We start from the raw sequence: 72,089 nt of genomic DNA, 5'->3' as shown, positions 1-72,089 counted from the left end.
AGAGTCCTAACAGAATGTCCCTCTCAATTAGGACTCTCCTAGCTAGAGTCCTAACAGAATGTCCCTCTCAATTAGGACTCTCCTAGCTAGAGTCCTAACACGATTACGAAGAAACCTTCGCTCCCGTGGCTCGATTAGAAGCCATAAGGATGCTCCTTGCCTATGCTAGTAGTAATAATTTTAAACTATTTCAAATGGATGTCAAAAGTGCTTTCTTGAATGGTTTTATTTCCGAAGAAGTATATGTCGAACAACCTCCCGGATTTGAAAATTCTCTTCTTCCTAATCATATATTCCAATTGACTAAACCTCTCTATGGCTTAAAACAAGCTCCTAGAGCTTGGTATGAAAGGCTTAGTTCCTTTCTTATTTTAAATAATTTTACCAAAGGCAAGGTTTATACTACATTGTTTATTAAACATTTTGAAAACAATTTTCTTATTGTGCAAATTTATGTTGACGATATTATTTTTGGCTCTTCGGATGAATCACTATGTGAATCATTTGCCAAATGTATGAGTCATAAATTTGAAATGAGTTTAATGGGTGAATTAACTTTCTTTTTAGGATTACAAATCAAACAACTTAGTGATGGTATATTTCTTAACCAATCCAAATATACATTAGAATTGTTAAAACGATTTAACATGGATAATTCAAAAGCAATAAACACCCCTATGAGTACTACGACTAAGTTAGATATGGATGAAAATAGTGAAAATTTTGATCAAAAAACATATAGGGGAATGATAGGTAGTCTACTCTACCTCACCGCGACTAGACCAGATATTATGTTTAGTGTAGGACTTTGCGCTAGGTTTCAATCTAATCCTAAATTATCTCATCTAAAGAGTGTTAAAAGAATATTTAGGTATCTTAAAGGAACTTCAAATTTAGGATTGTGGTATCCAAAATCTGAAAAATTCGATCTAATAGCTTATGCAGATGCCGATTTTGGCGGATGCAGGATAGATAGAAAAAGTACATCCAGAACATGCCAATTTTTAGGACATGCACTTGTTTCTTGGACTTCCAAGAAACAAAATTCAGTTGCACTATCTACGGCGGAAGCCGAATACATTGCTGCAAGTGCATGTTGTGCACAAGTCATTTGGATGAAAAATACATTAGAAGACTATGGAATTCACTTTAAAAACATTCTCATAAAATGTGATAATACTAGTGCCATATGTCTTACTAAAAATCCAATTCAGCACTCTAGAACTATGCACATCGACGTTAGGCATCATTTCATACGCGATCATGTCCTTAACAATGATGTTGTTCTAGAATTCATTGACACAAAGCATCAATTAGCAGATATATTTACAAAAGCTTTGAATGAAGACCAATTTGAATTCATTAGAAGGGAATTAGGTATGTTAAATTGTCCCTAAGAATAAACTTGTTTGAATGGATTTTCCGTAAAGTTTTTCATTCTCTCTCCGTTCCTCGGTGACTTGTTAAATTATCTTATTCTATCTTGAGTCAAACACCACTTCCATCTGATCAAGATTAATGATTTTATGATATTTTGAATCTCGAAATTGATTTTGATGGCTTGATTATGAGTTTCAAGTTGACGAATTGAATTTGAATGGATTTGTATTCGAATTATATCTTGACTTATTGGAGTTACTACTTAAAATTTTTTTTCTTATCCCAATCTCTTCTTTGTATATCTATAATTTTTGTTATTTATAAAAAGAAGAGATTTGATAATATGGATGAATGCTGAATTTTCCTTTAAGATGAACTCTGCGTAAATATTTTAGCATACTTAATTTTGAATGATAAAATCTTTGTATGATCAATGATAATATAGATGAGTGATGTATGATCAATGATAAAATCTTTGTATGATAAATTATGTGCTTCAAGTCTCATTCCCTTTTTGTTGATGACAAAGGGGGAGAAAAGTGATGACTTGTATCATTTTAATAGCATGACTTATATGAATTGCAAAAGCTTGTGTGATATGAATGTCTTATATGCCTTGCAAAATCCTTGAGAATATCACAAGATTGATTGATCATATTGAAAGCATGCCTTACATTTATATCATGAAATTCATGTTGAAAATCTTTATCTCCTGCCATAGTAAAAATTGTCTCTTATCATTCGACTTGAAAATAATTTTCATCGAAGTTTTGTATTTACTATTGCTTAATGAGAATAACGATAAGTTCTACGGTTAGAACTCATCGGTTTATGCTTGAATTCAATGGATGAAATTCAAGTGTTTTCATCTTCTCATAATATGGCATATAGATAGGGGGAGTTATGTTTAACTCCGTCATCAATTGATTGTCATCATCAAAAAGGGGGAGATTGTTGAATCTCGGATTTTGATGATGAAATCAATTGATTGGTTAATTGATCTAATCCATATTATTGAGTTAAGTGTGCAGGATTAACTACGATAACCAGAAAACACAAAGCAAGAATACCGAAGTCAAGATCGATGGACGTTTAAGAGTCCGAAGAATCGTCGGAGATGCTACCGGAACCAACCGAGAAGAAATCGGGAACCTGTCGAAACTTTCGAAAGTTCGCCGAAGAGATTGTCGGAGGTTCACGGAGATCACCGAGAAGGCTCGGCTACTCGTTAAAGTCATCACAAGATCGGGAGTTTGATGGGAGTCCGTCGGAAGAAGTTCGTCGGAAAGCTCGCCGAAACAAGACTCGACGTTCGTGATTGAAAGCTTGCTTAGGATGTGTTTTTGTTATGTAGTTCACTTGTAATTAGGATTAGGATTAAGAGATAATCCTATATCCTGGTTAGGGGCCAACTGGGCCCAAAGTCAGATATGGTTTGGGCTAAAATTAAGCCAAACCAGTGAAATCGGAGAGCCAGGCGGTGGCACCGCCTGGCTGGGCGGTAGCACCGCCCAGCACCCGAGAGCTGGGCAGTGACACCTCCCGGGCTGGGCGGTTGCACCTCCCAGCACCCGAGCGCTGCGCGGTGGCACCGCTTGGCTGGGCGGTGGCACCTCCAGCATTCGGGAACCCAAAGAGAATTCAAATTTTGGAGCCCAAAATTTGAATCCTCTTGAGGCTTATAAATACCCCTCAAATCTCAGCTGAGGTTACAACTTTTGAGAAGCATTTTGATTGAGAGAAAAGTCTTAGAAAGTCTTAGCAAGTCTTGTTTTCAATTTGCTAGAGAGTTCTCCTCCTTCTTTCTTATCGAAAATTTGTAAGAGGTTGAGCTGTTTGTAAAAGGTTGTAAGAGGGGTATTGACCCTTCCATTTCAAGAGATTTGCTAGTGGAAGGTGGGAGCCTCATCGAAGAGGGGCCTCGTAAGTGGATGTAGGTCATTTGACCGAACCACTCTAAAATCGGCGTAATCTCTAGTTTGCATTTCATTATTGCTGTTTACATTACTGCAAACCTTCTTACATGCTTTAGTTCCTTATTACCTTTGCTGCGCAACTTCAAGAATACGCTTTCAAGTTAAGTCTTTCAAGTTTCGTTCTTATCATACGAAAGATTTTTCTAAAACCAAAGTTTTAATCCGCTGCACTAATTCACCCCCCCCCCCTCTTAGTGCCGCTCCGATCCTAACAATAAGGTATCAAAATACAAAGCAGAGATACAAGATGAAGCTGTAGCATGTTTTGTTTGAATGCAGAATTACAATGTCATTTCGTTCGAAGCACGTTTTGTTCATACAATCGAGGAAAGATAATTGGAGCATATTATTGGCATAAGGAGCATATCGATGACATACGGCAATTTCAAGGCATAACAAAGACGTAAGGAGCATTTTGGATATCAATGACATATGAAACAGTACGGAACATATCAATAGTGAATGAAATGCTTCAGAACATATCATTGGCATATGGAAATATTTCGGAAGCATAAGAAGCATTTCAGAACATATCAAAGAACAAATACAAAATAGAAGCTCAAATGTCGTACTCTAGCATAGTGCATGTGAGGTTTAACTCAATGGTGGTTCCATGCCATGATGAGTTCTCGACTCCATCCACGGGTAGCCCTTTCCTACTCGAGCCCTCTCACCCTGCCCAAGTGCTAGGTCAGCTCTAAATTTCATATCAAACAAATAGAAGGTGAAGTGGGATTCCAAACATAATATGGTCCATCCGTTTCTTAATGACCACCAAACATAATCTAGAGCATCGCGGGCTCTAAGCACTTACCATTTACCATTTCTGGCAAAGGTCCAAATAATCCCACAAACACCAGAGTATAAAAGGGTATTGTGAATAATGAATTGGGACATACCGGATCCACATGCGGAATAACGAAATGTACATATGTCTTTCGAGTCAATATGATACAAACATAATCTTTCATAAATGTATTTAGATTTGAAAGAAAACAAAAGCAAGAGCATATAAGGATTTCAAGAAATCACATATAGCTCAATTGAAATAAGAAAGTTACGTGAATTCAATGTCCAATGAAATGAAACTGGAAGAGGCACATATCGAAAGCAAATGCGGAACAATGGGATGCATGTGCCGAATCATTACGATGCAAACATGATCTTTAGATGATAGCTTCAGATGTACAAATAAATAAAGGACAAAAGTATAAAGGAATTTAAGGTAATAATGTAAAGCTTAACTGAAGTAAGAGTTTTTGCCGAAATCGATTTCCAAAGAGAAGAAACAAGGAAAGCCGAAATCGACCAAAGCTCGATTCTGGCATAATTTGAAAGGAACATTATATGAACTATTTGGATAACCAATTATGCTCTAATTTATACAAAATAGGTGTCATTAGAAAGCTTTGTCAATCTAGTTTTAGGCAAATCAAGTTTTACAAGAATTGAAATTTACAACAGGGAGTTACAGATAATTTCGTAGCGATAGGTCTGAAAATATTAGCTCTGTTTTACTGAGTCCATAGGGTCGATGAATGCAGATGTTTTAGTTAGAAATTGTACTCCAAAAATTTCAAATCAGGTATATACAGAAAGCATTTTGAGTCTAGCTTCGAATAAATCATACTTTGTATGAATCTGAGTTCACAGCAGAAAGTTATAAGTAGTTAAGCAACAAGAGGTCAGAAATTTCAGTCACTATTTTGCAGAATCTATAGGGTTAATTTAAACAGAAGTCTTAGTAGGCATTTAAACTCCAAATCATTCGATCTTAGTATCAAAATAAAGATTTTTTTATCTACTTTCAAATGGAATAGGTCCTGTCTAAATCAGAGTTTATTACAAAATGTTATGACCGAAACATTGCATAGAAATCAGATTACCGAAAAATTACAAATTCATAGCTTTATATCAAAACGAAAGAAGGTCTGGTTCTCCATTAAAATCTTTCAAATTTTGCAGAATAAAAATGGAAACAGATATTAAGGTTACTGTAGGATGGGGTTAGAATACTTGCCTTAAAATTATTTGAATCCCAAATGTGAGAAAATTGATGAAAAACCTCAAGCTCTTCTTCTTCTTCTTCTTCTTCTTCTTCTTCTTCTTCTTCTTATCTCAAACTCACGTTGGCTGCATCTCTTCAGGTTTATTTTCTTTAACCTTTCATCTAATTATTTGGGTTTTGGCTAATACAAAAGTTACAAGGTGTCATGCATGCATGAAAGGGGCTAGTTGTCATCTTTAGAGCAAAGATAAGTGGCACCAACCTTAGGTTAGCTAGTGACACATGTCCACTATTTTTTTTTTAACTTAAATATGAATCTTTCATAAATTATATCAAACTTCTAACATTTACTCTTAGGTCCCTAGCCATAAAATTTTAATATAATATCAATTATCATAAAATAATTATTAAATAATCCTTATTTTTACAAACAAACCTTTTACTAAATTTTTTAAAATGGGGGATGTTACAACCCCTCCTCAACATATGCGGTCTGTTGCACATGATTCTCCCTCTAGAGAAACCAGGATCTATCCCTTCTAGATAACTGTCCCATTGGAGCAACATCTCTCATTGTTTCGGAGACCACTATCCCCTTGGACTACTTTGATTTGCTGAACAAACTATGCATTATTCTGCCTCCTGCAAATGCACTTTGCTAGATTATGACTCCACGTCAATACAGCCCCCGCTGCACCACTCAAGGCCTAGCAACATGTTGAACTCACTGCACACTTCAACCTCCTACGGACGTATCCTTCACATGCCGAAGAGAAAGTTTCAATACTCCATGGCACCGAGTTTCAATCACCTTGGGATGGCCACGAACATTCCATCGTCCGCATACAAGCCCATGCATGAGTACCGAATTCTTCGAGTTAGCAATTCCCCTCACCTCTGTGAGCTTTGCACAACTCTTTCTGTCACTAAGCAACTCATTCCACCTTGCATGGTCTTATCTTTTACCAAGTGCCTCGCTTACCTTGAGCACCATCAAGTATAGTTGTCAACGTTGAGCCCTAGCTCAAACTCAGCCATCTTAACCTTTATGTGCTCCGCATTCTTCCCAGCTTGCTTGTTCTTGTGGTGCCTCTTGCATGAAGGGTTGGCCATTCCTCTGAATGCCAATCTCATATGCCCGCTCCTCCAAGCGACTCCTTTTCCCTACGTCTACATGCCCGTTTTCCCCCAAACGGTCACGCATGTGCTTACTACCCTCAACGCAGCCCCACTAGGTCCCTCACATTTGCATGCCAAGTGTTTCTATGAGTGCTTGTCCCGCTTTGAGACCATCTGTCATGGACCTAGCTGGCTTTGCCAAGTCGTGCGGCACCCTTGCATGTTTGTCCGTAAAGGTCAGCCTCCTCGAAGCCTCCTATGGTCCCTTAGGACCTACAAAAGAGAAAATGGGTTAGAGAAAATGCCTCACTTGGGATCCACAAGCAAACATTCCAAGAAACACTTCATAGATACTACAAATTACAAATAGACTTTACAAGCTCTAAACAGTTGCACAACAAAGGGTCAAAATGGTCTACTACATACCAAAAATCTCTCACAAGTGTCCACATGACACAACCTTTATTTACAAGCCTTAAGTGACCAAACTCAACTAAAATGAGACTATTAAGCCTTCGGTCATCCCTCTACATGTTGTGCAAAGCATGAACATATCAAAAGACACAGACATACATAAGCATTACATCAAACATCCTGTTTAGAAGTTTGTTCGTGACATACGGGCGCTGCCTGTGGGAATTGTGCCTGTAGGGGCGACATCGCCCGCAAGTGAGTAGCCTTTAGGGGCGACGTCACCCGTGTGCGAGTAGCCTCTAGGGGCGTGTTAGGATCCTTTTATTTTTCCTTTTATTTTCTGTGCTTTCCTTTTATTTTCTGCATATTTATTAAGTCTGTTTAGTTTAGCTAAAGTCGGAACTCTATAAATAGAGATGTAACTGCTTCTTTTCGCTTATCTATGAAAAATACTATTTTATCTTTTGACAAACCCTTGGAGGCCGATCCCCTCGAAGCGATCAAGGAGGGCCGATCCCCTCGAAGCGATCAAGGAGGCCGATCCCCTCGAAGTGATCATCCCCTTCTCTTCTTCTTTTTATGATAAGACTTTAGGGTCTTATCAATTGGTATCAGAGCAGCGATCCTTGGCACGTTCCCGCTGCAACGTAACTAAAAAAAAAAAAAAAATTAGTAGGAAAGGAAGAGAGAAAGCAGCCGCAGCCACGCATCCCTGCTTCCTCTGCTTGCGACCAGCCCACCACCGCCCCTGCTCTCCGGGAGGCCGCGCCCTTCCTTGCTACCTCCTTTCCACTGCCGACGCTGCGTCCCAGCCGATCGACCAACGCCGCCGCTGCCCCCTAGCCGGCGACCTCTCATCCCCGCTTTCCCGTCTCGCTCGAGCGAGAAGGATCGCTGGCACCGTCTCCCTGCCAACGGACCACCCCTTCGTCGTTGAGACTCTCGGCAACGCTGCCCTAACTTCTCTGCCACCGTGACCCCGGGTCGCAGCCGCAGCCGCCGGTTGCCCCCCTCCTCTTCACGGCGACTGAAACAGGGCAACTCACCACTACTGCCCTTGTTTCCAGCCGCGCCTCCACCAACCGCGCCTCCTCCAGCACTCCTCTTTCCCTCGAGTGCCGTTGCCGCCCAGCCGACCCATCACCGCTGTGGGCCACCTTGCGACGACCGCCGCTCGTCTCCCAGCTGTCGTTGCTTCACCTTGCTGTGCATCTTACCGAAACAGAGCACACATTGCTCTGCCTTTGTTTCAGCCGCGCCACACCTTGCTCTGCATTTAACCGAAACAGAGCACACTTGCTCTGGCCTTGTTTCAGCCGCGCCACAATCGCGTGGGTTCCCTTGCTGTTGTCGGCTGTCGCCACTGTCGCTGCTACTGCCCGGATACTGTGCAGATGCCCTTGACTAGACATCAGAAATAAGAACTGGGGATTACCGACTTACAATCGTACGCAATGGCTACCGATAACTAAATTAAGGCACAAATGGAAGCGTTGGAAACCAGAATTGAAAATCGGCTACAAGAAACTCTTCATGATTTAAAAAAGAGCTTGTTAGAGCACTTTAGCGGGTTTCAACAAGATGGAAGCTCAAGTTCTACACTAAACAGATCGAGAGATACAGGAAAAGGTCCCTAGGATGGTGACACACACTACCCACATATCAGGGTAGAATTTCCACGATGGGAAGATGGGGATCCGACCAGTTGGATCTCTAGGGCGGAAAAAATTTTTCATTTTCACAGAACTCCAGAAGAATCTAAGGTAGAAGTGGCCTCAATCCAGCTCGATGGAGATGCAATCCAGTGGTATGATTGGTACGAAACTTGCCATGGAATTCCTTCGTGGGAGCAGTTTAAAAGAGGACTTCTTGTTCGCTTTGGCCCGTCCGAATATGAGAATGTTGATGGCCAACTCGCCAAAATTCGTCAGACTTCTACAGTGTTGGAATATCAGAGTAGATTTGAAAGATTGTCCAACCAAGCTAGAGATTGGTCAGAACGACAACTTCTGGGTACATTTATTGAAGGGTTTATTCCCGAGATCCGGTGTGAGGTTAAGGCTCGTCAACCTCGCACTATGATGGCTGCGATTTCATTTGCACGCCTACATGAAGAAAAAATCAGTGTGGAATATCGTCGAAATAGAGGTGCCAATAAACAGGTGATTAGTAGGCAACCTACCTCATCTACTCCAAGTCGAAACTATAACACTAGCAGACTAACCCGAGAAGAACTCAAAGAAAGGTTAGCGAAGGGTTTGTGCTGGCATTGCGATGAAAAGTGGAGTAAAGAGCATCGATGCAAACAAGGAAGACTTTTGATGATTGAACCGATCGAGGAGCAACCAGAAGTAGAAGTATCAGATTCCGATCATGAAGAAGTGGAAATTAATGATGATGTTGAAGCCGTCACACATACAGTGCATGCATTGGCTGGCTACTCTAATCCACAAACTATGAAAATTGGGGGAACTCTTAAACACCAGTCTGTCACTGTTTTGATTGATACGGGTAGCACTAATAATTTTATGGATAGAAAAATTGCAGCCCGATTAGCTTACCACATTGAATGTTGTGACAAATTTGAAGTCAAGGTCGCCGATGGACGGATTTTAACCTGTGACAGCAAGTGCTCAAAGATAAAACTAATTTTGCAAGGTCAAGAATTATTTGTGGATTTCTTTTTATTACCCTTGGAAGACTATGAAGTGGTGCTCGGAATTGAATGGCTATCAACCCTAGGTGATGTCTCCTGGAATTTTTCTAAACTAATTATGAAGTTCTTTATTAATGGAAGACAGGTGACTCTCAAAGGAAGACGTGGGGGTAAGGTTACAACTATCACGAGCCATCGGATGGAGCGGGTCCTTCGGAAGACACACACCGGATTTTTTGTGCAATTGCATAACATTGAAAAGGAAATGACAGTGAACATTCCGGCTAGAAATATTGAATCATTGCTAACAGAGTTTGTGGATATATTTGCAGAGCCACACGGACTTCCACCTCTTAGATGTCATGATCATCGGATTCCACTATTACCCGAGAAGGCACCAACTAATGTCCGACCGTATAGATATCCACATTTCCAAAAGGCAGAGATAGAAAGGATTGTTACGGAGATGCTCAAAATAGGAGTTATACGAGCTAGTGTTAGCCCATATTCTTCCCCAGTCTTACTAGTCAGAAAGAAGGATGGCTCATGGCGGATGTGTGTCGACTATCGAGCACTTAACAACATTACAGTGAAAGATAAATATCCTATTCCAGTAGTGGATGAACTATTGGACGAATTAGGAGGAGCTCAGGTCTTCACTAAATTGGACCTACGATCAGGCTATCATCAAATCAGAGTACATGAAGAGGATGTTCAGAAAACTGCCTTCAGGACACATAATGGCCATTATGAGTTTCTAGTAATGCCTTTTGGGTTAACCAATGTGCCCTCTACCTTCCAGAGTTTAATGAATGATATATTTCGGGCTCATCTCCGTAAGTTTGTTTTGGTTTTCTTTGATGATATTTTAATATACAGTCATTCCTTAGAAAGTCATTTATTACATTTACGAACTGTCTTTAATATTCTTCGTGAGCATGGTCTTTTTGTTAAGAAATCCAAGTGCAGTTTTGGGCAACATGAGGTTGAGTACCTCGGCCATATCATATCTCAAAAAGGAGTTGCAGTTGATCCTTCAAAAATTCAAGTGATGACAGATTAGCCAATTCCAAAGTCAATCAAAGCTTTAAGGGGGTTCTTGGGATTAACCGGCTATTATCGAAAGTTTGTGAAGAATTATGCCAAAATTAGTGCCCCCTTGACGTCACTTCTAAAGAAAAATGCATTCAGATGGTCAGAAGAGGCAACTCAGGCATTTCAATTCTTGAAAACTGCAATGTCTACTACACCCGTGCTGGCTTTGCCCGATTTTAATAAGATGTTTGTAATTGAATCTGATGCTTTTGGAGCTGGAATAGGGGTTGTATTAATGCAGGAAGGTCGGCCTATCGCTTATGCTAGTAAGGCTCTTTCCCCTTCCCATTTGAGTTTATCTATTTATGACAAGGAGATGCTAGCTATAATACATGCAGTCACAAAGTGGAGACCCTACCTAATTGGTCGACGGTTTCAAATACGCACTGATCACAAAAGCCTCAAATATTTTCTAGAGCAAAAGATTTCTTCTCCAGAGCAACAGAAATGGGTCACAAAGCTACTGGGATTCGATTATGAGATCATTTATAAAAAGGGGAGTGAGAATTTAGTAGCCGATGCCCTCTCACGCCTTCCAGAACAAGCTGAACTAGTAGCTATTTCTATTCCTATTTGCGAGACTTTGGAAGTTATCAGAAAGGAATGGTCAAATAATCCTGAGATCCAAAACATCATTAAAAACTTAGAAGAAGCCCCAGGTTCTGTCTCAAATTATAGTTGGGATTCGGTGGACTTGCGCTATAAAGGCCGAATAGTAGTTGCCCCACATTCTTCTTGCCAAGCAATAATTCTGAAGGAGTTCCATTCATCACCAATTGCTGGTCACTCGGGATTTCTCCGCACTTATAAGCGAGTTCGACAACTTTTTTACTGGAAAGGTATGAAAAATTTTATCAAGAAATTTGTTGCTGAATGTGATGTTTGCCAACGTCACAAAAGTGAGACAGTAGCTACCCCAGGCTTACTACAGCCCCTCCCTATTCCTGATGCTACTTGGACCGACATATCTATGGATTTCATTGACAGTCTCCCATCATCTCAAGGAAAGAGTACTATACTTGTAGTCGTGGATAGACTTACAAAGTATGCTCATTTCTGTGCTTTACGACATCCTTATACTGCTGCAAGTGTTGCTCGTACTTTTGTGGAAAACATAGCTAAATTGCATGGGAGTCCCCGTTCAATTGTTAGTGACAGAGACAAGATTTTTACTAGCTCCTTCTGGACAGAACTTTTTCGTTTACAAGGTACTCAGCTGAATATGAGCACTGCTTATCATCCACAAACAGATGGGCAAACTGAAGTGGTAAACAGGTGCCTAGAAAATTACCTCCGATGTTTTACTAGCGATAAACCGAAGGAATGGGTCAAATGGCTTCCCTGGGCATAGTGGTGGTATAATACCTCTTACCATTCTTCTATTAAAATGACTCCATTTGAAGCAGTTTATGGCCAACCCCCACCTACAATTACAAAGTATGTACCTGGTTCTTCTAAAGTTGATCAAGTGGACAAGGAATTGATGGATAGAAATAAGATTATTCAGCTTTTAAAGGATAACCTCACAGCCACACAAGCAAGAATGAAACAACAAGCTGATAAACACCGAAGTGAACGAGAATTTACTGTAGGTGATTGGGTTTTCCTTCGTCTTCAACCCTACAAGCAAACTTCCATAAAGGTCCGATCTTCCATGAAGCTATCTCCTCGGTTTTTTGGGCCTTATAAGGTATTAGAACGCATTGGACCAGTGGCCTACCGCTTGGATTTGCCTGCTAGCTCTAAACTACATCCAGTCTTTCATGTTGCATGCCTTAAAAGGAAATTGGGTGACGATGCAATAGTGTAGTGCCACTTGCCAGACACTTCTACTACTGGGGAAGTTCAAGCTCAACCACAGGTCATACTTGATCGACGAGTTGTCATGTACCGTAGACATCCTGTAACTGAAGTGCTGGTGCAATGGGCCAACTTACCAAAGGAAGATGCCACTTGGGAGTCCTACACCATGCTAAAGGAGAAGTTTCCAGAATTTGATGATGCTCAGCCTTGAGGACAAGGCTGAATTGAAGGAGGCGGGATTGTTAGGATCCTTTTATTTTTCCTTTTATTTTCTGTGCTTTCCTTTTATTTTCTGCATATTTATTAAGTCTGTTTAGTTTAGCTAAAGTCGGAACTCTATAAATAGAGATGTAACTGCTTCTTTTCGCTTATCTATGAAAAATACTATTTTGTCTTTTGACAAACCCTTGGAGGCCGATCCCCTCGAAGCGATCAAGGAGAGCCGATCCCCTCGAAGCGATCAAGGAGGCCAATCCCCTCGAAGTGATCATCCCCTTCTCTTCTTCTTTTTATGATAAGACTTTAGGGTCTTATCACGGCGACGTCACCCGCATATGAGTAGCCCGCAAGGTCAACCGCCACCTGTAATGGCACTTGCAAGGGCGGGCGAGCGGCGCCCACAGCGATTCTCACTAGCAAAGGGGCGGTTGACCCACTACGGGCACTACCTCGTAGGGGCGGCACCTACGGGTGCTACGGGGGGGGGGGAGGTATCACGCTCCCTCAAATAATATATATCGATAATATTAAATTTTTCATCACAAACTAATCCAGGATCCAAACTAACATTTGAGGACACTGAAAAATATTCTAACAAATTCACATCTATAAAACCTGTGCAGTTTATAATCATATATCACATCACTCGATAATTCACATTTATGGCAACCCAAGCCAACTTGACAAATATGAACAACATTTATAAATCCACAAGCTAAATAAATTATACAATCAGAACTCCAACTATTCACCACAAGTTCATATCATCATAAATTAGACTTAACATTCCGAAATTCCAAATAAGAGAGATCGTCTAACACTTTTACAAGGTATATCCATTTCGATTCATCGACAACATTTCATTAGATACAAAATATGCTTATACAACAATAACATAATAACCAACAAGACTTGCCCATAATTCTGAATAGCTCTCCACTGCCTTAGCCCAATTCAAACATCTCAAAGAGTGACAAGCTAACCTGAAAGATTTATATAACAACGGAGTGAGCTAAAAACAGCTTAGCAAGTGACAAAGCATATCTAGCACGAGAAAGGACAGTTTCAAACAAACAAGATATCTAAATGCAAGACAGAATCCAAGAGATTCAAGTATATCATCTCATTAGATACAGAATTGCAATGTCATTTCATTCATAACATATTTGGTTCATAACAAATGGAGCATAGAGTAATTGGAGTATATCAACAGCGTACGAGATGTTCCGAAGTATATCAATTGCAAATAGGATATTTCAGAACATATCAATTCATAGCAAATGGAGCATAGAGTAATTGGAGCATATCAATAGCGTACGAGATGTGCCGGAGCATATCAATGGCAAATAGGATATTTCAGAACATATAAGTTCATTGCAAATGGAGCATAGAGTAATTGGAGCATACCAATAGTGTATAAAATGTTCCGGATCATATCAATGACAAATGGAACATTTCGAAACATATCAATGGTATGTGAAGCATTTTGAAGTATATCAATGGCATAGGAAACATTTTGGCGCATAGCAATACAAAATACGAAACAGAAGCTCAGACGTCGTACCCTAGCATAGTGCATGTGAGGTTTAACTCAGTGGTGACTCCACGCCGTGATGAGTTCTCGACTCCATCCACGGGTAGCCCTTTCCTACTCGAGCCCTCTCACCCTACCCAAGTGCTAGGTTGGCTCTGAATTTCATATCAAACAGATAGATGGTGAAGTGGGATTCTAAACATAATATGGTCCATCCATTTCTAAATGACCACCAAACATAATCTAAAGCATCGCGGGCTCTAAGCATATACCCTTTACCATTTTTGGCAAAGGTCCAAATAATCCCACAAATACCAGAGTACAAAAGGGTATTGTGAACAATAAATTGGGACATATCGGAAGCACATGCGAAACAACGAAATGTACATGTGCCTTTATGAGTCAATACGATGCAAACATAATCCTTCACAAATGTATTCAGATTTGAAAGGAAATGAAAGCAAGAGCGTACAAGGATTCCAAGCAATCACATATAGCTCAATTCAAATAAAAAGGTTAGATGAAATCAATTTCCAAAGGAATGAAACCAGAATATGCGAAATTGACCAAAGCTCGATTTCTGGCAGAATTCAAGAGGCACATTGAACAAATGATTCAAACTATCAATCGTGCTCCAATTTACTCATAAATATATCATTGGAAAGATATTTCAATCTACTTCCAGATAAAACAAGCTTCATATGAATTGAACCGTCCAACAGAGAGAGTTACAAATAATTTGGTAAACAAGGGTCGTAGAACAAAATCTTTGTTTGGCAAAATTTATAAGGTCAGATTCAACAGATAACTGGGCAGGTGTTTGGACTCCAAATCTTTCAATCCATATATCAAAAGAAAGATCTACGAGTCTAGTTTCCAATTAAATCAGTTTTGAACAAATCGGAGTTTCCAACAAAGACTTATAGGCCGCTCGGTATCAAAAGGTCAGAATCTCAGAAGTTGCACAGATTCGAATCGTTACGTCTAAATAGGAGATATATCAAATGCAAGGCTAGACCAATTTAAAGTTCCTCATATTCAAAGCAAATTTAGAGATAAAATTACAGTAAGGAAAGATCAGGACACTTGAAATAGGAAAGATTAGAAAGCTTGCAATAGGAAGGATCGGAACACTTGCAAGAGAAAAAATTAGAAAGCTTGCAATAGAAAAGATAAGAGCAATAGGAAACATTTGCAATAGAAAGGATCGAAACACTTGCAATAGGAAAGATAAGAACACTTGCACGAGGAAGATCATAATACTTGCAATAAGAAAAATTAGAACAATTACAGGAGAAACGATGGGGAAACTTGCAATAGGAAAGATTAGAAAGCTTGCAATAGGAAGGATCGGAACACTTGCAATAGAAAAGATTAGAAAGCTTGCAATAGAAAGGATCGAAATACTTGCAATAAGAAAAATTAGAACAATTACAGGAGAAACGATGGGGAAACTTGCAATAGGAAAGATTAGAAAGCTTGCAATAGGAAGGATCGGAACACTTGCAATAGAAAAGATTAGAAAGCTTGCAATAGAAAGGATCGAAATACTTGCAATAAGAAAAATTAGAACAATTACAGGAGAACGATCGAGAAACTTGCCTTTTGAAGGTTTTGATCCAAAGATCCGAAGAAGGTGTCAGCCTAAATCCTTCTACTTTTCCTCCGTGTCCTCTCCCTGTTTCGTGTTCTACATATGTCTTCTCTTTTTCCTCCACAACTGCAGCTCATGCAGAACATAGAGGCATAGTCACCTGCTCTCTCTTACTCTCATTCCTTCATTTTCTTTTTTTCAAACGTAGCTATTGCAGCCATCGCCGCTGCCACTACCACAGTCGTAGCCACGACCGCCCCTTCCGTCACAACCGCAGCCCCTTCCACTGTACTGCTTCCTTCCTCCCTTCTCTCGTTCCTACTTTTTTTTCTTTCCCAAACACAGCGGCCGCAGACGCAGCCGCCACCATTGCAACCGCAACCTCTTCTTCTTTCCCTTTCCTTTCTTTCTCTTTCCCAAAAGTAGCTGCTGCAGCCACCACCGCTGCCGCAGCTACCGCAGCCAACGTCGCAGCCGCAGCTGTAGTCGCAGCCGCAGCTGCAGTCGCAGCCACAGCTGCAGTCGCAGCCACGGCCGCAGCCACCATAGCCGCAGCCTCTTTTTCCTCCCCTGCTCTGTTTCCTCTCCTTCTCTTCCAGCTGCAGTTGCCATTACCGCAGCTGCCTCCCCTTCTCCTCTTCCTCTCTTCTTCCCTTTTCCTTTCTCTTCTTCTTCCTTTCCTTCTCTTCTTTCCCAGCTGCACTGCTGCAGTCGCAGCCTCAGCTGCGACCGCAGCCTCTTCTTCTTCCCCTGCTCATCTTCCTCTCCTTCTTCTCTTCTAGCTGCAGCTGCCATCGCCGCAGCCGTAGCCCCTTCTTCCCCTTCTCTTCTTCCTCTCCTTCCCTTCTTCCTTCCTCTTCCTCTTTCCCTGCCACAACTGCAGCTGCCATAGCCGTAGCCGCAGTTGCTTCTTTCCCTTCTCCTCTTCCTTATCCTTCCTTTCTTCTTCTTCTTTTCTTCCTCACCATCTCTTCCTCTCCTTCTCTTCCAGCTACAGCTGCCACCACCGCAGCCGCAGCTCCTCCTTTCCCTTCTCTTCTTCTTCTCCTCTTCTTCTTCCCTCCTCCTCCCCGGCGTCACACACACCCTCTCCTCTGTTTCCTACAGAGGAAACAGAGGTATCACAACCTCTTCTCCCGCTTCCTCTTCTTCTTCTCTTCCTCTTCTTCTTCTTCTCCTCTTCGAACGCCCCACACCTCTCCTCTGTTTCCACCTGCAGGAAACAGAGGTGCTGCAGCCCTAGCTGCTGCCACCTCTCGCTCCTCTCTCTCTTCCCTCTCTTTTCCATCTTCTTCTCCTTCTCTTCTTCTCCTCTTCCCTTTTCCTCCCCAACGCCACACACCTCCTCGCTGCAGTCCTTGCCGCAGCTATCCTCCTCTCTTCTTCTTCTTCTTCTTCTTCTTCTTCTCTTCTCCCTCTTCTTCCTCTCTTCTTCTCCCCACGCCCCATAGAACAGAGAGCGTGGGAGGCGGTGGGATAAAACCGATATTTTTTGTTTTCTTTATTTTTTTCTTTTTGCAACTTAACAGTTTAGTCTTTGAAATTTTCATATTTACATATAGGTCCTCCAATTTACATATAAATCCTTATTAATAAATTTTCAAAAGTGAGGAATATTATGGGGGGGGGGGGGTCGCCTACTAGGGTTAGGCCTCCCATGAGTAGGAGCGCGCCTACCCGTAGAGGGCCGCCTCCGGTAGAGTGGCAATGGCTATAATGTAAAAAAGGGGAGGGTTATGGTTTTTTGCGCAAAAGGATAGTTATACCACTCAGAATTTGAGAAATTCTAGATTTTATCCTTTTGTCCAAATTATGAAAATACCCCTCATAATTTTAAAAATTCCCTACATATCCCTAATTTCAAAAAAATATTAGTTAATTAAAATATTTAATTAACTATTATTATTATTTAGTAGTCCTACATAATGATATTTACATGCGATGTTTGCCGTGGACGAATGACCATGGATTGTGTGATGTGTGTACATGTGATTATTATTATTATTGGGACCTGCGAGCCTCTAATTTTATTCTAGTTAATTGTTGGGCATGTGTCCCTATGATTAAGTTGTAATCACACGAGGAGGTGCAGCGGGAGCGTGGAAGCGATAGCAAGACCCAAGGGCTTGGAACACTAGAAGGCAATAAAGTGTTTTCTTAAGTCCTTGAGAAGGATTAATGATCTTTTACTAATATATGGAGAGAGTAGCCTTAGGGTTAAGGGCTACACTAATTTGAGTTTCCAGTCCGATGTCAATAATAGTAAGTTTAATTCAGATTATGTGTTCACCCTAATAGACGAGCAGTATATTGGAAGAGAACCAAGCAAGATACTACTGTTGACTCGACCATAGAGGTCGAGTACATTACTACGGTAGAGGCAACAAAGGAGGGAGTCTGGATGAAGAAATTCATCATAGATCTAGGAGTCATGCCAAGTAAAGATGAACCAATTCCCTTATATTGTGACAATAACGGGGCGATTACTCAAGCGAAGGAACTTAGATCTCATCAGAAGTCTAAGCACGTTTTGAGTGTTGAATCTTCGATTTTGATGATGAAATCAATTGATGTGTTTATGATCTGATCTGCGTTTTGAGTGTCGCAGGAAGGTTCGATCAGGGAGAAACAATTAAAGCAGGAAGAATCATGTTGGGCCGAAGTGAAACATTTCAGAAGATTGGACGTCGAGCTAGAGGATCAGTCGACATATCGGTAGAAGGCTTCGGGCCATGGGTTCGAGCATCGGGTCAAGAAAAGCTAAAATTACGCCAAGGAAATCAGAGTTGCAGAGGCTAATTGGCCGATTGGACAACAAGCAGCAAGAGAGGATAATGCGTCGAAGAATCGGACGAGGCGTCGATGAACCAATGACATGTCGGACAACATTTGATTTAGCTTTGTAATAATGCGTCGAAGTAGGTTTTAGGCATAATTGGGTTGGAATTGGGCCAACTCAATTAGGGTCCAATTGAGCCTAATTTTAGGCTGTGTTGGGCCAAGTGAAAGACCCAAACAATGACCCAACAAGTGGAACCGTCAGTGGCAAAGTCTTTGAGACTATGTCAGGCGGTGGCACTGCCAGCCTGGGCGATGGTACCACCCAGACACAATCTCCGAGACTATGTCAGGCGGTGGCACCGCTAGCTTGGGTGGTGGTACCACCTAGTGGCAAGGTGTCAGGTGATGGTACCGCCTAGTGTCAGTGCTGTAAGCGATGGTACCGCCAGTACTCAGAAGACATAGGATGAGACTAGTTTTAGCTCAAAGTTTGAATCTATTTGGAGCCTATAAATACCCCTCTCATCCCTGGTTAACACACACAAGCATAGAGAACTTAAAAGTAAGAAAATGCTGTAGCAATCACTTGAGAAATCCCCTCATCTAGTTCTAAAATTTAGAATTTTATTTAGAGAGGAGTGAGTTCTTGTGAAAGGTCATCTCCTAAACCTATGAAAATGAGAAGAGGGGTGTAAAAGGGTAGTTGATCTTCACCCGTTGAAAGAAGATCGTTAGTGGATGCCAATAGCCTCGACGAAAGAGGAATTGAGAGTAGATGTCGATAGCCAACATTAAGAAGGCTCCACCTGATCAGGGAGATCGTGGCCCGAGGAGATATAATAGTGGAAAGAGTTTCAATAACATTGTAGATCCACTAACGAAGTCGTTGTCTCATATTGTATTTGAGCATCACAAGGGCCTGATGGGGATCATACACGTAGGTGATTAGCTTTAGATCAAGTGAGAGATTGCTAGTCATAGATGTCCTACAAGCCAATCATGTGAGTGATAGCATGTGTGATACGATACGCACTCTTTTTACTTATTATTATTTATTATATTTTATCACTTTATCTTACATGTTGTATATATTATAATGTCCATGGGTTTATGCAATAAGAATCGGATCGCAATGAGATCATGATAATGACATCGCACCTTTAAACACAAACCCTAAATAATCTCGATCATAAGTTACTCGGGAGGGATATAGAGTTAATCTGATAGATTGATATGTTGTATACTCATCCATATGATAAATGCGGTTGGTCTCATAGTTGCTTGCGTGAGGACACTAGGGATACAATGTAGGTGCTCATTGGAGAATGAGTTTACTAATTGATTCACTCATGAAATGCTAAATGGTTGATAATACCTCATTGTCAGACAACGATTCTCTTATCTTAGTGGTGTATCTGGTCATTAGACTTGAGACACCAAGGATGTTCTATATAAGTACTCTACTCTTTGATATCAGACTTGTAGACTTTGAAGTTCTAGATCTAGCATAATCGGTCATCGGGAGTGGTAGTTAACCTTACGAGGGCTATTGAGTATCGATAGAGAATTATCTATTCTTAGTGTCATAAGAGAAATATCTTATGTGTTCTTACTTAGATAAATATATCTAGTCAAGGTCATTCGGACTGAGAGAGAAAAAGTTCTCCGGGAGAATCCGATCAAAGCGAGGCTTGAGTAGAAACTGTATGAGTCTGATAACACCATGCCTGAAATACAATCTCTAGGATATTAGATGGATGGGGGACTATAGATACATGATAACTAAAGACATACAACTCTAATGGATTGGATTCTCTTATATCGTTTGGAGACTTTGGCATAGTGTGATACGGGAGTGCCTAATTTGCTACAATCTACTCATATGGACATTGCTGATGCTATGGTATATTTTTCAGCCCATAATGTTGCCTCATAATTTTCAACTCAGCCCACTCAATTATGATAGCTCATGAGCATATTCCCTACATAAAGTTAAAGCTATTTCAAGATGCTTTTCTTAACGCATTAAAAGAGTTAGTTACTAATTGTAAAACAATTAATCTCATAATTCCCTATACATGAAGGGTTGTTTAATGCACTAGTACTTATTTTGGTATTTTAAGGTTACAAAGGAGTTTAGAAATTGATGATATTAATAGAAGCTTTGTTGGAATTCTCTCTTAAACTCTATATCTCTTGAATGCTTCCTTGAGTAGTAAGTCTTTTGTTTTTAGTTATGTATTCTTATTTATTTTTCTTGGGGTGGTGAACTTCTTGTATCCCTTTAAGATTTTAAACTTAGTGATGAGCTTTTTTTATTATTATTAAAGTATTATCGTGAGTTCATTCCTTTTCTACAATCGACTTTTTTTCGAAATCCATTCTGCATTACCTCCCCCGTATCAATTTGGTATTAGAGCTAAAGGTTAAAGATTATGACAAGGCGAAATAGAAAAGATATAGTTGGTGAAGGTAGTGGCCATGAAGATAATGTTGAGTCGTTGAGGCTACAGCTACGAATATTGCAACATAGTCTAAAAGAAAAAAATGAAATAATTGAAGAACTTTGAAGTAAAAATAACCAGCATAAAAATGATATCCAAGAGTTTACTTCTAATGATAATACCCCTCATCCAAGAGAGTTGAGAAGGTTTCGAGCAAGAAATAAAGTCCAAGATGAGTGGTAGAACAAATACAACATAAGATTGGAGATCCTAGAGTTTGAAGTAAAATCAATGTTGATGACTTTATTGACTGACTTAATATAGTAGAAAGAATTTTTGATTTTCATGAACCACAAGAACAAAAAAAGGTAAAACTTATGGCACTCAAACTCAAACGAAATGCATCTTTTTGGTGGGAAAATCTGAAGAAATTGTGACATGGGAGAAAATGAAAAATGAGCATAAAGAAAAAAAGTTTACTTGACAATTATAGGCAAGAGATCTTTCTCAAAATCCATGATTTCAAACAAAAAGATCTTAGTATGGAGGAGTACACAATAGAATTCGATAATCTCATGTTAAAATGAGAGTTTGTGGAACTAGAAAAGCAAATCATTGTAAGATACTTAAGAGGTCTGAAATATGAGATTGCTAAAGTGGTTCAACTACAACTATATTTGTCTTTAAATTATGTGAACAAGTTAGCTTTAAAAGTTAAAAAGAAAAATAAATTTAAAAATAGTTATCGGTATGGATCAAAAGAAAGCTATACGAAAGGAGGAAATTCCAAGCCTATTGTCCAAAGAAAGTTGATATCAAAGGTGCAAGACAAGGGTGAAGGATCTGCTGGCAACAAACAAACATATAATTCTGCTACACCATATGGCCAAAAATGCTTCAAATGTCATGGTTTTGGGCATATTACTTCATATTGTCCAAATATGAGGATTATTATTTTGGTTGAAGATCATAGTGATGGAGGAGAAGATAAAGCAAATGATGAACCAAAATACGATGATGATGAGTAAGAGGTTACTTATGTTGATCATGGTATGTCTATTGTATTACAACGTAGCTTACAAGTGTCCTATATAGCCGAGGATGAAAGTTGGGTGACAAAGAACGTGTTTCACACTAAATGTACTTCTCATAGCAAGGTGTGCTTGGTGATCATCGATAGTGGCAGCTTTGAGAGTGTAGTATCTTTGGAGATGGTGCAGAAGCTAAAGTTAGACATAATCCGTCATCCATATCCTTACTAATTATGTTGGCGGCAAAAAGAAAATGACATCAAGGTAACTAAAAGATATTTAGTTTTGTTTTCTATAGGCAAGTATTATAAAGATGAGGTATGGTGTGATGTTGCTCCTATGGATGCTTATCATTTGTTGTTAGGAAGTCATTGGCATTATTATACAAGGGTGTTATATGATGGCTACAAACATACTTATTCTTTTAAGGTGAATGAAAAGAAAATTATTTTAGCTCTATTACAATCTTCTAAAATCAATGCACCAAAGAAGGAGATTAGCGTTTTTATGTTTTATGGTGAATGCAAGGGTGAATTAGACAGGGGTGGTCATATTATGGTTCTAGTAATAGTAGATGGGACTGAACAATACAAGGAGACACCCGCAATCATAAAACTAATCCCAAAGGAGTTTCAAAATATTATATCAGAAAAGATTTCATATGGCCTTCCACCTTTAAGAGACATCCAACATCGCATTGATCTTATTTCGGAGGCTATTCTACCTAATAAGGCAGCATACAGAATGAGTCTCAAGGAGCATGAAGAACTTCAAAGGCAAGTGGATAAGTTAATGAAAAAGAGGGTTAATTCGGGAGAGCATAAGTTCTTATACGATTCTAGCCTTTGTGCCTAAGAAAAATGGTTCTTGGAGAATGTTTATGGACAGCCGCACCATCAACAAATTCATAGTGGATTATTGTTTTACCATTCCAATGTTAGATGAATTACTTGATCAATTATGTGGTGCTTCTATTTTCTCTAAAATTGATTTGAGGAGTGGCTATCACCAAATAAGAATGGAAAACAACATTTAAAACTAGAGAAGGCTTATATGAATGGTTGGTTATGTCATTTGGGCTATCTAATGCTCCTAGCATTTTCATGATATTTATAAATCACATACTTAAGTCATGCATTGGAACATTTGTTGTGGTTTACTTTGATGATATATTAGTATACAACAAGAGTGAAGAGGAGTATATAAATCATCTTAAAGAAATCTTTCTTATTTTGAGGCAACAAAAACTGTATGTTAATCTAAAGAAGTATGATTTCTTTACTCATAGTGTTATATTTTTGGGGTATGTTGTTTCAAAAAATGGAATCATGATGGATCAAAGCTAAGTAGAAGCTATTTTCAATTGGTCAACACTTGCTTCATTGCATGATATGAGGAGTTTCCATGGCTTAACTTACTTTTACAGGAGATTTATCAAGGGTTTCAACTTTATTGTTGCTTCAATCACTTAATGCCTATAAGGTAATAAATTCAAATGGACTAGTGAGGCCGATGATGCCTTTAAACTGTTAAAAAGAAAGGTGACCGAAGTTCCTATCTTAGTACTACCTAGTTTTGACAAGGTGTTTGAAGTTGAATGTAATGCATCTAATGTGGGAATTGGTGTTGTTTTTAGTCAAGACAAAAAGTCTATTTCCTTTTTTAGTGATAAGTTGAATGATATAAGAAGGAAATATTCTACCTATGATAAAGAGTTATATGCTATTTATCGAGCTTTATCTTATTGGAGTCAGTATCTTCTTGTCAAGTCATTTGTCCTATATTCTAATCATGAGGCATTAAAATTCATTAATCACCAACACAAGCTAAACAAGAGGCATGCAGCTTGGGTGGAGTTCGTGCAATGTTATAGTTTTACAATCAAGCACATATATGGTGTTCAAAACATAGTTACTGATGCATTAAATAGAAAGCATTCCTTATTATCAGCAATGGAAGTCAAAGTGGTTATATTTGAGACATTTAAAGATCTCTACAAGAATGATGTGGATTTTGACTCAATATGGCAAAATTGTAAATCAGGTTCCTTTCAATAATTTTCTATCTTTGATGGTTTTCTTTTTCGAGCTAATGTATTGTGTGTTCCAACTTGTTCTTTGAGATAAGTAATTCTAGCTGGAGCTTATGATGGTGTTTTGAGATGACATTTCGGTAGGGATAAGACTCTAGCTCTTGTTCAATCAAATTTCTATTAGCCTACGATGTTCAAAGATATGGAGAGACATGTAAAGCAATGTCGAGTGTGTTATTTAGCAAAAACAAGAAGTCAAAATTATGGTTTGTACACTTCATTGCCAATGTCAAATGCTCCATGGGAAGAAGTCTTGATTTCGTTTTAAGACTATCAAGAACTCAAAGGAACAAAGATTCTATCATAGTTGTTGTTGATAGATTTTCAAAAATGTCACTTTTTTTCCTTCAATAAATCAAATGATACATCTCATATTGCTGATTTGTATTTGAAGGAGATTGTTAAATTGCATGGTATTCCAAGAACTATGGTGTCTGATCAAGATTCAAAATTTCTTAGTCATTTTTTAAGAACTCTTTGGAGGAAGTTGGATACTTCTTTGAATTTCAACAGCTTGCATCATCCATAAACCGATGGGCAAACCAAAGTAACGAACAGAAGCTTGGAAAACTTAGAAGTTATGTTGGCAAGAATATTAAGTAATGGGATCTCATTCTTCCACAAATTGAGTTTGCCTACAATCGTTCTATGTATCATAACATTGGTAAGAGTCTTTTTGAGATTGTTTATGGTGCTATCCTACTAGTCCTTCGGACTTAATCCCTCATTCGACAACTAAGCAATTTAGTGGAGATGTTGATAAGAGAGTTAAGTAGATAAAAAAATTGCATAAGGGTGTTAAAGCAACCATAGAAAAGCAAAATGAGAGGTACATGTTATAGGGAAATCTAGGGACGACATTACATACGCAACGGAAGAACATAAAACAAAAACCCCAAATTTCCCAATGCGTGTTCGTCAGCGTGCGTAGATTGATGTGCAAAAACCCACGACATAGAAAACCGCATGTGAGACAATTGTGTTACTTAGAGAGATCGTATATCCCTGAATCCCTGCAGATCTGTAGGAGTGGATGAAGGAGGTCAAGTGTCCTCCTCTCTAGTGATGATCCACACAACAAGACTACAACAACGCTCCTCAAATTTTCAAGCCTGTTATCTAAGGAGGAGAATGAGAGAGGAGAATAGGGAGAGGTGGCTACCAAGAAGCCCCAACCTATGGGTATTTAGTTCCCTCCTATTTATAGAGGCCCGTAGTTAACCCTAATGGATCTTGCCCTATTGGGTATTGGATCTTCATCCAATTACCCAAGCCTTTTAGATTAGTGGGTCTCTACCTAATAATCTCTTATTAGCTCTTATTGGATCTCATATATGGGATCCAATAATTTAAGGGCTTATTGGATATTTAACAAGATAGGGGCTCTTGCGAATATCTCATATCCAAACCTCTACTCATCGCAACACCTACCATATATGTATGACCCTCTAAGCTCAATATCAAGCAAGCTAGCTGTGAGTCATACCTATCGAAACTCCTTCTGGCTTAGTAAATTATTATTTTCATAATAATTCACTCGACTCATCGACTATGGACGTACTAGGTTACTACGCCGCAATCCCCAAATGAAATAGAGGAATCCAATCCTTTGGACCTATTTGTCCTCAGTTACCGTGTCCCTATAGTCTCTCATCCATCTAATATCCTAGAGACCATATACCGGACATGGTACTATCAAACCCATACGGTTTCTTCTCGAGTCTCACTCTAATCGGATTCTCCCGGATAACTCTTTCTCTCTCAATCCGAATAAGCAAAAACATAAGATATACCTCTCATAATACCGAGAGTAAATGATCCTTTATCGACACTCAATAGCCCTCGTAAGGTTGGTTGTCACTCTAAATAACCGACTATACTAAATTTAAAGCTTTCAAACCTATAAGTCGGGTATCAAAGAATGGAGTACTCATACAGGACATCCTTGGTGTCTCAAGTCTAAGGACTAGATACACTACTATGACTACAGAATCATTGTCTGACAATAAGACATCATTAACCATCCAATATTCCGTTAGTAGATCAATCAGTAAACTCATTCTCCAATGAGCACCTACATGCACTATATCCTTAGTGTCCCCACATGAGCAGCTATGAGACTAGTTGTCTCCATCATATGGACGGGTATATAGCACACCAGTCTATCTGATTATCTTAATGTCTCTTTCAAATAACATATAACCAAGATTATTTAGGGTCTGTGTTTAAAGGCGAATCAGTCACATTATCATGATCTCATCACGATCCGATTATTATTGCACAGATCCATGGACATCATAATATATATATATATATATATATATATATATATATATATATATATATATATATATATATATATATATATATATATAACAAGTAATATAAAGTAATAAAATACTAAAATATAATAAGCAAAAAGAATACGTGTCATGTCACACGTGTCATCAATCACGTTATTGGCTTACAAGGCACATATGATTAGCACATGCAAGCTGTCAACAAATACAAAAAGCATGTAGGGTTTAATATAGGTGATTTGGTCTGGATTCATCTAAGGAGGGAGAGGTTTCCACCGAACAAATTTAAAAAATTAAAGTCAAAGGCTGATGGTTTATTCAAGGTACTTAAGAGAATTAGCAAAAATACTTATAAGATCGAGCTATCTAAAGATTACGGAGTATCCCCAATATACTTAATGTGATCGATTTTAAGTCCTTTTCATAATCGTGTTGACGAAACAAACAAGGACTTGAAGACACGTCTTTTTCAATAAAGGAGAGATTGACACGGGAGTGTCTAATTTACTACAATCTACTCATATGAACCTTGTTACTACTATGGTATATTTTTTAGCCTACAAAGTTGCCTTATGGTTTTCAACTCAACCCACTCAATTATAGTAGCTCATGAGCATATTTCCTACATAAAGTTAAAGTTGTTTCAATATGCTTTTCTTCATTACTAAGGAACGCATTAAAGGAGTTAGTTACCCGTTGTAAAACACTTAATCTTATAATTTCTTATGCATGAAGGGTTGTTTCATGCACTAGTACTTATTTTGGTGTTTTAGGGTTAGAAAAGAGTTCAAAAACTAATGATATTGACAGAAATACTCTTGAAATTCTCTCTTAAACTCTGTATCTCTTAGATGTTTCCTTGAGTGGTGAGTCTTTTGTTTTCAGTTTTTGTATCCTTATTTATTTTCCTTGAAGTGATAAGCTTTCTATATCCCTTTGTGATTTTAAACTTTATGGTGAACTATTTTTAAATTTTTATTAAAATATTATCGTGAGTTCATTCCGAGTTCGTTCTTTTCCTACAATCGACTTTCTTTCGAAATTCATTCTACATTACCTCCCCCGTATCATAGTAGCCTAATACATCTGCAATCGATAGGTCAAGTGAATTATTATGGAGATAATAATTTTTTGAGCCTGAAAGAGTTCTAACAAGTATGACTCACAACCAGCTCGATATTGGGCCTAGATGGTCACACACATATGGTAGGTATTGCAATAAGTAGAGGTTCAGATATGATATATCTGTTACAGCCCTATCTTATTAGATATCTAATAAACACTTGAATTATTGGATCTTGTGGATAAGATCCAATAAGAGCCAATTAGATTATTTGATAGAGATCTACTAATCCAAGAAGCTTAGGTAATTGAATGAAGATTCAATATTCAATTTGACAAAATCCATTAAGATTAAGTTGACATAGAACCTCTATAAATATGAGAGAACTAAAAGGCCATAGGCAAGATCCTTTTTTACTATCACCTCCTATATTTATCTCTCTTTCCTCTTCAGCCAACGACCCTAGGTTAAGAAATGTGGATAGCAAGAAAGGTTGATCTCTTCTTGATCGTGTGGTGCGGGAGAGAAGGATTATACAACCATTTGAGAAGTGTCTTCGCAGCCCTTATCGTGTGCATCACCGCTAAAGAGGAGGACAATTAACCTCCTTTATCATTTCCCATAAATTTATAGAATTTTAAAAATATATGATATTCCTAAGTAGGATAATAATACCGGTTCAAATTATCAAAGTAGTTCTTTTATATTATTGTTTCTAAAGAGACTCTTATATTAATTGCAAATTTTTTAACATTCCAAGGCTATACAACAACAGCAGAAACAACAAACTATATTTTTACATCAACCCAGAAAAATCAATCCAGCAAGTAACATTGTATATCAAGAATTAATTTGACAGTATATAATTCTTGCAGCTAGTGCATTTTCCACACATTTTCATTAGGAAACCATCTTAAAGCAGGATAATTAAGTGCACAACGTTTTTCACAATAAAGCATGTGTTTTCATGCATGCAAAACTATCCAAACAGTTCCTGTATTGCACATGCCGAGCAGCCTCCGAAGAATATGCAAAAAAAGCATGCATTATTCTAGCTCAGGCAAATTATACAACTTATGGCAAAGCTGTTTGTCTAATATACTGCTGATTTAAACTACTCATAGAACATTAATATATTATTTATCTAATTTTTGCTAAGATATCTTTTTTACATTAAGCACAAGTACATCCAATGGTTACCTAATTGACCATGTGTTGTTCTTATGTTTCAATTCATTTTCAATCACAAATAATCCAAATAATGAACTTTTCATTCATTATAAAGTCATATCCAGACTTGGTAATTTACTGAGCTTAGAGTTCACATCCAAGAGTAACAGATCTTTCCACATCGGAAGAACAAGTACAACTATCATCAGGATTTCTAAAAATCAAGACTTGCATCAATTTAATGTTCCAAAGCTCAATCAGATCCACGTACCGAGAAGAAAAAGAGAAAAAGGAATACCATGAACATTCCCATTGACAAAAAACATCAAAAACTCAACAACAACAAGAGAGAATTCGCTTTGATTATGATCAGCTTGCCTAAATCACGAAAAAATCCAGACTTTAAACAGTGGCTGCTCTCAGAGGTCCAACAAGGAGCAGATGAGGGAACATCGCAGAATCTACTAAACGATTACCAGAGAAATAAAAATAAAGAAAGAGAAATCGATCGCAAACCAGAAATATCAAATCCAAACAAACGAGGGTTTCCAGTAAAGTGGAATCCTACTTCTCCTGCTCGACGAGGGGTCTATCAGCCGAGGGCATACCGGAGATGTGAGGGGAGCGTGGCGGTGGAGGGGGACGGCGAATAGGCCATGTATCTGCCGGACGCCATGGTTCCGGCGAGATCGGCGGCGTATTCCAGCAGAGAGCAGCAATCGCGGCGATATCGTGGTACCCAAAAGGTGCCGTGTTTGATTATGTTGGTGCAGAAAGGAAAAGCAGCATTAATAGTAAAGCTTGTCCCCTTCCTTATCTTTAAAAGAAATAAAAAACAACAATAATATTTTTTCATATTTCAAAACTAAAAACTATTTTCCGTACAATCAAAACAAATTAATCAGATATTTTATCATTATAGAATTTAAGATTTATATTTATGAGATCTTACATATTCTTATATTATTATTTGTGAGTGACCTAATGTAATCCCTTTTTTTCTTTTTCTTATATGAAACGGAGACTGATATTAATGGTGTCAAAAACAATTCTGAAAATATTAAATAATTTATGCTCTTTTAAAATATTTTTTCTTCTTCATGTTTCCTGCAATTATTCATTTCTCTAAGTATACTAATTTTGAGTTCTTAAATATTTTTTTCTTGACCAAAAACATGGTTTCTTAATTTTGTCAACAGTATTTTTGGCATTATATTTGTCAACATTTCTAGCTCAATCACTTTCCAAAAGTATAATTTTAGTCTCCAGAGATCAACTTAGCAGAAAGACAGTATTCAACATAATACCAACACAGGAAGATAAATCTTAGAGGAATAGTTCAACTATTTATAAATTTAAAAGAATTGAAAAGAAAAAAATTACTTCTTAATATGTATTTCCTTCAATCTTCATCATGTCATGGAAACCACTGGCGTAATAATGAATCAGTTGACTTGCTGTTATTGTTTAACTAGTCAAATCATAGTTCATGCATAAAGTCATCATCTACCGGTCTCTCGTATATTCTATTCTCAGAGTCAAACGGAAGCTTGGCGTTGCTCGTAAGAAACCTTTCAATAATCTTTAACTATCTAAGTGAAGCGTCGTTTTTTCCCTCGATTAAGAAAAAAGAAAGGAACGGTTTTTTCTTAAACATACATTCATACATTCAAATTGAGATAGTAGATAAGATATTCCTAAGATATACTTCTTCAGTAATCTTTTTCTTCGTACTTCATTTCTATCATGATATCAGAGCTATCGTCGTGAAGGCCACTTCTAAATATCTTGAAGTAAACTAGCCTCCCCGTTGGACTCTATCGAATCTTAGCTCCTTCTCTTACTGCCTTGTGGACCGTGACTCCATCTCAATCGCTCCCCTCTCTGTCGCTACTCTTGTTGTGATCGTACCCGGTGTCACCATCAGGTGCGTCTTCTCCTCCTTGTGCCGGCGGCATTCTTTACTATCGCCTTTCCTCTACCTCTTCCTACAGAAGCAGAGCCGACGCAACCTCGCAACTGCTCCCTGTCCAGCGTCGATCAATTGACCTACGTCCATGGATGGAGGAACAAAACTCTACTATAAAAGGAACAATTATAAATGCCTTAGGAAAATGTTCCTAAGCCATAAAACACCTGAAACTACTAAATAAGAAAAGCTCAAACTATAAACCCAAACTATTTAAACTAAATATAGACTTAATAGAAATTAAATCCAAAGCAAATAATTAGGTTTTTCTTATGGTGTATATGGTTTCAAGGCCCAGACCCTTATTTATAGTTGCAATAGGAAATAACAAGCTTGATTTTCCCGATGTGGGACTATGTGAGACTTGCCAAACTAACACCGTCCTTGCCGCATAGCCATCACTGCCTTCCTGCGGCAACACCGCATCTGCTCTTCTCCCAAGCCTCCTCCCTCCCTCCTCCATCTTCTGTGAAGAACCCTATTCAGTAAAAAGAAAATGTCTGGAATGTCTTCATTATCTTCTTATGACATTCCAATTACTATTTCTGTAGAAACTCATAATACTTCTCCTATAGGGCTTATCTCCATCAATGCTGCCATGCTAATCCCTTTGAAGTTATCAAAGGGTGGTAACTATGCATCCTAGCGGGCTTAATTTTCTAATCTCTTATTTGGATACAACTTACTAGGATACGTTATTGGCTTCTTCAATTGTCCGCCAACCATGATCAACATCCCCGGAGAACCCAGTCCAGTACCAAATCCAACTCACAAACTATGGCTATGTCAAGATCGTCTTATTCTCCAAGTTATTCAAGCCTCAGTTGTTGGAACTGTCGCTTTATTGATATCTTCATGTGGGACTATTGCCGAAGTGTGGTCTAAACTACAAACAACCTTGGCAAATCATTCGCGTACTCACAAGCTCAGTCTTCTGTCCAAGCTAATGGTGACAAAGCAAGAGGGCAGTACTATCACTGATTATCTACAAAATATCAAAGTTATCATCGATGATTTGGCTTTGATAGGTCATTCCCTATGTGACGAAGAAATCATCATCCATGCCCTTAATGGTCTTAGAGATGATTACAAGGAGTTGACAGCTACAATTCGGGCACGTGATACGCTAGTATCCTTTGAAGACCTCTATGACAAGTTAATTGATTATGAGACGTATTTGAAGCATGAGGATAAGTTGCTCGGACCGACTATCATAGCTCAAGTCAATCACAAGTCTAAGAGGAAGGGCACTTGGTACCCTACGAATATCTCCAAAGGTTTGACCAATACACATCTTGATCCTATGGATCCTATGTGAAACCCCCCTTATCCTCCTAATCATAACTTCTCGCAAAGTGACAACTCCAATAATCGTCTATCTTGGCATCCTGCCCTACCAAGCCAACAAAGACAAGTCGTTTGCTAGCTGTGTGATAAAATCATACACTCTGCTAAAGTTTATTGGTCTCGACCCTGCCTCCCTACTCCGTCACACTGGCCTTAGGCAAATCTCCTAACAACTCCGATGACTAGCCAGCCCAATTGGATTATCGACTCTGGCACCTCCCATCACATCACCGTTGATCTTCAGAATTTGTCTCTTCATAACACCTATGGCAACAATGAAGACATCATCATCGGTGATGGTAAAGGACTTCCTATAACTCATACTGGTTCCACAACACTTACTTCTGATACTACCACATTTATACTCGATGATGTTTTATATGCCACTCATATTAAACATAACCTCATTTCTATTTCTCAATTTTGCAAACATAATAATACTTCAATTAAATTATTTCCGGATTCCTTTCTTATTAAGGACTTGAGCACGGGGCATTCTTGGTCCAAGGCTTGAATAGAGGCAACATTTACGAATGATCGTCAGCTTCATAAATAACCCAACCCACTATTCATTCTTCGGTTGCGGCTCCAATTGATGTGTGGCATCATCGTCTTAGTCATCCCTCGTCCCTTATTCAGCAGAAATTACTTTCTCATTACTATCTTTCTATTTTTAAATCACATAGTTCTATAACACATTGTGATGCATGTTTTAGTAATAAAAGTCATCGACAACCCTTTGGCTCCTCTTCCATTTCCTCCTCTAAACTATTTAAAATTATTTATACCGATGTTTGGGGCCCTACTCCAATCATGTCTTTTGATAAATTCAGATTTTATGTCATTTTTGTAGATCACTTCACTAAATACATACCAAAGGTAAATTGAGTCTATCTTTCCTTTCCAAACTCATACCAATCCTACCATATTGTCACGGACTTAGCTGGTTTTGCCTAAGTCGTGCGGCACCCTTGCGTGTCCATCCGCAAAGGTCAGCCTCCCCGAAACCTCCCATTGTCCCTTAGGACCAACAAAAGATAGAACGGGTTAGAGAGAACGCCTCAATCGGGATCCACAAGCAAACATCTCCGAAAAACACTTCATAGACAATGTAAATTATAAACAGGCTTTACAAGCTCTGAACAGTGGCACAACAAAGGGTAAAATGATCCATTACAGACCGAGAATCTCTCGCACGTGTCCACATGACACAACCTTTATTTATAAGCCTAAAGAGGCCACCAACCCAACTAAAATGGGACTATTAAGCCTTCGGCCGCCCCTCTACATGCTGTACAAGGCATGAACATGCCAAAAGACACGGACATACATAAGCATTATATCAAACACCTTGTTTAAAAGTTTGTCCGTGACAATGTGGACCACTTCGTTAACCATTCCTCACTAATGTATACCTCTGATCCAACCGGATAAGCCTCCCATGACATTGTCCAGTTCCTCCCTTCATGATCCACACTATATTACTCCTCTAGTTCAGTAATTGCCCATTCTTTCCATTCCAACTCCACTTCCTTCTTCTCTAAATGTTGGGATAATTAGTTCAGAAACACAACCGTTATCTTTACCTCCTTCTTAGTCAAGTGACACTAACGTACCTCTACCTAACCCGGCCTGTGTCAATGACTCTCAATCACTTATTCTAACAACACAACCTCACGATCCCATAGTCTCCAACCATCTTATGACCACACGCTCTAAGAGTGGTATTTTCAAACCACGTCAAGTCCTTGACATCCATGCTATCATGGATTCCTCATCCACCATCGTTGAACACATCACCTTCACTCAAGCCCAAAAATCTCCATATTGGCGTACCGCCATGTGTGAGGAATATAATGCCCTCCACCATAACTCAACATGGAATCTAGTACCCTCTCATCATACACAAAACATCATCGGGTGTAAGTGGGTCTTTCGAATTAAGCAGGACCCAGATTACTCTATTGCCCGATATAAGGCACGCCTCATTGCCAAAGGGTTTTATCAAAGACCTAGAGTTGATTTCACTAAGATATTTAGTCCCAATGTTAAGTCGACTACAATCCGACTTATCTTGAGTTTGGCCGCCATTAAGGGCTGGCAATTACGACAATTGGATATTAATAATACTTTTTTACAAGGCACTCTAACTGAAGCTGTTTTTATGCAACCACCTCTTGGTTTCACTCATCCTCAGTACCCAAGGCATGTTTGCAAACTGTGGTAAGCTATTTATGGACTTCGTCAAGCTCCAAGAGCTTGGTACATAGAACTTGACTCTTTTCTAACTTTAGTTGGCTTTCTCAACTCCAAATCTGATACCCCATTATTTCTACGACAACATCATGGTGACACAATATACATTCTGGTATATGTGGATGACATCATTGTCACAGGCAACAATCCCGTAGCAATTCAAGCATTCATTAAACAGTTGGCAGATCGATTCTCGCTTAAAGATCTCAAACCCTTGAACTACTTTCTAGGCATAAAAGCTACATTCACTTCTGCCGATCTCTTTCTCTCACAAAAAAAGTACATTCAAGATTTATTATAAAAAATAAATATGCAAGACGCAAATGCGGTTACAACTCCTCTCTCTACTAGTGGCTCTCTCAAATTATCCGATGAAAGTCCTACTGCGGAGCCCACTCAATATCGACAAGTCGCTGGCTCCTTATAGTATTTAGTTCTCACCTGTCTAGACATCTCCTTTGTAGTCAACAAATTATCACATTTTATGCAGAGGTCGTCTATTATGCACTGGTCTGCGGTCAAATGAGTCTTGGGATATCTTAAGGGGACCCTTAATCATGGTCTCTTTCTTCGTAAACACTCTCCACTTCATCTTCATGCCTTTGCTGATGCCGATTGGACAGGCAACTTTGATGATCAAACATCCACATCGAGATATATTGTCTTCCTTGACGCTAATCTAATTAGTTAGAATTCTAAGAAACAAAAGACAATCACACGGTCTATAACTTAAGCTGAATACCGTGTCATCGCTACCGCCACTGCAGAACTCAATTGGGTTACAAATCTACTCAAGAAATTCAACATGAGTTCCTCTCCTTCAATATATTATGATAATGTCGGAGCTACCTATTTGTGTGCTAATCTGGTGTTCTACTCCTGCACGAAGCATATTACTATCGACTTCTACTTTGTGAGAGATCAAATTGTTCGTCGTTAACTTCGTGTTTCTCATGTACATACGACTGATCAATTAGCCGACTCACTCACGAAGCCTCTCACTTGTAAACTTTTTGCTTTACATCATTCCAAGATTGGTATCCTTAATAGGAGCACTATCTTGTAGGGACATAATAGTTGATAATATTTTTCTAACTGTATGAAGAAATCTTTCTACCCTATTAAAAAAAATTCTCCCTCCTAATCTGAATAAATAGAGGAGAATATATCTATGAGAAGATATGCATCTTCTTTCTCGCACTTCATTTCTAACTTGCATCAATTCCTAAAAGTTATCTTGTCACCAGAATAGCATCAGTCCCTCCAATCGGATCCCTTGTATCGTGAGGAATGGCACTTACAAAACTAACAATGAGATTATGCCCATAAGTAATTATTTTCATCGGATAGAGGTTTATATTGATAGCATAGGAAAGAAATATTCATGAAATACGGATATTATTCTCTCCAAGTTCATGCTTGTGGGTGTCGAGTTTTAATTATTTAAAATATTAACCCAGATTTGATTTGAGTATTATAATTCTACTAAAGAAGATGAAATATTGCCAGTTTTGCTAGTAATAAGTTGGTCAAGATAAATCAGGGTAAGGGTCGGGACAAGGTATGCATTTATTTCTGATATTTAGTATGATAGGATCAGGTTTGACTGAGATCTTCCCTTCAAGAGAAAATATATGCTCGAGATTCCATGTGTCCGATGGATCGAGTTTGAGATGAGTTAGTATCGATCTCAAGATTTCATGCAATAGGTGATCAATTCGATTGATTTGATGAGTTTGATCGAGCATCACAAGGGTTCGATCTGATTTATTACTGAAATCAGGTATCAAACCAGCTCGAAATGGATAAAATATGGAAAACACGGTTCCTTTTTTTTGTTTTTGAATAATAAAGGACATTCTACTGAAAAAATCTTCTAACATCTTTTACCTCATATTTGTTTTTGTCCTGGATAAAAATGACTTCATACTTCTACTTAAATGATTAGATGTTATTCAAAAAATTATTAATTTTGATAATTAATTATCATAATTTTTTTAAAAAAATAAAAATCATATAAAATCATATCCTACTGATTTTAAGATGATTAATATACTTCTTTATTTTTTTAAAAAAATTATGATAAAATTAATTATTAATTTTTTTAAAATATCATATATGACCAAACCATCTTGGTAAAAGATTAAATATATTTTTATCCAAGTTGAAACAAACATGGGGGCACCCATTAGAGTTTTTCTCGATAAAATATTTAATAATAAAATAATTTATGATGGCCAGTTCGTTTCCAGAAACATTGCCATCGACTGAACCTGGTGGGGTCCAAGTCGTCTACCCGTCAAATATTTCTGAACCCATCGCCGGTGGGACCTGGTGGGTTCCCCCTGTTATCTTTTTAACATTCTGTTATTATCTTAAAAAAGATTGATAACGTCTTACATAATTGAACTGATGACCCGGTCCGGTTTTAGAGACATTTCGTCGATTGAACCGCGGCCTGGTGATTTCTGCCCGTAAAATATTTCTGAACCCATTCGGCGGAGAGCCCTGGTGGGTCCCAGAATCCTCTTCGCTCTTTCAAATTCTCTCTCTTCCGAACTAGCCGTTACTCGCACCACGACGTAGTCCAACACCACCGCCTCCCACGTTCCCCATCCCTCACACTCCCACAGCTTCTCCGGAGCCGCGCTTTAAAACCCTTCGTCTTCCTTCTTCCCTTTCAAGAAAACGTCTGCTCCCAACTCCACCACATTCCTCGCTCTCTTCCAGTCTTTCCCCTCTCTTCGCTCCCAATCGCCCTCTGCAAATCATTTAACGCCGGAGATGTTCACCGAGGGGCTGGACGAGACGGCCATCAACTGGGTCAATCAGGTCCGCTCAACGACGCTCCCTCTCTCTTTCCATCCTTCATGAATTACTCCTCTGTCTGCGCTTTTGAAGATGCTTTCTTTTCATTTGATCTCGCTTTGGATCTTTCCGGATGGTGAGATTCGTCGGCCCCGTGTCGGATCTCGGTCATTTGTGGTTCTGGTGGCGGACTTGTTTCCTTTCAAGGGTTTCTTGAAATCCGTCTCTTCTTGGTCCTTTGCGGTTGCATCCCGATGTGTGATTATTTGATGGAGTTCTTGTTTCTTTCCGTTCGATCTTTGATGCGTGCTTGCTCTCCTGGTTTCGATTGCTGCACCAAGTGTAAAGCTGGGTCCTTTCTTGATCTAGCTTTACCTGGTGGATCCGTCCTCTCTTCCTTCTTGTCTTTGTTCACGTTCTTGGTGGCCGGTCTTCTTGTCTCTGGTTATTATTGCTCAGTATCTTAAATATAGCTGCTTCTTTCCATGTAACTATGGAACCCTAGCAAATACTTCCTTCTTATGGAGTTCTGATTTCCTACATATGCATGAACGGTAGCAGGGATCAGATGTTGCTCAGAAACCTCGATCTCCTCTGGTAGAGAAATATCCCGTGGAACCGGTCCCTGAACAACGACTGCTCTCCAAATGCAACAACTTTCTGTCGCCGAAAGCATTGCCCCCCGTAAAATTCCACTCGAGCTTGCTAACTCCGCACTCGCACTTGTTGTCTGATTCGGACGAAGATGAGAGTGTCGCTTCTGTTCCAGAGGACTACTACGCCAATTACTCCGACAGCGACTCCGATCTCTTTGGGAAGCCAGGTAAGAGGAGTTGCGAGGAGGAGATATTGTCAGGTGAAAGTTCTTGCTACGAGCCAGTCAGAGAAACAGATGGCAGACAGCGATCTACTTTAGTTCGAGGGCTTTCCAAGGAGAACCTAAGAGTAGATGTAGCAGCAAACAATTCTTGTAGAGGTGATGAGGTGAAGTCCAAGTTCAGCGCTAATAGAAGCTCTGTCTCAGGTGCCATCGCCCAGAATCATGAACAAGATGGCTTTCCCCATTCACGTGTATGACCTACTCCTTTAATTTGAATCTCAATTATAATTTGATCCACAGCCTGTAACACTTGTGCTATAATTTGATCCATTCACGTGTATGACCTACTCTTTTAATTTGAATCTCAATTATAATTTGATCCACAGGTCTGTAACACTTGTGCTAATCTGACAATAGCTCTGTTTTCATTTCAGGTTCATATTTTAAATGATTTCATGGCTGAGAAATTTCAAGAACTTGGAACACCCAGTGCACCTCCCATTGTGGGGAATGGAAGAGAATCAGGCAGCCTAAATTTAAATGGTAAGGAGCAGGTCATACTCATTACATGAAGGAACTGTTTATGTCATGTGGTGACACCTAACAAATGAAATTTGCCCATTAGGTGAAACCAAGGTTAATTTAGGCACTGAGGTCTCTTCAGATTTTTCAATACTGGCACAGAAAGTTGGAGAAATTCCAGCAGGGTATGGAACATGTTTCTTAACAATTACTTCATTCATGTTGGCATATATATTTTTCAAATTAATTTTGCCTTATTAAACGGATTGTGTAATACAGAGCCATACCTGTAGAAGGAGATATGCAGATTCCTCTCTGGCAAACAAATATTGCCTCCCATATGCCAAGCTACAATACAAGGTTTGCCTAACAAGTTCATGTTTGAGGCCCTAGGAAAGACTTCTTAGTTTCCCAAGTACTTTGGTGTAGCCTACATATAAAATAAAAATCATAAGAGTACATTTTGTTGCCCATTTGTGCTAGCAGTGTTCAGAGCGCATGGCAAACATTTATTGCTTATGATGCATGTTTCCGATTGTGCCTCAATGCATGGGCAAGAAACTGCATGGAGGCTCCAGAGTTCCTTCGGGATGAGTGCATGGCTCTGCGCAATGCCTTTGGGTATGAATTAACTAGTTTATGGAAGCTCTACATTTGGTGGTAAAATATGGTTCTCACTTTGTGTAGCTTGGTGTGATAAGTGACATATCTCATCATCGTACAGATTGCAAACCTTCTTGCTGCATCCTAGGGGCCAAACTCAAGGAGAGGGAAGGCATGCTGATAGTAAAGAAGGAACAAATGTCATTAAGGGTCGGAAAATGATTGGACAAGTGGAAATTGAAGGTAAAGCCTTTTGAATATGATTTCGCTAGGAACTTATGATGACAACTTATGACTTGATTCACTTGCATTTCCATGTACAGTCACACCTCAAGGCATTTTCTTGACTAATTTTTGTTTTAGAAATTGGAGAATTGGATCAAACATCAGCTTTCTTGAAACAACAGAAAAGTTATTGAGGTTGATTTTTATATAGACACTAAATGGAATCCATCTTTCTTTCTACTTTAAGAAGATGAAGACATCCTTTAGTTCTATTTGATTTTATTTAAAAAAAAAAATCATACATAGAGTTCTTACAAAAGTAGGTATCAGTCTTGAGAGTAACATCCCTCAATTGTATAATATATATTCTTGCAATATAAAATGTGAATTTTCCTTTCTTTTGTAGTGAAAAGGATCCGCATCATACCTCAAAGAAGAAAGCTGCAGCCTACCTCTTCGTATCGAACAATATATATGCAAATGGGAGCTGAATATGTCAAACACATGTCAGCAATTTTAAAAAGTCAAATAAATTCATTAAGAGCAACTGCTTCCCCAGTTTCTTCTGAAGGTTATGAAACTGAGCATTTATCCTATTTTTGTCCCAGAATTTGCAAATAGTCATTAAAGATGCTAACTTCTTTTTACTAACTTCAGACACTCTGTCATGTATATTACAATTGAAGAGCTCTAGTGAAGATGCACTCACAGAATCAGGTTCTAGTGTGTGTTTGAAACCTGGAACTGGTGATTCTCATATATTGTAAGTCCAAATTAATAACTACTATATATGTACAGTTTATGTTTACTTGCTATATGCATTAACATGAGATGCCACTAGTTTTATGTTCTGTACAAGTACACGCTCAACTACTGATCTCTTTTCAGCTATCCTGAGAGTCAAGGAGATGCACTTTTGATTGAAGTCCATAATATAAATAGAATTATCCAAGGTCGTGCCACAGTACCAATATCATCACTGGCTGAATGTCATGTATGCATCTGTTCTACCATCTTTCTAATAGGTTCTTCTGATTTAATAATTTTACTATCATCACCAAGCTTACTTTTATAAGATGCATGCAAATGAAGCAGGGAGAGATGACTAGATGGTGCCCTATATACTTAGAAGATCATGTCTGTGTAGGGAAGGTTCAAATCTCAATCAGTGTTTTTCACTCTTCGGACAAGATGACTTCCACCAAGGTGGTTATTTTTGTTCTTTTTGAGCATACAACTGCCAATTTTTTATTACATGAACAGGTCTGGGCATCATAAGAGATCCTGATCTATCAAGATTGTAACTCTTCTAAGTCTTTTGAAGTCAAATACCGAGGCCCTTTAGCATAATGAAGTTTCAAGTTGTGCTAGGATGATTTTTGGCACATTCTAATATGACCTTGAATTTATTCCACTATCGATAATGGATGACCAGATTACTTGTTTCTTAGATGTTGCAGGGTGGTCCAGTTGTCGAAACAATGATATATGATCTAGTACTTGAGGCAACAATGCGAGCTCAGCATTTTCATTCAAAGAATTTACATATACATGGTCATTGGAAGTGGCTTTTGAATGAATTTGCTGATTATTATGGAGTAACTGATGCATATACAAAGCTGAGGTAGTTGAATGTCTGAGTTAATGAATATAATCACATACATCCTTAAAATACTAATATGTCTATCTTTTGTAAATTTCTTAGGTATCTTTCATTTATCATGAATGCTGCGACACCTACAAAAGAATGCTTAGAGCTTATATATGAGCTCCTTTTACCCATCATGAGAGCTCGAGGTGAAAAAAATTTAACTAGACAAGAGGTATTGTTCTACAATCTACAATATGCATTGTTACCTAAAACACTATCTCTGGTTATGCAATGCATGCTTGTGAAATATTTGAAAAAGAAAACTTTTTAAAGAATCAAAATACAAAAAGTCATGGCTGGTTGTCCCCCTGTAAGTTTTTTGTAGGTGTCACTCTATATGTTAATTTAGACCTACATTTACCATTTGTTTGGGACGTTGACATACTATGACCAAGCTTCAAATATACCATCCAGAAAGAGGTTTGCAACATGATTTGATCTATCGTTATGTAAATTGAGCAAATCATCATTATGACTGCTTACAGTGTGACCTAGTTTTTCAGTTTAAATTGACCAAATGACTCTTGCACAAAAAATTTGGAAAATATGTGCATTATTGTAAGCTGGTAGGTGATGATGTGCAACATTTGATGCATCTGTTGTTCATATGCCAAAGTAAGGATTAAATTATTATGCAAGTAATAACTCAAGGTAATGTGCAAGAAGTTTCTGACATGGTCTTTTTCCACTGTTTATCACAGAGAAGCATTCTACTGGATTGTGAAGATCAGATCAACAATTTGTTGGCAACTACTTTTGAGAACTACAAGTCACTAGATGAGCTTTCACCAACAGGCCTAACTGACATTTTTGGTCCAATTCCGGAATCTGCTGCACCAGCCTTAGTGCCTGCTGTACAGATATTCACTCTTCTGCATGATATCCTGTCTCAAGAAGCTCAAAATATTTTAAGAAATCATTTGCAGGCAAGTTATGAAAATGAATGCATTTAGCTAGTCAAAATATATCTGGCACTACCTTAAAAATTCTATACAATATGTTGCAATTTTATGTGTCCCTTTGCTTGTGATTTCATAGGTCTCCTCTCAAAGATGGAAATATCATAGATACTCCTCTAATGCTTGTATTGATTGTAACCCTTGTTAAAAACTTCATGAAGATCCTTCCAAATTTTACATAATGTGAGCATATACAAAAATACTGGGCATATATGAAATAAGTTGAAAATCATAAGAGCTTGTATTTGCAACTCTAGAGAAGCATACATGATATTGTACATGTTTTGAAGGTACTGATGAGATGGACCCAAAGATGTTAATATGTTATTTTCCATTTATTAATAAACTTGTTGTTTACTCAATAAGGTTATTACATTACATTAATCAGAAATTCCATTTTTCTGTTACGAGTATAGAGGTATTTTTCTTGTTTCCTTTTTATCTGATATAATTACAATATCTTGTTGTTTGGATAGTGAATTTTTTAATTCCTCTGGACCTTCTAGGAGATTCACCATATTGCTTTTGTGAGGCTTAAATCATACCTAAATCTTGTGCTACAGATTGCTGCAGCAAAGCGGTGTAGGCGGCATATGGTAGAAACTGATGAATTTATGTCAAGCAACTGTGATGGACTCTACGCAGACCCTATGACCTTCTCAACAGCATATCTCAAAATGAAAATGCTATGCATTAATATAAGCAACGAGATTCAAGCAGATATCAAGATTCACAATCAGCATATATTTCCTAGGTATTCTCTTGTTTAGCCATCTCTGGGACTTTTAACAGAAGCAACCTTAGTGGATTTAGTTGCATGATGATACTAACAAAAGAACTGTTGATGCCCCCTTATTGTCAGTTCCATAGATCTGCCAAATATTGCTGCTTCTTTATACAGTACTGAGCTCTGCAAAAGACTCCGAGGGTTTCTTGCAGCTTGCCCTCCATCCAAGCCCTCACAGCATGTGGCAGAGCTGCTGATTGCAACTGCTGATTTTGAAAGAGATCTTGAGTCATGGAACATCAGGTAAGTTATATTAGAATTAATTAGAAATATATTGATGGATAAATACTTATGCTGCTTTTATGGTTTTTGGCTGTGTGTATTTTCAAACTTGGCTAACCAAGATATAGTAGTCAGCTGCATCAGCAATGTAGTTCTAATATTAATCTATCTACACTGTCTTCTTCAGGCCAGTTCATGGAGGGGTTGTCTCAAAGGACTTGTTCCATGACTATATCATGGTTTGGATCCAAGACACGCGGCTTCAGTTACTTGATCTTTGCAAGACAGAAAAGGTCTTTCTTTGCATTCATATTTTCTTTGGCCTTGCATTTTCTGAAATTTAATCAATAGGAATTAATATGAGTGATTTATAGTCTGGCAATAATCAAACATTGTCATTATATTCAGATATCTTGGATGCATGACTGGGAAAACAATCATTCATCTTTTATTGTATATAGTCTTTGCAGGTACCATGGTTAGATGTATCCACAAATTGTGCAACGTCACCATTTGTTGAGAACATATATGAACAGATTAGAAAAGGCATAAATGAGTATGAGGTGGTGATAAGTAGGTGGCCTCAGTACTTGTTGGCTTTAGAGAATGTAAGTGATAATGGTTATTTTTTTGCCCCAGCAGTAGCTGCTGCAATGAAATCTTCTATTTGTATTTATTCTGGTTGGTATGCTTCACAATCATGCAATCATATCACTCTTAGGCTCTTGCTGACATCGAACGAGCAGTCTTCAAGGCACTAGAAAAACAATACAGTGAGATCCTTGTACCTTTGAGGGATGGGATTCCAAAAATACTCGAGAAGCAAGTGCAGAAGCTCACAAGGCGACAGCCTACTTCTCCTTATGTCGTACCCAGTCAGGTGAGTGTTCCATGTCTAGATTTCAAATTTAGGTGAAACATCAAGACTGCTAATACAATAACTATTTTTTTTGTGTTCTGGCAGCTGGGAATCTTTCTTAACACTGTTAAAAGAATCCTTGAAGTGCTACATCCTGGAGTTGAGGATTTTTTAAAATGTTGGGCTGCATGCTTGACAATTGAGGATGGAAATACAATTTTTGGAGAGCAAATGAATGGAATCACAGTAACTCTGAGGAAGAAGTACAAGAAGTACATGCAAGCAATTGTGGAAAAGCTTGTCAGCAATGTTAGTGTCACTTTAAACATTCCCTCATTTCACTTGCCTCTTTATAGTTTGGGTGTTTGCGAGCTGTACATAAATAAGTCTTGGTGTGACATTTTGCAGGCACAAGCAAACCGAACCACGAGGCTCAAAAGGATTCTCGAAGAGACAAAAGAAGCAGAAGGTGAACCCGAGATTCGTGACAGGATGCAGACCTTGTGTCTGCAGCTAACAGATTCGATACACAATCTACATCATGTGTTAGCTAGCAGGATCTTTGTTGCAATTTGTCGTGGTTTCTGGGATAGAATAGGACAGGTATGTGGAAGAAAACAGATTCACTATAAACAAGAAATGGAACCGTCTTTCCAACTTATAACTTGTGTTTCATCAGATTGTGTTGAGCTTTCTTGAGAGCCGAAAGGAGAACAGAATATGGTATCGAGGATCCGATTATGCTTTAGGGGTAAGCAGTCATTTGTTTATACTTTCTACTAAATGAAAAAGAGTGTCTTGGTATATATATCTTTGCTCATGTGGATTATTGATGACATGCAGATTTTAGATGATCTGTTTGCATCTGAGATGCAGAAACTGCTCGGGAATTCTCTGCAAGACAAGGACTTGGATCCACCTCGAGCAGTGATCGAAGCCCGGTCCATCCTCTGCTGAAACTTCAACCGCGATCGGCTATGGAAATCCCAATCAATCAAATTGTTCGGCAGCAGAAGATGATGCTTTTGTTCATTATATTAATTGGTAAGTAAGAAGAGATGAGGCACTTTTTCGTAATTGTGTTATAGTCATTCTTTACTGTATTATATATAGTCTTGTCATTCTTTATCAAGGAACAAAGAGATAAACAAGCATCCATTCTTCTCTATGTACATTGCCTTTCTCTTAAATGGAGGGTGAGATGCTCAAAACAAGGCTTCTTCTCACCAGTGTAATAAACCAAGTAAAACAACAAAGCTGGATCATGAAATCGACAACGTCTTTTACAAATTGGAATTGGATACGAGTAAGTTCAGCTCAGTTTGCATGTGGGGGGACCCAACTCAGTTTACATCCCATATTGCACAGGCTTGTTTCAGGGATTCCAGATTCTGAGAACACGGAGCTGAAACGGCAAACGAGCCACTGCCTTCCACTCGCTTTGCAGCTCCGGTGACAACCCACCAACGGGCACAATCGGGTTTTTGCTTAACCAACAAGTATCAGAGCCTTGTAATCACAAAATTGGTGCCACAAAACACAGTCATGTTTTTGCTTAACCAACAAGTTCGAATAAAGGTTGCGTCTGTGGTCGGCTCGCCCTAGGATGCAATTTTCTCCTGCTTTGGTTCCTTAGACATAATATTGCCACACTCTTCTTCCTTATACTTTGGGTTAATGGAGCATTTCCTTTGGATCCGCGCCTAAGCGGTCTGAGCGTCATCCGAAGTCGAAAGAGTAGATTTTTAGACAGGTGAAGTAGCTAGAAGAACAAAACAACAATCAGTTAGTTGTCATCGCAATACTAATAAAGCATGTATTTTCTTTTTAATGATTTTGGTCATTACTGAAGCCATCTTGTTGAACATACATCAAACTCAAAATCACAAAACAGAAGTAAATAGGAGAAAAGTGAGTAAAAGATAGATGTATGGTGGACTTTATTTACTAAAATTTGAGGTAAAAAATCTCTGCTCATCCATCGCCAGCCATGGGCAAGAGAAAAAAGAACCTGTCGTTTGCTGTTGGAGCTTCCACTAGTGCACTCCATAGAGGATGGCTTGTCAGTGTCTCCCGAAGACTGAGCATCTCTGCCCCAGCTCTCTCTGTTGGAGCTCGGCTCGCTCGAATAGGAGTAGAGTTCGCATTACAATACTGATGACCAAGCATGTGTTGTTTTCTTTTTAATGATTTTGGTTATTACGGAAGCCATCTATACTTGCTTGTTGAACGTCAAACTTAAAATCGCAAAACAGATGTAAATAGGAGAAAAGCGAGTGGACTTTATTTAGTAAAATTCAAGGTAAAACTCTGCTCATCCCCATCCATCATATGGGCAATAGAAAAAGAACCAGGGTATTCCACAGAGGATGATATGTCACACAGAGTCTCCTGTGACCGAGCATCTATCTATCTATCTGCCCCAGCTCTCTGTCGGAGCTCGAATAGGAGCAGAATTCGTCGTTTGGTCTGGTTCTTTTCGTCTATACATGTTGACTGAAACAGTAAAGTCTAATATGCAACTTGCACGCACACAACTTTATGACGTACATGATGGTTAAATTTGTTTGTACATTTGCATGTCAAAAGTATACATCCTTTATTTGCACGTACACAACTTTATTTGCATGTCAAAAGTATACATCCTTGGCAGAGGGAGGAACTGGGACCAGACAAGTCAGTATAGGAGCTCAAAAACAAACTTATGCAACTACAGTACCCATGTAAAAAATTATGTGAAATTGGAAGCATAAATTTGTGTCAAAACATAGATTAAAAGGGTGTGGAATGCATATTACGTGACAAAGCATTGGAAAGTCAACCCTATCATAAACTAGAACATTCAAGATTAGTGCATTTGGAATGACAAATAGTTTGACACTTGCACAAATGATGCAACACATAGCACAAGAGCATTTTAACAGTTTTAGCAAAATTCCCAAATAACATTAACCTTGATCATTTTGAGCTGCTATCTATAAATAAATAGTAAAAGGAGCAGCACAGCTTATGGTTTGGCAGCATAATTGTGTCAGCAAACAGGCAACATTAGTAGGTGTGTCATTTTTTTTCAAGAAATTTCGATCATCATAATACAAAGTTCCAATTTTCAGATGGGCTAGTAGTAAGTAACTATACAAATAATTCAATATCAACAAACAAAATAATTGAAACCGAAGAAACTTAAAAAGTCAGATGAAACAATTAACGAATACATCTAACTCACAAACCAAAAATAACCTGCCAAGTTATTTTCATCGAAAAGGAAATCCTACATTTGTCAAAAATAAGTAGTTAAATCAAATGAAGTGATGCAAGGTTTAGTATACCGTAAATTTAGGAAGCCGGATTTTGTAAACATTGACGAGCTCCATCATAAGATCAAACAAATTAGAAAAGGCAACTATCTAACATCATACCAGTAATCAAAGAAAGAGTCTTCTGCTCTATAAAAAATGGCTATTGCACTCTGAACCATTGTATCAAGGATGATAGGAGGCAAAGGACTCGTAAATTTACGTATCAGAAAAAACTAGGGGCATCTTTGATAGTCTGATAGGACAAATTAGTCGTAAATGTAATAATACCTTTCGAGAGCGACTATGTAATAATTTCAGCACATTCTTGAAATTTAATTAGTTACGGAGAATCCTACCCATAATTTCAATTGATGAAAAGGAATAGGACATCAGTCAAGCAAAGAAATGGTTGCTTGTTCAGAAACTTCAAGACAGAGTTTGGACACTTTTAAACGACACAAAAGCGTACTAGTTTTCTAGTTTCCCACAGGAAAGCATTTCTTACTACAACTCATTGCATCTGTGTAGCCTACAAAAGTTGCAAGCTAATACCACCTTTAATAAAACTAGACAACTTAGATTATACGCACAGGTCTGTTTTTGGAAACACGCATCCGTTGATGGTTGATGCATAATTGATAGTTAATAATGATTCTACAATAATAAGCGGATGATACCTTGTCACACGCATCCTACGCGAGAAACTTGCTTATCGCTCCCAAGGAAGGAAACCACGGTTTTAAGATCATCTTTCTGAAAGACTCATCAATTAACTTGACTTGTCAAAAATTTGGGAAAGTACTTGCCAGCAACAGTAAAAAAAATAAAAAGCTTTCAGACCTGTAAATCCATAATGACGTTGAGATATTACACTGTGTAAGAAGCACAAAAACAGAAAGCCAGAAGAAAGCACGAGTTACCTCATGCCATCCAAGGATGACATAATCACCTCCAGAGAGTCCTGAGCCAGAAAAGTCAATGAGCGGAGACAGTAATATTTGATGGAAGAAGGATTACGGCAGCTTCATTTGAATCTGCTCTACGGCCACTGCAATTTCCATGAAAGAGATTTACATAATTCAGGTTCCAATGCCGGCAAACCGGTTACCAAAATAGAAAAAGAAATAGAATAGCTTAAGCTAACTACTTGACGTGATTATTGTCGTTCCCAATAACTTGCTTTCGGCTACGTATGACTCATGCCTTGCGAGGTTCTCTAAAAGTGGCTTCACACTTCAGCTGACGGCAAAATTTAACTAGTCACTAAAATGATTCTAAGAAAATTACTGTCCTCATTAACATTGAATGAACTTCACTTCTTGCTAATTCCAAAGTAGGAAAGCACAACAACTTGAAAAGACCTTTAGAATTAAAAAAAAAAAGGCGGAAACATGTCACTATGATGTTTACAACATGCAAAGTATTACAATAATTTTTGGCAAGCCAATAATATATAGGAAATTAAGTGTAGGAGTGTTAGAATTTTAAGGGTCACTTATATTAAGTCATTATTTTGATCAGTCAAAATTAAAATGATCTTATTAAAGTAAAGTTATTTGGCTTAGGGATATAATTATTATGAAAATTAATTGTGTGGATACCATCAATCATATTTCTAACTTAATGACGAGATAAGTTAGGAATATGAAACTCTTGAGGCATAATTGTAGATTCATCAATCGTGAATATAATCATAATTGTAGATTCATCAGTTATAACTATAAATAAGGTTATGATCCTCGGTTGCAATATCGAATGAAGTTTCTCTTCATCCGTCAAGGAGAAATCTAAAGTTCTTAAGGATACTCTACAATTGGAAGATCAAATCATCGATTAATTCAGAAAATACTCTAATGGATTCATCAGGTACGCTTCCGTGTTAATATATTTCTTAATTATTATAGGATTTCATATATATTATAGTGGATTTAATAAGTTTTATGGAAATATTCTAAAACCATTATTTTGGATCTATAAAGTATGTTTTGAACTAAAAATTCGGTTTTGATTCTATAAAATAATTGTTTGATCCATATTTGATATGTTAAAGACCGAACGGTTGGTATTAGAGTCATCCTACAATGATTGACGTGTTGAATCTCGGATTTTGATGATGAAGTCAATTGTCATTTGTTGTCTAATCTATGTGTTGAGATAAGTGTGCAAGATTAACTACGATGAAAGTTAGACATGCAGCAGGAGTTGCGCCGGAGTCAAGACAATGATCACATTGGGAGTTCGAGAGTTCGACGGAAGTTCGGACAGTCGTCGGAGGTTCTGCGGGAACAAATCCGAGAAGTCCATAAGCTTGCCAAAAGAAGCTCGTCGGAGCTCGCCAAGTGGATCGTCGCAAGTCCAGGAGTTTGCCGGAAGTCCGCAGGAGCATCACCGAGGGTTCATTGGATGATCGACGGAAGTTCGCCGAAAACTCGCCGGAAGAAGCGATTGATGCACCAGAGCAAGCTGCAGAAATTGTCTTAGGATTTATTGTAGTTAGCACAATGATTAAGTTGGAAATGGGAGGTGATCCCATTAGCTTAATCTTGGGGCAATTGGGCCCCTGAAAAACCTAAATTGGGCCGAATGGATCTACCCATTCGGACCCTGATTGCTGTGGGAGGTGCAACCGCCCCAGCCAGGAGGTAGCACCGCCTGGGCTCAGTCTCCGAGCGAGACTGGGCGGTGCAACCTCTCCTGACAGGAGGTAGCACCGCCTGAGCTCAATCTTCGAGCTCTGGCAGGCGGTGCAACCGCCCCAGTCAGGAGGTGCAACCGCCTGAGCTCGGTCTTTGAGCTCGGGCAGAGAGGTGCAACCGCCCCTAACAGAGGTGGCACCGCCCAGAGGCTCAGTCTTCGAGCTCTACCAGGTGGTGCAACCGCCCTAGTCAGGAGGTGCAACCGCCTGATCCCGGAATTCCGGGAATTGACAGTTTTGAGCTCCAAATTTGAACTGGGTTGGGGCCTATAAATACCCCACCCATTCAGCACTGAAACAGAACAACTTACACTCGAAATCTTGATCTTTTTCTGTGATTCTTAGAGCTCAAAATTGTTGTAAAGGCCAAAAGTTCTTCTCCCTCTATTCTTCAAAGTTTTGAGTTGTAAACAGAGGGGAGAAAATTTCTGTAAGGGTTGTCTCCTAAGCCCGTCAAAAGGAGTGAAACTGTAAAAGGGTGGTTAGCTTTCGCCTATTGAAGGAAGGCCTCTAGTTGACGTCAGTGACCTCGTCGGTGGAGGAAGCCAAAAGTGGAGTAGGTCAAGATTGACCGAACCACTCTAAATCTTGGTTTGCATTTACTTTGAGCATTTTATCTTTACTGCAAACCTCCTAAATAGCTACTGCCTTCTGCACTTTTACGAACGAGTTTCTAAGTTCAGTACTTTCCGAATCTGCGTTTAGACGTAAATCGACTTTTTCATTACGCTTCAGTTTACGTTTATGTTTTGATTTCAATCATAACTGCAAACAGCCTTCTGCGCATTTATAAAACATATCTCAAAGTTCAGTATCCTCAAAATTGGCATTTAGACGTAAACCGATTTTATCGTACGAACGTCGGATTTCAGTTTACACTTACATTCTGATTTTTATCATAAACTGCAAACTGCCTTCGTAGATTTACTTTAATGTCATCTCGCTTAATCTTAAGTTAAAGTAATCTTAGAATCGACTTTTACATCGAAATCGTTTTTATCAAACGAACGCAGCTTTCGATTTTAATAGTAAAAGATTTCCGCTGCACTAATTCACCCCCCCTTTTAGTGCTCTTGATCCTAACAATTGGTATCAGAGCGGGGTTAACTCTCAAACGGATTAAAACCCAAGAGAGATGGCTTACGTTGGAAACCAAGAGGGCCATTCTATTACACATCCACCCATGTTCAATGGGACGGACTACACCTATTGGAAGACCCGAATGAGGATCTTTTTTATTTCTATGGATTTTGAACTTTGGAATCTTGTCGAAAACGGTTTTTCGAAGTCTTCTCTTCCAATGATCGATTGGAATGATTTGGAGAAGAAGGCTTTCGCTCTTAATGCAAAGGCTATGAATGCCTTATTTTGTGTACTTGATAAAAACGAGTTTAATTGTGTTTCGATTTGTGAAACTGCATTTGATATTTGGCACACACTCGAAGTGACTCATGAAGGCACAAGTAGAGTAAAAGAGTCAAAAATCAATCTTTTGCTACACTCTTTTGAACTTTTCCGGATGAAACCGAGTGAGACTATTGGCGACATGTTTACCCGTTTCACGGATGTCGTCAACGGTCTAAAAGGACTTGGAAAAAGTTTTTCGGATTTTGAGCTCGTAAATAAGATTCTAAGATCCCTTCCTAAAAGTTGGGATCCTAAAGTCACTGCTATTCAAGAGGCGAAAGATCTAAACAACTTCCCTCTTGAAGAACTAATTGGGTCATTAATGACCTACGAGATGACTTGCAAAGCTCATGAAGAGCAAGAAGACATCCTTCCAAAAAACAGGAAGGATATGACACTTAGAACTTCAGAAGACCACTTGAGAGAAAACTCAAGTGATGAGGACTGTGATGATGACTTAGCACTTCTAACAAGAAAATTTAAAAAATTTATTAAAAGAAACAAGTTTAAAAATGACACAAAAAATAAACTTGAACCCAAAAAGGATCAAGTCATTTGTTATGAGTGCAAAAAGCCAGGACACTACAAGAGTGATTGTCCCCAAATCAAAAAGAGAACACCAAAGAAGAAGGCGCTCAAAGCAACATGGGATGATTCAAGCGTAACCGAAGAAGAGGAGTCCAACACCGAGCAAGTTGCTCATTACGCCCTAATGGCCATCGGAGAAGAGGTAACGGATTTAATTGATGCAGATTTACCTTATCATGAATTATTAAATGCTTTCCATGAATTATTCGATGAATGTAAGACAATTAGTAGAAAATATAAATTACTAAAAAAGGAGCATGATAGTCTTATTTGTAATTTCGATAAGTTAAAAGCTGAATATCATGATAGTTTAAGCTCATGCATAAAATGCCATGATCTAGAAACTCTCCAAAAGGAAAACTTGCTACTTAAGTACACCTTGAAGAAATTCGAGGTTGGTAGCAAGTCATTAAACATGATCCTTGCAAACAAGGGTCACGTTCCCAAAAGAAGTGGAATTGGATTTGTGAGAAGTCCTCACCAAAATCCAACCACTTTCATAAAAGGCCCCATCTTACATGTTCGACACCAAAGCAAATGCAACTTTTGTTGCAAATTTGGACACAAGACGCATTATTGTCCATTCAAGAAAATTAGTCCAAACAAATTGATTTGGGTTCCTAAAGGAACCATAATAAATTCTATGCAACATGATAGACAATGTAGATCTATTTGTGAGGCACCTAAAAGCAAATGGGTATCTAAAAATCATCCCTTCCTGTAAAAACATTAAAAACATAAAAATTTTAGGCTGAAGCAAGAAATAATATTCTGCTCCTTGATTCTCGATATTCATGACCCAAGATCCAAAAAGGAACTCACAATGCTCTTTAGCCTAAATAACAGGTAGAGAATTTCAAAACCATGATTTCCAAGAATTCTGTGAACTCAATGGATACAACCATAATTTCTCTACTCCAAGAAATCCTCAACAAAATGGAGTAGTAGAAAGAAAAAATCGAAATTTACAAGAAATGGCAAGAACTATGTTAAATGAACATAGCCTACCCAAATATTTTTGGGCTGAAGCCGTAAACACTGCATGCTATATTTTGAATAGAGTTCTAGTTAGACCCTTACTCACCAAAACTCCTTATGAGTTATGGAACAACAAAAAACCCAATGTTTCATATTTTAAAGTCTTTGGGTGTAAGTGCTTTATCTTGAATGAAAAAGATAACTTAGGAAAATTTGATGCTAAATCTGATGAAGGAATCTTTCTTGGTTATTCTTCGGTTTCTAAAGCTTTTCGTATCTTCAATAAAAGAACATTAATTATTGAAGAATCCATTCATGTTGTTTTCAATGAGATTTCCGAAATCAGGAAAAACGATTTTGATGATGATGTTAATTTTGATTCCTTGAATTTAAATGAAACCCCGTCTCCAACTAGCAACTTGAATGCATCCACTTCCGAAACATCCTTACCCAAGGATTGGAAGTATGTAGATGCTCATCCTAAGGAGCTAATCTTAAGAGACACATCAAAGGGGGTTCAAACACGATCCTCTCTTAAAAATTTTTGTGCCAACACCGCTTTTCTCTCCCAAATTGAACCCAAATGTGTTGACGAAGCCATGAAAGATGATTCATGGATTATCGCAATGCAAGATGAACTAAATCAATTTGAGAGAAATGAGGTGTGGAAGCTTGTTCCTAGGCCAAATGATCATTTAGTTATTGGTACTAAATGGGTCTTTAGAAACAAGCAAGATGAAAATGGTATCGTGGTTAGAAACAAGGCTAGATTAGTGGCCAAAGGTTTCAACCAAGAAGAAGGTATCGATTACGAAGAAACCTTCGCTCCTGTGGCTCGATTAGAAGCCATAAGGATGCTCCTTGCCTACGCTAGTAGTAATAATTTTAAGCTGTTTCAAATGGATGTTAACAGCGCTTTTCTTAATGGTTTTATTTCTGAAGAAGTCTATGTTGAACAACCTCCTGGATTTGAAAATAATAGCCTCCCTAATCATGTGTTTAGATTAACTAAAGCTCTCTATGGTTTAAAACAAGCTCCGAGGGCTTGGTATGAGAGACTTAGTTCTTTTCTTATTGAAAATAATTTCATAAAAGGCAAGGTTGATACTACATTATTCATCAAGAATTTTGAAAATAATTTTCTCATTGTTCAGATTTATGTTGATGATATTATCTTTGGTTCCACGAATGAATCTCTTTGTGAATCTTTTGCTAAAACTATGAGTCTTGAATTTGAAATGAGTTTAATGGGAGAGTTAACATTCTTCTTAGGTTTACAAATCAAACAACTAAGCAATGACATCTTTATTAGTCAAACTAAATATGCTATGAATTTACTAAAAAAGTTTAATATGAATAACTCAAAAGCTATTGACACTCCTATGAGCACCTCCACTAAGTTAGAAATTGATGAAAGTGGAGAAAGTTTCGATCAAAAAACTTATAGGGGTATGATAGGAAGTTTACTTTACCTCACTGCAACTAGACCAGACATCATGTTCAGTGTAGGACTTTGTGCTAGATTTCAATCAAACCCTAAGATATCTCATCTCAAAGCAGTTAAAAGAATACTTAGATATCTTAAAGGTACCACAAATCTAGGATTATGGTACCCAAAATCAGAAAATCTTGAGTTAATTGCTTATGCTGATGCAGACTTTGCTAGCTGTAGACTAGATAGAAAAAGCACATCAGGAATATGTCAATTTTTAGGACATACCCTTGTTTCCCGGTCATCTAAAAAATAAAACTCGGTTGCACTATCAACAACCAAAGCTGAATATATTGCAGCAAGTGCATGCTGTGCACAAGTTGTATGGATGAAAAACACTTTAGAAGATTATAAAGTTCATCTTAAAAATATTCCCATTAAATGTGATAATGTTGAATCTCGTATTTTGATGATGAAACTACTTGATATATGTTTATGATTTAATCTACGTTTTGAGTGACGCAGGATGCTTCGATCAGGATGAGACAATTAAAGTAGGAACATCATGTTGGGCCGAAGGAACATGTTAGAAGATTGGACGTCGGGCCGGTGGATCGGTCGACGTATCGACAGAAGGCTTCGGGCTGTGGATTCGGGCATCGGGCCAAGGAGAGCGAATATTGCGCCAAGGACATCGGAGTTACGGAGACAACTAGCCGATTGGGCAATAGGCTGCAAGAGAGGACGATGCGCCGAAGAATCGAACGAAGCGTCGAGAGACCAATGACATGCCGGACAATGAGCATGTTCTAAAATGTTATAAAATTCACTAGCTTGCATGATGTAGAACTTAGCTATATTGAACATCACCAAGGAATGCTATCTTGCCTATCTCAAGAAGCATAAATTGATACTATGAGTGCCATATTTGAAGAATATGAATAGATGTCATGAATGCCATATTATGATGAGATATCAAAAGCAGCATTCATATGAATAGGTGCTATGAATGTCATATCATGTTAAGATATCAAGAACTTGAATCACAATTTTACATATTGATATCTTACCATTTGATGATAGCAAACTTGCATGATGGTAACAATAGATATTATGTTTTTCATGCAATTAGTTAAACTTACATCACAAACACTTGATTGTGGTACTTCTCCTTTTTGTTGATGACAAAGGGGGAGAAGTATGTTGATGACATCATATGTTATGCATAAGTTTATGATGACATGTTACTTGGATTTTTGAATCCAAGAGTTTCTATCAATATGGCATATTGATAGGGGGAGTTTGTTTAAACTCTGGGAGTTAAGGTTAACTCCGTTTATGATGACATGTTACTTAGATTTTTGAATCTAAGAGTTTTTATCAATATGGCATATTGATAGGGGGAGTTTGTTTAAACTCCGGGAGTTAAGGTTAACTCCGTCATCAAGTAGTTGTCATCATCAAAAAGGGGGAGATTGTTGAATCTCATATTTTGATGATGAAACTACTTGATATATGTTTATGATTTAATCTGCGTTTTGAGTGACGTAGGGTGCTTCGATCAGGATGAGACAATTAAAGCAGGAACATCATGTTGGGCCAGAGGAACATGTTAGAAGATTGGACGTCGGGCCGGTGGATCGGTCGACGTATCGACAGAAGGCTTCGAGCTGTGGATTCGGGCATCGGGCCAAGGAGAGCGAATATTGCGCCAAGGACATCAGAGTTATGGAGACAACTGGCCGATTGGGCAATAGGCTGCAAGAGAGGATGATGCGCCGAAGAATCGGACGAAGCGTCGAGAGACCAATGACATGCCGGACAATGTGATTAATGCTTAGGATTAATTGTCTTGATCAAAGTTTTTGTTTTACATGTGCAGGATTAACTACGATGAAAGTAAGACATGCAGCAGGAGTTGCACCAGAGTCATGACAATGATCACGTTGGGAGTTCGAGAGCTCGACGGAAGTTCGGACAGTCGTCGGAGGTTCTACGGGAATAAATCCGAGAAGTCCAGAAGCTTGCCAAAGGAGCTCGTCGGAACTTGCCAAGTGGATCGTCGCAAGTCCAGGAGTTTGCCAGAAGTCCGCAGGAGGATCATCGAGGGTTCGTCGGATGATCGACGGAAGTTCGCCGGAAACTCGCCGGAAGAAGCGATTGACGCACCGGAGCAAGCTGCAGAATATGTCTTAGGAAATAATCGTAGTTAGCACATTTGATTAAGTTAGAAATGGGAGGTGATCCCATTAGCTTAATCTTGGGGCAATTGGGCCCTTGAAAGAATCAAATTGGGCCGAATGGATTAACCCATTCAGACCCTGATTGCTGTGGGAGGTGCAACCGCCCAAGCCAGGAGGTAGCACCGCCCAGGCTATGTCTCCCAGCGAGACTGGGCAGTGCAACCGCCCTAGCCAAGAGGTGGCACCGCCCCGGGCTCAGTCTCCGAGCGAGACTGGGCGGTGCAACCTCTTCTATCAAGAGGTAGCACCGCTAGAGCTCAAGTTTCGAGCTTTGCCAGGTGGTGCAACCTCCCCAGTCAGGCGGTGCAACCGCCTGAGCTCGGTCTTCGAGCTCTGGCAGAGAGGTGCAACCGCCCCTGACAGAGGTGGCACCGCCCAGAGGCTCAGTCTTCGAGCTCTGCCAGGCGGTGCAACCGCCCCAGTCTGGAGGTGCAACCGCCTGATCCCGAAATTCCGGGAATTGACAGATTTGAGCTCCAAATTTGAACTGGGTTGGGGCCTATAAATACCCCACCCATTCAGCACTGAAAGCACAGAACACACACTCGAAATCTTGTTGTCTTTCTGTGGTTCTTAGAGCTCAAAACTGCTAGTTCTCCTCTTTCTGTTCTTCAAAGTTTGAGTTGTAAAGAGAGGAGAGAAAACTTCTGTAAGGGTTGTCTCCTAAGCCCGTCAAAAGGAGTGAATCTGTAAGAGGGTGGTTGGCCTTCGCCTATTGAAGGAAGGCCTCTAGTTGACGTCGGTGACCTCATCGGTGGAGGAAGCCAAAAGTGGAGTAGGTCAAGATTGACCGAACCACTCTAAATCTCGGTTTGCATTTCCTTTGAGCATTTTACCTTCACTGCAAACTTCTCAACAGCTTACTGCCCTCTGCGATTTTACGAACGAGTTTCAAGGTTCAGACGTAAATCTACGTTTAGACGTAAATATGCGTTTAGACGTAAATCTGCGTTTAGACGTAAATCTGCTTTTTCGTATGATCATCATATTGCAGATTGCGTTTACGTTTTGAGCTTTACCATAACTGCACACTGCCTTTATACTCCTGCTTAAACTACGTCTTATCTAATCAAGTGATTTACGAATCACCATTTAGACGTAAATCAGTTTCTTCATACGAACGTCGGATTTCAGTTTGCGCCGATATTCTGGTTTTCATCATAGCTGCAAACTGCCTGCATAGATTGACTTTAACCTTGCTTAGTATCAACTTTCATACAGAAGTTGTTTTTATCGTTTTAACGCAGCTTTCGATTTTAATCGCAGAAAGTTTTCCGCTGCACTAATTCACCCCCCCCCTCTTAGTGCTCTCGATCCTAACAGATAACATAAGTGCAATATGCTTAACAAAGAATCCTATACAACACTCAAGAACAAAACATATTGATATTAGACATCACTTTATACGAGATCATGTTACTAATGATGATGTAATCATAGAGTTCATTGACACTAAACATCAACTAGCCGATATTTTTACAAAACCTCTAAGTGAAGAACAATTTGATTTCATAAGAAGAGAATTAGGAATGTTGATGTGTCCGAATACATAAACCAGTTAAAATTATCTTTCGGACTTTATTGAATGATCATATCACTTGACTGCCATTACATGCCTAAATAACATGTTGGAAATTATGTGTTGAATACAAAAATGTTTTGTCTTTTGATTGTATTTGAAAATCTGTAGCATAGTTTTATCCGAATGCATGAAAGAGTTAATTTCATTTTCGGATTCGCTTAACAATTGGAATGCTAAAAATCGGATTCTCTCGTACATTCTTATGAAAAATATTTTTCTGAAATGGATTTGATAAAATGATTCCATCTTGAAATATCGATGATAGTATTTCTATTTACAAAAAGTTGTTTCACATATCTTGACTCAAAGCAAACTCAAAAATAGCATGAATAAAAGCAATCAACATATCATGTTTTCCTTTATGTGCTTGAACAATTAATTTCCTATCAGTTACTATTGGAAATAACATGAATCAAGTAAAAGCATGAAACAATCATTGCACGTATACTCAAAATTTACTTGTATTGTTCTCCTGATATCACAACTACCATACTTTTTGTTGATGACAAAGGGGGAGAAATATATGAATTGATGCTATAAACACTGATGCTATGATTATGCCATGCTTGCATCACCAAGAGATATATGAATAAATGCTATGATTTGCATTATGCCTTGTATCATGTCAAGATATCAAACAAAAACTTGCATCGTAATTTTACGAGTTGATATCTTACCGTGTGATGAATTGCAATACTTGCTAAAATATTTGAAATGTGTACTTGAAATGGGTACATCATGTAATGATATCAAAATCATACTTCACAGTTTTACATGCTGATATCTTACAATATGATGAATTGTTACTGTTACCATCATTCAAACTTGTAAGGTAAAATTTGAAAATGAATGTCAAGCCTTGATATCATCTTCAGAGAGATACATCATGATAGGAATTATGATGGGAATATTGATAAGTTCAAATGATTTTAACTTATCAATATCTCTCTTGAATTCTTAAGGTTTTGAATTCAAGAATGACTTATCTCAAGTATGGCATATAGATAGGGGGAGTTAAGGTTAACTCCATTATCAATTGATTGTCATCATCAAAAAGGGGGAGATTGTTGAATCTCGGATTTTGATGATGAAGTCAATTGTCATTTGTTGTCTAATCTATGTGTTGAGATAAGTGTGCAGGATTAACTACGATGAAAGTTAGACATGCAGTAGGAGTTGCGCCAGAGTGAAGACAATGATCACATTGGGAGTTCGAGAGTTCGACAGAAGTTCGGACAGTCGTCGGAGGTTCTGCGGGAACAAATCCGAGAAGTCCATAAGCTTGCCAAAAGAAGCTCGTCGGAACTCGCTAAGTGGATCGTCGCAAGTCCAGGAGTTTGCTGGAAGTCCATAGGAGCATCACCAAGGGTTCATCGGATGATCGATGGAAGTTCACCGGAAACTCGCTGGAAGAAGCGATTGATGCACTGGAGCAAGCTGCAGAAATTGTCTTAGGATTTATCGTAGTTAGCACAATGATTAAGTTGGAAATGGGAGGTGATCCCATTAGCTTAATCTTGGGGCAATTGGGCCCCTGAAAAACCCAAATTGGGCCGAATGGATCTACCCATTCGGACCCTGATTGCTATGGGAGGTGCAACCGCCCCAGCCAGGAGGTAGCACCGCCTGGGCTCAGTCTCCGAGCGAGACTGGGTGGTGCAACCTCTCCTGATAGGAGGTAGCACCGCCTGAGCTCAGTCTTCGAGCTCTGGCAGGCAGTGCAACCGCCCTAGTCAGGAGGTGCAACTGCCTGAGCTCGGTCTTCGAGCTCTGGCAGAGAGGTGCAACCGCCCCTGACAGAGGTGGCACCGCCCAGAGGCTCAGTCTTCGAGCTCTGCCAGGCGATGCAACCGCCCCAGTCAGGAGGTGCAACCGCCTGATCCCGGAATTCCGGGAATTGACAATTTTGAGCTCCAAATTTGAACTGGGTTGGGGCCTATAAATACCTCACCCATTCAGCACTGAAACATAACAACTTACACTCAAAATCTTGATATTTTTCTGTGATTCTTAGAGGTCAAAATTGTTGTAAAGGCCAAAAGTTCTCCTCCCTCTGTTCTTCAAAGTTTTGAGTTGTAGAGAGATGAGAGAAAATTTCTATAAGGGTTGTCTCCTAAGCCCGTCAAAAGGAGTGAAACTGTAAAGGGGTGGTTGGCCTTCGCCTATTGAAGGAAGGCCTCTAGTTGACATCGGTGACCTCGTCGGTGGAGGAAGCCAAAAGTGGAGTAGGTCAAGATTGACCGAACCACTCTAAATCTCGGTTTGCATTTACTTTGAGAATTTTATCTTTACTGCAAACCTTCTAAATAGGTACTACCTTCTGCGCTTTTACGAACGAGTTTCTAAGTTCAGTACTTTCCGAATCTGCGTTTAGACGTAAATCGACTTTTTCATTACACTTCAGTTTACGTTTACATTTTGATTTCAATCATAACTGCAAACAGCCTTCTGCGCATTTATAAAACGTATCTCAAAGTTCAGTATCCTCAAAATTGGCATTTAGACGTAAACCGGTTTTATCGTACGAACGTCGGATTTCAGTTTGTACTTACATTCTGATTTTTATCATAAACTGCAAATTGCCTTCGTAGATTTACTTTAACGTCATCTCGCTTAATCTTAAGTTAAAGTAATCTTAGAATCGACTTTTATATCGAAATCATTTTTATCAAACGAACGTAGCTTTCGATTTTAATAGTGAAAGATTTCCGCTGCACTAATTCACCCCCCCCTCTTAGTGCTCTTGATCCTAACATGACGAACATCGAAGCTTATTTTTCATGTATTTTAATGATATTTTCATCAGTATTTTGGAGTAATTTGATTCTATCATCGTTGGAAAAGATAAAGGTTTTATGTAATCTTGATATAGCATGCTTCACATTCAGTTTAGTGCCTTTTTATGATGTTATATCACTTTAATTTTGAGATATCTTTTCTTTTTAATGTATTTTCCTTTTCATAGTATGCAAATTCATTTTTGCACTGAAAGATATAAATTTCCCAAATTCACTCTAGAATTTATCCAATTAATTATATTTATATAAATTTAATTAATTAGATATTATTATAATATTATGTTGGTTTAATTATGTTGTTACAATATACAAATTTAATTAATAATAATAATATTGTTGTAATATTACGATGGTTTAATTGTGTTGTTGCAATATGTAAATTTAATTAATAATAATATTGTTGTAATATTATATTGGTTTAAACATAATATTGATTCTATAAAGTTATTTGTTGACATAAATCAAATGATTTACATGCATTAAATATTTTAGTCAACAAATTAAGATCAATCCAATTTGACTAATCTGGTTAATATTTAATTAGTGATTATTTAATATTAGATTGAGTAATTTAATGCATGAAGTTACCAAAGTGACCTCTCATATATACTATTTTTCATGAAAATATTAAATGTAATGTGTATTTATATTCATGCAGTAATTACCTGACCCAAAGGAAGGTTAATAACTAACAGGATTTTATACATACCTGTAATAGTAAACACGTGACAATTATAAAGTTATACATGTAAATGATAAATCAATCCAAAGATAGGTTTATCATTTGACATGTCTTATTATCAGTGATCATTACAACAAGACTACCACCAGTAATTAATATTGAAGTCCAAAGATAAAATATTAATATTGCACTTGGTATCTTGAGATGAGTTATATCATTATTTGAATTTACTTAAGTTTATGGTAATAGATATGACTATAATTTCTAGTTATTTATTGTTCTCTTGTTTGGTTTCTATTGCAATAATATCTGCTAACCTTAGTTCTGCACCGGTTCTAAATGAAACCGACTTTAAGGGTAAGAAAAGAAAATATAAATCTAAAAAGAATGAGGCTGATAAGGGTCCAGTATAGAAGAAATAAAATAAGGATGATACTTGTTTCTTTTGCAAGAAATCTAGGCATTTAAAGAAGGACTGTGTTAAATATCACACTTGGCATGCTAAAAAGGATACATTCCTTACTTTAGTTTGTTCTGAAGTCAATTTTGTTAAGATCAAGAGCGTCACTAAGAGGGGGGGGGGGGGGGGGTGAATTAGTGCAGCGAAAAATTCTTAAATTTCATAAAATATTTCGTACGTTCGATGGAAATTAATTCGGAAAGATAGCAACTTGAAACGTAAGAGAGCGTAAGCGTAGTGAAAGCAAGATGAGGAGGAGAATCAGTTTGCTATGAAATGATTTGCAATTAAAGTAAATTGCTCAAAACGAAACGCAAACCAGAATTTAGAGTGGTTCGGTCAATGTGACCTATATCCACTTTTGGATTCCTCCTCCATCGAGGTCACTAGCATCCACTAAAGGCCTTCCTTCAATAGGTGAAAACCAATCACATTTTATAGCTCTTTTTCCTTTTGTCGGGTTTAGGAGAGAATCCTTACAAGTCTCACACCTCTTTTGAATGATCTCAAAACTTAGAAAGGGAGGAGGAGGACTCTAGCACTTGTTTACAACACTTTTACACCCCAATAATTCAAGATTATAATCAAACTTTAGCGCCTTTTAATGCTGAAAAGGGTGGAGTATTTATAGGCCCCAATGACTTTCAAAAATAGAGCCAAAAAGTGTTTCATCCTGGATTTCTAGGGTACTGGCAGTACCACCGCTTGACACTTGACATTGGGCGGTACCACCGCTTGGCAGAGCTCAGAGAGCTCTATCGGTACCACTGTTGGCAGCGTTAACTGCTAGTGGTACCACCACCCAGACCACCTGGGGTGCTTCTTTCCAAGTAGTGCCACCGCCAGCCAGGAATTTAGCATCCTAGTTGGGCCTTGAATCCGGCCCAAACCAACCCAACTTCGAGCCCAATTGGCCCTTAACAGAGTTGATGGGATTACCTCCCAAATCAACTCTAATTATCATTCTAACTATGATTAAGGCAAGCATGGTCCAGTACGTCGATTTTTCACTTGACGATCCTCCGACGAACTTTTCGGCGAGTCTTCCGGCGAGCTTCCGACGAACTCCCGACCAACTCTCGTCTAGTCTTCCGGCATGCTTCTAGCGATCTCTTGATGAGCTTTTGGTGAGTCTTCCAACATGTTTCCGGTGATCTCACGATGAACTCTCGACGAGCTCCTAGTATATCATCCGAGTCTTCGACTCCGGCCCATCATCTGCTTTACACCTTACTGCTATCGTAATTAATCCTGCACACTTATCTCAATACAAGGATTATATCTTTTTTTTTTTTTGGTAAGTAAAAGTAAATTGATTATGTGTAAAGTTTCTACAAATAGCTTTATCTATACAAGTCATAAACAAAGCCAAGTAACTCATAGAGTGCGAATGCGATAGTTATGACTACACATACTGTAGACTATAACTACCTGTGGGTACATTATTTGGCATCATTCCCAAGATCTTTAGCTAATAGCAAAATTAAATTTGATAAAAATATCTTTTTCTCTTCGGGTGAAGTGCTCGGTTTTGAGATCATGCTCCATACAGGATCTTGAGTCTCTAATAATCTCTTTCAAGAGCTGAGCATTGTTTGTGTGTTGACATTCAAAGATTCTATTACATCTCTCCTTCCACATCCACCAAATAGCGCATCTGAAAGTAACCTTTGCCAGTTGTGTAAGAGGCCCTTTTCTTGAGAAACATTGCATAAGGTCGCCTAGTTCTTGGTGCAAGTTTGGTTGCGGCAGTCTATTGAGTTCAAATCGTTGGAGAATCTCCTTCCATATCCATTTTGTATAATCACAAGCAAAATAGAGGTGGTCAACAGTTTCTTCTTGTTGCAAACAAAGGGAGCATCGGTTAACATGATAGATACCTCTTCTTTTCATATTGTCTATTGTAGGTAGTTTATTGAGAAGGGCCTGCCATGTACATAAGGAGTGTCTTTGTGATCCCGGTCGATCCCATGTCCAACTGCTTGGGACCCACTTGTTATTTCTTTGCCTAATTTGATTCCATGCGGATGTGGCACTAAATTTGCCATTGTCATGAGGCCAAATAAGTATATCTGAAGAGTTGTTCCTGATTGGAATAGCTATGATAGTCGGCCAAAGTGATAACATTTCGGGAGAAATAGGATTAGGGAGACACCAGGTACCGTTAGCAATGAACTCGGAAACCTTCCAATCTTTGGTAGCCCCAAGATCTTTTCGTATTCTGTCGCCATATAATTGAAATATACTCTTCCCATTCACCCAAGGATCATACCACATATTAGTACTAGTTCCAGAAGAGATTGCATAAGAAATGTGTTTGATTAGCCAATTCCTTGCCTTTAAAATTCCTTTCCAAGCTGCAGAGTGGTATGTTCTTGTTGAAATTTCCCAGATTGATTCCTTTGAAAGATACCTAGCAGAAACCCATTGTGACCATAATTTACCAACATGATAGATACCTAGCAGAAACCCTATGGGAGCATTGGTCCCATAGTCTAGTGGTTAGGACATTGGATTATATCAAATAATTTACCAATTGATTTCATCATCAAAATCCAAGATTTAACAATCTCCCCCTTTTTTATGATGACAACCAATTGGTGATAGAGTTAATCTTAACTCTCTTCATCAATATGCCATAATTGAGAAAAGACATTCTTGAATTCAAGGCCTTTGAATTCAAGAATCAAACCGATAAGTTAAGTTCATTAAACTTATCAACATGCACATCATGATTCCTATCATGATCTAATATTCTTAAAATAGAATACCAAGTATTTATCAAAATGATGTCAAGGTATGATATCCATTTTCGAGTCAAAATCACAAAAATTTTTAGCATCAAAATAAGCATGATATTGACAGAAATTTTTAGCATCAAGGTAAGCATGATATCATACTCATCATTTGAAGAGATAACATGGAAATTAAAGCAGGTAAACAACATAAACATTAAAGTAAGCAAATAAAAGAAGGGGATTTCATCTATTTCTCCCCCTTTGTCATCAGCAAAAAGTCATAATTAATTATTCAGATGGTGGCCAATCAAAATGTCTAAATAGGGTATTGAGTTATTGATGAATTTGTTACAACTCAGTCAAAATTTGATCTTGGCGCTGTTCAAGTCGATCTTGACATTGTTCAAATCGATCCATCTGAGTCCCTATGTCGTCGATAGATGAGGGAGGTGTTTGCTCTACTGGAGGTGATTCCTCAAAGGGACCAGTTGGAGGAGATATGTTACCCTTAAAAATTGGTGTTTTAGGTTCTGGTTCAGGTTGGAAGGGATTAATTCTTCAAGGCATTCTAGTCCATATACCATTTCTGAATGTACATCTCATCTGTCGAGGTAGATTTCTATTTATGATACTAAATATGTCTAGTTTTATAACTTCTTCATCGGGTGGAATGACAAAATCATAGGCATAGAGTAGTCTTGTGATTAAGCCACCATATGGAAGCATCATGTCCTTTTTTAATAGTTTAATCATGTTTTGTTGGATTAGGTAACCAAAACAATTGTTATGTCTCTTCATAATCCAATACATGGTACCTAGTTCCATTTGGCTTACTTCATCATGATGATATTGCTTTGGGAGAATGATACTTATCAGGATGTGATGAAGTATTTTAGTGCTTAGAGGTAGTAAATGTTCGCAGCTTTTTGGAAGAATCGTTAAGTTAGAATTGCCAAAAATTATTCTTAAGACATCAACATAAGTGTTGAATCTTGGATTTTAATGATGAAACCAATTAATAAGTGTTTATGATTTGATTTATGTTTTGAGTAACGCAGGATGCTTCAATCAGGATGAGACAATTAAAGAAGGAGGAATCATGTTGGGCCAGAGGAAAATATGTCAGAAGATTGGACGTTGGGCCGGAGGATCGGTCGATGTATCAACAGAAGGCTTCAGGCCATGGATTCAAGCATCGGGCCAAGAAGAGCAAATATTGAGCTAAGGATATCGGAGTTGTAAAGTCAACTGGCCGGTTGGGCAATAGGCTGCAAGAGAGGACGATGAGCCGAAGAATTGGACGAAGCGTCGATGGACCAATGACATGCCGGACAACATGATTTATGCTTAGTATTAATTGTCTAGATCGAAGTATATTTTTACATGTGCAGGATTAACTATGATAGCAAGGCATAAAGCAAAATGAAGTCTCGGAGTCAAGAACGTGATTTCGTTGGGAGTTCGAGAGTTCATTGGAAGTTTTGCATGAACTAGCCGAGAAGTCTCGGAGCTTACCAGAGAAGCTTGTCGAAACTCGCCAAGAAGATTATCGTGAAGTCCAGGAGCTTGCTAGGAGTCCGCTGGAACATTGCCGAGAGATCGTTGGAAGTTCGCCAGAAGCTTGCTAGAAGAAACTAGACTTACGGATTTGTTTAGCTTAGTAAATGTCTTAGATTTCGTAGTTAGCATGTAATTGGGATTGAAATTGGGCCAACCCAATTATGGGCTAGTTGGGCCCATGTAAGGACTGTGTTGGGCCCAATAAAAGGCCCAAATAGTGACAGAAGAAGTGGTACCGTTATGACACAGTCTTCGAGATTGTGTCAGACGGTGGTACCACCCTTGGCAGGGTGCTAGATGGTGGTACTGCTAGTTTGGGTGGTGGTACCGCCCAGTGGCCTAATGCCAAGCAGTGGTACCTCCTAGTGTAGTATCAATGTACACTAGGAGTGGTACTGCCCGAACCTAGGAAACCCGAGATGAGATATTTTTAGGCTCTAATTTTGAATCAACTTGAGGCTTATAAATATCCCTCTCATCCCTGGTTAAACTACACAAGACTTGAGAGTAAAAATAGAAAGAAATGCTATTGCAATCTTATGTGAACTCCTCTCAAAAGTTCTAAGTATTAGAATAGTTTAAGAGAGGAGTAAGTGGGGGTGTAAGGGTTATCTCCTAAACTCGATAAAAGGAGAATCGAGTTGTAAAAGGTGGTTGGTCTTTGCCTATTAAAAGAAGGCCAATAGTGGATGCCGATGGCCTCGATAGAAGAGGAATCAATGGAGTGGATATAGGTCACGACGACCGAACCACTATAAAAATCTGGTTTGCCTTTACTTTAAGAAATTTAATTTAAACTGCAAACTACCTTCTCATTACTTGCTACATTCTTCTATATTCTTTTAATCTAAGCATATTTCCGGAATCAATTTTCAACGTATGAAGAATTTTCAGAAACATAATTTTTACCACTGCACTAATTCACCCCCCCCTCTTAGTGCCAACTCTTTTCATAACAATTGGTATCAGAACCTCATTTTTCATATTTGGTTTAACACATAAATAGAAATGACTCTTTTTGGCTTTCAAGAGGGTTACTCTCTCATTCGTCCTCCCTTGTTCAATGGGACGGACTACACATATTGAAAAACTCGAATGAGAATTTTTTTGCTTTCTTTGGATTTAAATTTATGGAATATTATTGAAAACGGTTTTTGAAGGTCTTCTCTTCCAATGAACCATTGGAATGATTTAGAGAAGAAGACTTTTTCTCCAAATGCAAAGGCTATGAATGCCTTATTTTGTGCTTTAGATAAAACTAAGTTTAATCGAGTTTCTACTTGCGAAACAACTTTTGATATATGACACACTCTTGAAATCACACACGAAGGCATGAATAGAGTAAAAGATTCGAAGATTAATTTTTTAATGCATGATTTCGAGCTATTTCAAATGAAGCCAAGTGAAACTATTGTTGATATGTAGACCCACTTTACGGATGTCGTCAATAGTTTAAAAGCTCTTGGCAAATGTTTTTCGAATCTTGAACTTGTGAATAAAGTTTTACGCTTACTTTCTAAAACTTGGGAATCAAAAGAAACGGCTATTCAATAATCAACAAACTTGAACCATTTACCAATTGAAGAACTTGTAGGGTCTTTGATGACCTATGAAATAACGTGCAATATACATGAAGAACTTGAGCACCATCTTCTAAAGAACAGGAAGGATTTCAGACATCGAACAAAAGAAGACCATTTGAGCGAAAGCTCAAGTGATGATGAACTTGAACTTCTCATAATAAAACTTAAAAAGTACTTAAAGTAAGAATCAAAAAATAAAAATAAATTGAAGAAGAAGAAGAAAACACTTTGGGATGAAACGAGTACCTCCGAAGACGAGGAGCAAACCAACAAAGGAGCAAACCATCAAGTACTACTAGCATAGGCAAGGAGTATCCTTATAGCTTCTAATCGTACCACAAGAGTGAAGGTTTCTTCATAATCGATACTTTCTTCTTGGTTGAAACCATTGGCCACTAATCTAGCCTTGTTTCAAACCAAGAAACCAAATTCATTTTGCTTACTTCTAAAGACTGATTTAGTACCAATAACTAAATGATCATTTGGTCTAGGAACAAGCTTCCATACTTCATTTCTCTCAAATTGATTCAATTATTCTTGCATTGCGATGACCCATGAATCATCTTTCATGGCTTCATCAATGCATTTAGGTTCAATTTGGGAGAGTAAAGCAGCATTGGCACAAACATTCTTAAGAGAAGAATGAGTTCGAACCCCTTTCGATGTGTCCTATAATTAGCTCCTTTGGATGAGCATCTACATACTTTCATTCCTTCGGTAAAAAAGGTTCGGAAGAAGATACATCCAAGTTACTTGATGGAGAAAGGGATTCATTTAAATTCAAAGTATCAAATTTAAGATCATCATCAAAATCATTTTTCTTAACTTCGAAAATTTTATTAAAAAAAACATGAATAGATTCTTCTATAACTAAAGTTATTTTATTGAAGATTCAAAAAGCCTTTGAAATAGAAGAATAACCAAGAAAAATTTTCTCATCGAATTTTGCATCAAACTTTCCTAAGGTATCGTTTTCATTCAAAATAAAATATTTATTCCAGAAAACTTTAAAGTATGAAATGTTAGGCTTTTTGTTGTTCCACAACTCATAAGGAGTTTTGGAAAGTAATGGTCTTACTAGAACTCTATTAATAATATAGCATGCCGTATTTACGGCTTCGGCCCAAAAATATTTGGGTAGGCTATGTTCGTTTAATATAGTTTTAACCATTTCTTGTAAGTTTCTATTCTTTCTTTCTAGTACTCCATTTTGTTGAGGATTTTTTGGAGTAGAGAAGTTGTGGTTGTATCCATTAGATTCACAAAATTCTTGGAAATCACGGTTTTGAAACTCACCACCGTGATCACTTCAAATTGACGAAATCATAAAACCTTTTTCATTTTGAACAAGTTTACAAAACTTAGAGAAATACCTAAAGCAATCATTTTTATGTGCTAAGAAGTAAGTCCAAGTATATCTACTATAATTGTCAACAATAACAAAGGCATATTTGTTACCTCATAGGCTTGATATAGCAATTGGTCCAAACAAGTCCATATGGATCAATTGCAATGGTCCAAAAAATAAATTTGAACAAAAGAAGGACCAAGTGATTTGCTATGAATGCAAAAAATCAGGACACTACAAGAACGATTGTCCTCAAGCCAAAAAGAGAACATCAAAGAAGAAGGCGCTCAAGGCAACGTGGGATGATTCAAGCGCGTCCGAAGAAGAGGAGTCCAACACCGAGCAAGTTGCTCATTACGCGCTAATGGCTTTAGGAGAAGAGGTATGTGATTTATTTAATGAAGATTTATCTTTTGAAGAACTCTCTATCGCTTTTCATGAATTATTTGATGAATGTAGAACTGTTAGCAAGAAGTTAAGTATCTTAAAGAAAGAGCATGCTTTGCTACAAGATAAGTTTGATAGTCTTCAAACTCCTCCATGCTCTAAGTGTGAGCATTTAGAAGCAATAAAAAATGAAAATTTTCTTCTTAAAGAAACCTTAAACAAGTTTAAGGTTGGTAGCAAAGGATTAGATATGATCCTTGCACACAAGGGTCACGTCGCAAATAGAAATGGAATTGGATTTGTAAAAGGATTACATCAAAATCCTACCACTTTCATAAAAGGACCTACATTACATGTTTCCTCTTATATGAAATGCAACTTCTGTTGCAAATCCGGACATATTGCCTACAAATGTCCATTTAGAAAAATTAGTTCACAAAAATTAATATGGGTTCCTAAAGGAACTATAAAGGATTCAATAATAAATAACAAAGTTAGTGGATCAATTTTTGAGGCACCCAAAATCAAATGGGTACCTAAAAGTCATCCTCTTTTGTAGACAAACCCACAAGCTAGGAGCAAGAGATGGTATCTCGATAGTGGATGCTCAAGACATATGACTGGAGATCCATCTCATTTCTCTATGCTCACTACCAAAGAAGAAGGGTACGTCACATTCGGAGACAACAACAAAGGCAAAATCATTGGCAAGGGAACTATTGGTAACAAATTTAATTTTTCCATTGATGATGTTTTACTAGTTGATGGATTGAAACATAATCTCTTGAGTATTAGTCAACTATGCGATAAAGGTTATATCGTTAGATTCGAATCAAATATGTGTATTATCGAAAAACCAAACAATAACTTGACTATGATTGCATTAAAACAAAATAATGTCTACACCATCAACCTTGATGAACTAAGTAATGAAATGTGCTTCTCCGCTCTAAATGATGATGCTTGGCTTTGGCATAGGAGATTAGGCCATGCAAGCATGAAACTAATATCTAAGATCTCATTTAGAGAATTAGTACGAGGGATTCCAAATATGAAGTTTACTAAGGACAAAGTATGTGATGCATGTCAACTAGGTAAACAAATAAAAACTAGTTTCAAACAAAAAAATCAAATTAGCACCACTAGACCACTACAATTGATCCATTTGGACTTATTCAGACCAATTGACACAACAAGTCTAGGAGGAAGCAAATATGCGTTTGTAATTGTGGATGACTATACTAGGTACACTTGGATCTATTTCTTAGTCCACAAAAGTGATTGCTTCAAGTGCTTCTCTAAATTTTGTAAACTCACTCAAAACGAAAAAGGTTTCATGATTTCATCAATTCGGAGTGATCACGGTGGCGATTTTCAAAACCGTAACTTTCAAAATTTTTGTGAAGTTAATGGATACAATCACAACTTCTCCACTCTGAGGAATCCCCAACAAAATGGAGTAGTTGAAAGAAAAAATAGAAACCTACAAGAAATGGCAAGAACTATGTTAAATGAACATAGTTTACCTAAGTATTTTTAGGCCGAAGCCGTAAATACGGCTTGCTACATCATGAATAGAGTCCTAATAAGACCATCCTTATCAAAAACTCCCTATGAATTGTGGAATAACAAAAAACCAAATATTTCCTATTTTAAAGTTTTCTATTGTAAATGCTTTATTTTGAATGAAAGGGATGTCTTAGGAAAATTTGACGCTAAATCCGATGAAGGCATCTTTCTTGGTTACTCTTTCGTTTCTAAGGCTTTTCGGGTTTTTAACAAAAGAACATTAGTAATAGAAGAGTCTATTCATGTAGTTTTTAATGAAATTTCTAATTTAAAAAAAAATAATTTTGATGATGATCTTGGTTTTTATAATTTGAATTTAAATGAACCTCCTCCTCAAAATAGCAACTTGGATGCACCTTCTTCGGAAATTTCCTTACCTAAGGAATGGAAGTATATAGATGCTCATCCAAAGGAGCTAATTACAGGAGATACATCAAAAGGGGTTCAAACTCATTCCTCTTTCAAGAATTTTTGTGCTAATGCTGCCTTCCTTTCTCAAATTGAACCTAAATGCATTGACGAGGCCATAAAAGATGATTTTTGGGTTATTGCAATGCAAGATGAATTGAATCAATTTGAGAGGAATAAGGTATGGAAGCTTGTTCCTAGACCTAGTGACCATTTAGTCATTGGTACTAAATGGGTCTTTAGAAACAAGCAAGACGAAAATGGTATCGTGGTTAGAAACAAGGCTAGATTAGTGGCCAAAGGTTTCAACCAAGAAGAAGGTATCGATTACGAAGAAACCTTCGCTCCCGTGGCTCGATTAGAAGCCATAAGGATGCTCCTTGCCTATGCTAGTAGTAATAATTTTAAACTATTTCAAATGGATGTCAAAAGTGCTTTCTTGAATGGTTTTATTTCCGAAGAAGTATATGTCGAACAACCTCCCGGATTTGAAAATTCTCTTCTTCCTAATCATGTATTCAAATTGACTAAAGCTCTCTATGGCTTGAAATAAGCTCCTAGAGCTTGGTATGAAAGGCTTAGTTCCTTTCTTATTTTAAATAATTTTACCAAAGGCAAGGTTGAT

General features: G+C 38.2%; 1 protein-coding gene and 1 long non-coding RNA gene across 11 annotated transcripts; one reads left to right on the top strand and one right to left on the bottom strand.

The window, feature by feature from the left end:
- Nucleotides 1-13,350: 13,350 nt before the first annotated feature.
- LOC135607495 (uncharacterized) lies at nucleotides 13,351-29,451 on the bottom strand. The gene is made up of 2 exons (XR_010485194.1): nucleotides 29,248-29,451; nucleotides 13,351-13,653 (listed from the first exon to the last, which is right to left on the bottom strand). It is a non-coding gene; the product is annotated as an uncharacterized LOC135607495 (long non-coding RNA).
- Nucleotides 29,452-36,926: 7,475 nt separating this feature from the next.
- LOC135607493 (uncharacterized) lies at nucleotides 36,927-45,212 on the top strand. Of its 10 annotated transcripts, XR_010485193.1 has the most exons (24): nucleotides 36,927-37,083; nucleotides 37,621-38,130; nucleotides 38,314-38,422; nucleotides 38,505-38,586; nucleotides 38,681-38,761; nucleotides 38,888-39,022; nucleotides 39,126-39,247; nucleotides 39,636-39,800; nucleotides 39,887-39,992; nucleotides 40,118-40,223; nucleotides 40,322-40,435; nucleotides 40,681-40,853; nucleotides 40,935-41,052; nucleotides 41,582-41,806; nucleotides 42,403-42,593; nucleotides 42,702-42,869; nucleotides 43,036-43,141; nucleotides 43,310-43,456; nucleotides 43,570-43,728; nucleotides 43,813-44,016; nucleotides 44,116-44,310; nucleotides 44,387-44,458; nucleotides 44,551-44,751; nucleotides 45,076-45,212. XR_010485193.1 is itself a non-coding variant. In XM_065099368.1 (23 exons), exons 1-23 carry the CDS (start codon nucleotides 37,036-37,038, stop codon nucleotides 44,662-44,664), a joined length of 3,447 nt encoding a protein of 1,148 aa, XP_064955440.1. In that variant the 5' UTR covers nucleotides 36,927-37,035; the 3' UTR covers nucleotides 44,665-44,954. The 10 variants fall into 10 exon arrangements, 9 of the variants coding, with proteins under 9 accessions (XP_064955440.1, XP_064955439.1, XP_064955443.1 ...); XM_065099368.1 differs by lacking the exon at nucleotides 45,076-45,212 and having other exon boundaries at nucleotides 40,325-40,435; nucleotides 44,551-44,954; XM_065099367.1 differs by lacking the exon at nucleotides 45,076-45,212 and having other exon boundaries at nucleotides 44,551-44,954.
- The last annotated feature ends 26,877 nt before the right edge of the window (nucleotides 45,213-72,089 follow it).

This window comes from Musa acuminata, chromosome BXJ2-3 (assembly GCF_036884655.1).
Source record: "Musa acuminata AAA Group cultivar baxijiao chromosome BXJ2-3, Cavendish_Baxijiao_AAA, whole genome shotgun sequence".
Classification (NCBI taxonomy): domain Eukaryota; kingdom Viridiplantae; phylum Streptophyta; class Magnoliopsida; order Zingiberales; family Musaceae; genus Musa; species Musa acuminata.
The sequence above is the reverse complement of the archived record's forward strand: the minus strand, read 5'-3'. Positions and strand labels throughout refer to the sequence as shown.

Coding starts and splice junctions, on each gene's coding strand:
- LOC135607493 (XM_065099367.1), top strand. CDS start 37,036: ATGTTCACCGAGGGGCTGGACGAGACGGCCATCAACTGGGTCAATCAG. Junction 38,587..38,680: donor GTTGGAGAAATTCCAGCAGG/GTATGGAACATG, acceptor TGTGTAATACAG/AGCCATACCTGTAGAAGGAG. Junction 42,870..43,035: donor CTTGAGTCATGGAACATCAG/GTAAGTTATATT, acceptor TGTCTTCTTCAG/GCCAGTTCATGGAGGGGTTG.